Source organism: Giraffa tippelskirchi, chromosome 4, assembly GCF_054371585.1.
Source record: "Giraffa tippelskirchi isolate mGirTip1 chromosome 4, T2T-mGirTip1v1.2.pri, whole genome shotgun sequence".
Lineage (NCBI taxonomy): Eukaryota > Metazoa > Chordata > Mammalia > Artiodactyla > Giraffidae > Giraffa > Giraffa tippelskirchi.
Window position 1 is genome coordinate 170,765,508 of NC_137278.1, and position 68,753 is coordinate 170,834,260.

At 50.3% G+C, this 68,753-nt stretch overlaps 1 protein-coding gene and 2 long non-coding RNA genes across 4 annotated transcripts in view; 1 reads left to right on the forward strand and 2 right to left on the reverse strand.

Annotated features, from left to right (window-relative positions):
• Positions 1–1,875, reverse strand: part of LOC145544992 (uncharacterized) — an 11,905-nt gene extending 10,030 nt beyond the window's left edge. The window contains exon 1 of the long non-coding RNA XR_014081781.1: positions 1,788–1,875. This is a non-coding gene — a long non-coding RNA (uncharacterized LOC145544992). The remainder of the gene's footprint in view (positions 1–1,787) is intronic.
• Positions 1,876–29,495: 27,620 nt separating this feature from the next.
• Positions 29,496–40,215, reverse strand: LOC145544643 (uncharacterized). Its single transcript, XR_014081501.1, has 4 exons — positions 40,006–40,215; positions 31,273–31,505; positions 30,139–30,307; positions 29,496–30,040 (listed from the first exon to the last, which is right to left on the reverse strand). It is a non-coding gene; the product is annotated as an uncharacterized LOC145544643 (long non-coding RNA).
• Positions 38,781–50,802, forward strand: RASD2 (RASD family member 2). 2 transcript variants are annotated; one of them, XM_081587510.1, is made up of 4 exons: positions 38,813–39,846; positions 43,117–43,258; positions 44,666–44,945; positions 48,340–50,802. In XM_081587510.1, the coding sequence occupies exons 2-4, from the start codon at positions 43,175–43,177 to the stop codon at positions 48,867–48,869; spliced, it is 894 nt and encodes a 297-aa protein (XP_081443636.1). In that variant the 5' UTR covers positions 38,813–39,846; positions 43,117–43,174; the 3' UTR covers positions 48,870–50,802. The 2 variants fall into 2 exon arrangements, with proteins under 2 accessions (XP_081443637.1, XP_081443636.1); XM_081587511.1 differs by lacking the exon at positions 43,117–43,258 and having other exon boundaries at positions 38,781–39,846.
• Positions 50,803–68,753: the final 17,951 nt, after the last annotated feature.

Genomic DNA, 68,753 nt, shown 5'->3' on the forward strand with positions numbered 1-68,753 from the left:
ATGATGGTGATGGTGATGATGATGATGATGATGATGATGATGGTGATGACAACAGTGATGATAATGGCAATGATGGTGAAGATGATGGCAATGATGGTGATGATGATGGCAATGATGGTGATGATGACGGTGCCAATAATGACAGTGATGCTGCTGCTGATGATGATAATAGTGATGGCGATGATTTGTTATCACATTGGAGCACTTGCCTGGTGCCAGGCTGTGTGTAAACACTTTGTGTACTGCATTTTCTCATCCTCTAAATTACCCCATGAGGAGGGGTCTGTCATGACCCTCATGTATAGATGAGGAATTTGAGGCTCAGAGTAGTAAGTAGCCTGCCTGAGACTCAGCTAAGACATGGCCAAGCTGAGATTCAACTCTCATTCACTAGGGCCCCAGCGTCTGTGCTGTAATCCCAACCATCACTCTTCCCTGCATGGGTTCAGAATCAGCGGACTTGGGTTCGAATCCTGGGTCTATCACTCCCTGGCTGAGCAACCTTGGGCAATGTTTTCACCCTCTGTGTGCTAAGTCTCTTCAGTCGTGTCCAACTCTTTGCGACCCCATGGATTGTAGCCTGCCAGGCTCCTGTGTCCAAGTTGATTCTCCAGGCAAGAATACTGGAGTGGGTTGCCATTCCTTCCTCCAGGGGATCTTCCCAACCCAGGGATCGAACTCACATCTCTTTATATCTACCTGCATTGGCAGGTGGGTTCTTTACCACTAGTGCCACCTGGGAAGCCCTCTAAGCCTGTAAGATGCCTTGTGCAGCTGCTCAGAGCCTTTGGTAAATTACTGTGGCTCAGAGCTAGCTCCCCCTCCCCGCACCCCAAACCCTTCAAGTCTGCTCAAACGCCACTGCAAGGCCTGGCCTGACCACCTCTCTTTAAATTGCAACTGCCCCATTCCCCTTGCTCTGTGCTCCTTGTCCTACCTTCCATGTCCCATATCACCGCTTCATCTATTCATTTACTGCTTTCTCTGTGGTTGGCAGGTAAGCACCGGAAGGCAGGGGTCCCTGCTCCACTGTATTCCACACGTTAGGACAGAGATGGTGAAGGACAGGGAATTCTAGCATGCTGCAGTCCGTGGAGTCTCAAAGAGTCAGACACGACTGAGCTCCTGAACAACAACAGGACAGCACCAGGATGAGCAGTTCACATGGGTTTTCTTAGGGAATGAACGCATGATGGGTGTTCTCTTTCCCTTCCTCAGGGGCCTCTTAGAGGCTGGAGGACCCAGGGGATGAGATTTAGCTGGCAGGGTTGGGATGAGCTGGAGAGGCTGGGAGGGAAGTATTTCCAAAAGGGGAAGAAAACACACTAGGGGGACTTCCCTGGTGGTCTGTGGTTAAGAATCTGCCTTGCAACATAGGGAATGACATAGGTTCAATCACGGGTCGACACCCAGATCCCACATGCTTCGGGGCAACTAAGCCAGCACGTCACAACTGTGGAGCCTGCACTATAGGTCCTGAGTGCTGAAACTAAGATCCGACACAGCCAAATAAATAAAAGAACTTATTTTTTTAAAAAGAGAAAACACACTGAGTTCTGGGGTCAGGAGATGCAGTGAGGTATGGGGTTGGAATGGGTTTCTCCAGAGCAGGGCATCGGCGAGTCTGTTTGCCATTTCAGATTTGTCTCCTAGCCACCTTCCCACCCCTCAGCTGCAGAGGGTCCATCAGCCTGGCCCAGAGCCTGCCCTTAGCCCTCGTCTGCACCCCCAGTTCCCTCCTCTCCCAAAGGCCACTCAGATGGGCCCTTGCTGCTCCCACATCTTACTTTACTCTGATTTCCTGCTCAGCCCTTCCCGGGGTCGGGCATCCCCATGCTCCTCAGTAACGGTGTCAATTTAATAAAAGGTCATTCCAACCCCAAGTCATAAATGTCAGAACTTCACGGACTCAGAGATTCCAATCCTCTGAGGAGGGAACGAGCTCAGAAAGGAGTGACCACTCGAGTTGAACAGTGAGGTCAGCCCAGTCCTGTGTCCCAGGCTCAGTGGATGAGGAGTCCCAGCGCACCACCCACGCCATTCTCTGCACCTCTCCAGCTCTTGGCTTCTGTAAATGCAGCCTGGCTTTAAAGCTCCAGACAGAGCCAGGTGCCACCACCCAGCTCCCCAGCCCCTCGCCCTGCCCCAGAACTCCCTGCCCAGCTGTGTGTGCTCCCTGCCCCAGCTGTGCTCCCTGCTCTGACCACTGCTCAGGAGCACACTCTGCCCCTGGGCCTTTGCACATGTGGTTCCTCTGCCTGGGATCCTGCTCTGCTCCAGCCAATGGCCACCCCATTCCTAGGATGCAGCATGAGTCCCTGCCTCCTTCAGGAGGCCTTTTGGGTCTACCCTATGGTTGATTCTGCCAGCTTTGACTCATAGGGTGCCATGTATTGGGGTGTGTGTGTTTTCAGATCTCCTCTGAATTTGAAGGGATGTGGAGGGGGTGTGGAAGGAGACAGGACAATACGTGGGCTTATAGCTTCCTGCTCCTCCAAAGTCCTGTGATCTTGGATCAGTTACTTAACTCTTCCGAGCCTCAGTTTTGTCCTCATCTACAAAATGAGGCGAATGAAGGACCTCTTCCTTGGCCAACTCAGGAGTTGATATGAAAGGGCTGAAAAATGCATAGGTGAGGCCCACCCTTGTTCTTGGGGGTCAGGAGCTGCAGTGAGCCCCAGTGGGCCTCCATCAGCAAGACAAGCCCCACTTGGTTGGGACCCATGTTCTTCCCCGTCTCCCCCATAGGTCCTGGCCCTGGGCTGGATACTTGGGAGGATTCAGGATATACAGGAGAACTCATCTTAGGTACCAGGACCATCCCCAGAGCTGTCCATACCCACAGACTTCCTTCTCCTTGAGGACGGGGACAGAGTTTTTGGTTTTCTCTCCCCAGCACCCAGCACAGGGCCAGCTCCAAGCAGGTGCTCTGCTCCTGATCCTAGAACTAAAGGGTGGGTACATGTGACCCTGGGAGTGAGCTCTAGCCCAGGACAAGCCCTCACAGATCATCTCATCAAGCAGCATCACTGGGCTGATGGGGAAACTCAGGGCCAGAGGAGGGGAGGGGCAAGCTGAGCTCAGGTAGTGGCAGCTACTCTGGGGACAGATCGATCTGGGTTTGGGTCCAGTTCTCCAACTTCCTGGCAGTGGGAACTTGGGCAAGCCATTTGTCTCTCTGAGCTTCAGTTTCCCCATCTGAAAATGGGGCTAATAATGAGGGTTGTCATGGGGATGCAGTAGGATTTTCTCTCTGAAAGTGTATGGACAGCACCTCACCTGTTCTAGGTCTCCAATAAAGTTTTGTTTTCTTGTCGTCCTCCCCCCCATCCTGCACAGTGGCAGATGGCAGATCTGGGGAAGGAGGGTTTGAGGTGGGTGTAGAACCAGGTCACCTGTTCCCCGCCTCAGCTCCTTTCCACCCCTTTGATGAGAAGTAGCTGGCTGATCTCCCCCTCTGAGCTGGCCCAGCCCAGGCAGCCAATACCTGATTCTACCCCATGTGCCCTATCTATGACAAGGGACTACTGAATCTCCCCAGGAGGTTCTAATCAATGCAGTGACAGGCAATTTCTGCCAAGATCCAGATCTAGTGTCCACACCTTCTCCATTACATGGACACCAGTACCACCTCTCAAGTGGCTTCTAGCCCAGAAACTCTGCTCACTGAAGATCAAGTCACCTCCCTCCCCAACTCCCAGAGAAAGCATTCCCCTCCTCCCTCCCTCCCAGACAGACCCCACTCCCACACCAGGCACCTTGGGGAGAAGGAATAGACATATTCTAGCCACCACAGCTGGACCAGTGGATCTAGATGATGGTGCCCCAGCCATGGAAGATGCCTTATCATGCAAGCCCAAGTGGGGCAGAGGGAAGATACTTAGCAGCCAGAGAGTTCTGGATATGAACCCCTGCTCTGCCCCTCACCAGGTGCCTGCCTCCAGGCCAGCCTCTCTGTCTCCCTCTGAATGAGGACCAGAATCCCTACTTTGCATATTTGTGGACAAAGTGCCCAGCACAGCAGCATCTTCACTCTTGGCTACTCCTGCCCTGACTTTGGCAGCCCCATCTTCTTTGGAGGAAGCCTCATTCTCTGCTCTGGTCCTTTCTCACTGCTGCAGGCCCTGCCTGTCTTGACCACCTCCACCTGCTCACCCCAACCTGTGTCCAGGCTCTCCAGGGTTGGACTCCCCTTAATGTAGCCTGCTAGCATGGCACCCACCTCAGGGAGCTCAGTTCAACTAATTTAACTCTCATAACTCTCTTATGAAGACAGGATCACCATCATCTCCATTTTGCAGATGAAAAGACTGAAGCTAATGAATAGTTTGCTTAAGGTCACACAATTAGTAAGAGATAGAGCTGGGATTCAAATCCAAGCACACTGGTTATCATGCTCCCAGACTCCCCAGCTTCCCAGCACTGATCCATCCATCTCTCTTATCACCTGCTTGTGCATCCTCTTTCCATCAAGCCATGGACCCATCCACCCACCTGCTTACTCAATTATCGGCCATCCCTCCCTCCATTTGTGCTGCCCCAGTTGGCCATTCCCTTGCCACCAGATTTTTTGCACTGACTACTGAGGCCACCATAGTGGCCAAGGTCCTGCTCTCATGCATATCAGATTCTGGTTGGAAAGACTAATCAGGCGATGACAAGTCATTGCAATGAGTGTGGTGAAGGGCCTCGGGTTCTGCAGAAGCACAGTGGGAGTGCCTGCCCCAGGTTGGGTGTCCGGAGAAGGTAAGCCCTGGTCTGAGCCCCAAGGGGAAGGGTGCTGAGAGAGGAAGAGCATCCCTTTAAAGAGAAGTGTAAAGGCTTGGCCTCTCAGGAGAGTGTGGCACACAAGGGTAGCTACACATAATCCCTTCTGGTTGAAAGTAGAATTCTAGATGAGGTTGCGGGTAGGGTGGAGGGGAGGCTGAGGTCAGGTGGTACAGGAGTATGGAACTGGGCCAGTGAGTGGTAATGGTGACGGGAGCCAGTGAAGGGTTTAAGTGGGGCAGTGATGTGGTGTGTCTCACATCCCCAAGCTTTTGCATAGGCTCCTTGGCCTCCTTGGAAGAACCTGACTTTGAAGGTCATATGAAAAATGTTAGCTTAGCCAGCAGGCTACAGAGAACTACTGCCTGAGTGGTCAGATGGGGGGTTTTAGAAAGACTCTGGCCCCAGGGACGGTCAAGGTCAGGTAGGTGTGGGGGAGGGATGTGAGACTGTGGGTACCAGATCCCAACAGACCCATCCTGTCTTCAGAGCTTCCTTCCCTGATGTACTCACCCATCCTAAGCCAGGTTTCTCTCTTATGATTAAACATCCCACTCTGAACTTTCACATAATTTGCAGTTTTATATTTATATGTCTCATTGATTAATTAATGTATGTGTCTCACTCTAAACTATATGCTCCATGAATATGGAGACATTATCCTTGTGTCGTCATTATATCCACAGCAACTGGCTCTGTCTTTGTATATGCATGTTAGTTGTTCGGTTGTGTCTCTTTGTGACCTCATGGACTGTAGCCCACCAGGCTTCTCTGTCCATGGAATTCTCCAGGCAAGAATACTGGAGCAGGGAGCCAGCCATTCCCTTCTCGGGATCATCCTGATCCAGGCAGATTCTTTACTGTCTGAGCCATCAGAGAAGCCTGTGGCACATATCGCTGCTGCTGCTGCACATAGTTCTGCTGCTGCTAAGTCACTTCAGTCGTGTCCGACTCTCTACAATCCCACAGACGGCAGCCCACAGGCTCCGCCGTCCCTGGGGTTCTCCAGGCAAGAACACTGAAGTGGGTTGCCATTTCCTTCTCCAATGCATGAAAGTGAAAAGTGAAAGTGAAGCCGCTTAGTCGTGTCTGACTCTTAGTGACCCCATGGACTGTAGCCAACCGGGCTCCTCCGTCCATGGAATTTTCCAGGCAAGAGTAAGTCAGTTCAGTTGTGTCCAACTCTTTGTGACCCTATGGACCATAGCCTGCCAGATTTCTCTATGGGATTCTCCAGACAAGAATACTGCAGTGGGTTACCATGTCCTCCTCCAGGGATCTTCCTGACACAGGCATCAAACCCTTGTCTCTGGCATCTCCTTCACTGGCAGGGGGATTCTTTACCACTAGCACCACCTGGGAACAAACTAGGTGCTTAATAAATGATACAACGTATTAAAAAGCAGAGACATCACTTTGCTAACAAAGGTTCCTATAGTCAAAGCCATGGTTTTTCCAGTAGTCATGTATAGACGTGAGAGTAGGACCAGAAAGAAGGCTGAGTGCCGAAGAATTGATGCTTTTGAACTATGGTACTGGAGAAGACACTTGAGTCCCTTGGACTGCAAAGAGATCCAACTAGTCAATCCTAAAGGAAATCAATCCTGAATATTCTTTGGAAGGACTGATGCTGAAGCTGAAGCTCTAATACTTTGGCCAACTCAGTGGAAAAGACCTTGATGCTGGGAAAGATTGAGGGCAGGAAGAGAAGGGGGTGACAGAGACTGAGATGATTGGATAGCATCACAGACACAATGGACATGAGTTTGAGCAAACTCAGGGAGACAGTGAAGGACAAGGAAGCCTGGTGTGCTACAGTCCATGATGTTGCAAAGAGTTGGACACAACATGGCGACTGAACAGCGACAACAATAAATGATGAGTGAATAATGAACGAGTGATCCTGGTTGGAGTTTGGGCAGTGCTTGGTACAAGGTTAACTGGGAAGAAGCTGCCAGTTGGTAGAACTTGGAGGCCAAGCTTAGATCAACCGCCAACTCCTGAACACCCACTTTGAGGAATATCTACAGAAAAATAATTTTTAGGAATTCTAAAACGCAAAGGCTCAAAAAGACCATCAGGCCTCCTAGGAGAAAGCTGGCAGGGCTCAGGGGCTGCCCATTTTTCAGGATTACTCATCTGGTGCCAGCAGCCTTCTATTGGCACAGAGAATGGAGCTGCAGCCCTGGCTGTTTTGTACCTAGGGCCTGGATCTGAACCAGGTACTAAATAAAGGCTGGAACAAAACGTACCACATTTTCAATTCTGAATGTATCTTTGCGTCAACAATAAAATATATGTTTTTAATTTTTACTAAACTACAAAGTGAATGAGATTTGCTTTTTAACACCCGGTGCACCAGTTGAATCCAGAAGCCTGATGTGAGGGGGAGAGTGCTCCATCCAGGGCTGGCCTTGCCTCTATGTGCCAGCTTACATACAGGCTGACTCTGTGGTCAGTCACTTTGCTCTGGGAGTCTCCGTTTTCTCATCAGTAAAATGAGGAAAGTGTCTTCCCCCAACTCAACTCACAGGCGTGGAGGCGATTTTGGAGGTTAAAATACAGTGAAAACCGAAGGGCATTGGGTAAGTAGGAAGTGTCACATAGGTAAATTAATTAGGTATTAATTAGGCAATACTTCAAAGGTATTTGAGGTACCTTTCAAAAGCGAGGATACTGGAGCATCTGTATCTCCTTCCAAGCTCTGTGGTACATGTGAATACGTTTTTGATCTGATGGCTTCATTCTCTGCATCTCCCAATTCACAAAAAGAAACTGAGGGGCTCAGTTCATCTTTCTGTCTATGGCTACATTATTAGCCCCTAGCCGATGGGCTGGCTGCCTCCACATCAGACTCCTGCCCCCTCTCCAATCAGCTGCAGCTGATGGCTCACATGACAGGCTTTCTAACATGCTTTTCAATAGCCCTAGATAGGTGCTATTATTAAGTCCATTTTATAGATAAGGAGAGTGAGGCACAGGAGAGATAACCCAACCAATGGCACAGAGCTATTAAAATCCAGAATCAGGATACATTCCTTCCACTGTCTTGTTCATCTTTATCTCCAGGACTTTGAGGAGTGCCTGGCACGTAATAAGCACTCCGTCTGCATTTGCCAAGTAAGAGTTTAGGAATAATAACACTTATTTTACAGGTTTATTATGAAAATTAAGTAAATTAATATTAGTGAAAGCATCTGGCCCTGGCCCTGGGATTGAGCGGTGGTGAATAAATATTGGTTTAATTCATCTGTGGATCATTTACACATCTTCCCTGATGGCTTGGGGGCCATTGCTCCAGGCAATCACAGGAAGAAGGCTAACCCTCAGGCAGGTGTTCTGCAGATGGTGTCGGCCTTAGAACCTGGTGACCTTTCTTTTCCTCTTTCCCTCTGTTCATCCTGAGCATCTGTGAAACCTATTTGCCAGGGGAGTTGGTGGTCAAGGTAAGCCCCTCTCTGACCATCCTCTGCAAGCCTGCCTCCCTCCTCTCCTACGTGACCTTACCTGCCCCTATGAACACACACTCCCACTGCAGGACTTGTTCTGGGCTTTTTCTCTCCTGCTACCCTGCTCCTGGGAGGCTTCCTGTCCAGCCTTCTAGAACATCCTTTTCCAGCCAGAAACCACCTCTCCCATTCGCCGTTCCCCTGCTTCTTGATCTACACCTCTCTTAAGATATTTTGCACTGGGGACACCACTGATTACCCCATAATGCTCATTCATGGTGGGGTGGGCATGCTTGTCTAGGCAGCTCCACACTGGCCCTGTGACTTGGGCAGGTCACCTCTCCTTCCCGAGTCCATGCTTCCTATGGATAAAATCAGAATTAAATAATCCCCACTTGGCAGAACTGTGAAGGTTAAATCAAGTGATTAAATTAGAATAAATAAGAAATATTAGTTCCTTTCTACATATGGTGCTTGTTGATGTTCAGTTGCTAAGCCGTGTCTGTCTCTTTCCAACCCCACGGACTGAAGCACACCCGGCTCCCCTCCTTCACTATCTCCCGAAGTTTGCTCATATCCATGTCCACTGAGTTGCTGATGCCATCTAACCATCCCGTCCTCTGCCGCTCTCTTCTCCTTCCGTCCTTTTCTGATCTGACAGTCTACAGCACAATATGTAGAGGAGTGTCGGGTCCAGTGCTTTTCAAATTTCCTTTCCACTGAGCGGAATCGTGTTCCCCACAGAAAGTTAAGCAGAAGTTCAATATATAGCAACAGATCCACTGGGATGGCACGTGAGGAGGTGGGGCCCAGAGCCCCATCCACTTGGCTCCTCCCCACGGTCTCCCACTCACCCCAGGTCCCTAGGCACCTCCTGTGATTCCCCTAGGACCCTCAGTGATGTTTGGAAGCCTCTCAAGCGGTCTCCCCACCCACAGGGTATCTCTGGACGGTTTGTGATGCAGGATCAGGAAACTCAGAATAAGGGTGCTGAGAGGGGCGTGGGCATCTGCTGTGGGGGAATGTTTCTTTTTTCTGGTTGGGAGAATGTATATTCTCTTCACAGAGTTTGAGAAAAACAAGTGAAGAACCTGCAGGGTTTTTTTTTTTTCTCACCCAAGTCAGGTCTAATGAGGTATATACTTTACATAGAGTAAAAATTCGCTTTTTAAACTGTACAGTTTAGTAAGTTTTAACAAAAGATACAATCATGTAACCATCACAGTCAAGATACAGAACATTTCCATTCCCTTAAAAATTCCCTCATATTCCTGGCAGTCAGTCCCTCTTCCTATTCCCAGCCCCTGGAAACCACTGATTTGATGAAAGATAATTCACCAGTTTTATTTCTGTTCCTATAGTTTTGCCTTTCCCAGAATGTCACATGCAACGAATCAAACAGTGATTAGCTTTTTGTTTCTGGCTTCTTTAATTTCCCACACAGTGTTTGAGAGTCATCCATGTGGTCACATGTATCCATATTTGTTCCTATTGATCGCTGAGTAATATTCCACGGTGTGAATGACCACAATTTACTTATGGCTGATGGATATTTGGGTTGCTTCCAGCTTTTGGTTGTTATGATTCAAACTGCTATGAATATTCCTATAAAATTCTGTGTGAACACATAGTGTCATTCCCCTTGCATAAATATTTAAGAGTGTGATTGTTGGGTCAGATAGTAAGTTTATATTTAAATTCGTAACAAACTGCCAAACTGGAATTAATTTTTGGTGAGTGAACTGTGTTCCTTTGTCTGTGACCATGTGACTCACAGTTTTATAAGGGTTGCTTTGTACTTTTGGTGAGTGAATTACAGCTTTCTATGTTGTCTCTCCCAAGGACATTTGCATTTTAACCAGAAACAACGGTTCCATTCAAGAATCACTGCCCCATCACGTAAGTCAAAGGATTAACTTCTTCTTTCATGAGGAAATGCTTCCCTGAGCTAGCAGGTAGGAGAAGGTGATCCTAGGCAAGGAGAGATGGGAATGCCATGTGGGGTACCAGTGAACCATGTGTTAGCCTAGAACTGCAGGTAGATGGATCCCTGGATCCTCTAAGTACTCTGACACCCAGGATTCTGCAAGGGAGGGTGACCAGTGTGGAAGAAGTTCTAGAAAGAAAGGGGCTGCTGGAGTGGTTCTTCCCTCCTAACACCATCCCTTGCTTTTGCTTGCTCAAGCCCCTCTCAGATCCCATGTCTGCTACTAGGTGCAAAACAACCACTTTTTAGGCAAAGGTGTGACAGAGGAGAGCTCTCCTGTCTCAGGTTCTCTTCTCCCATGCAAACAGTGGCAGAAGCAGAGCAGAAAAGGCCTGCAAAGAGAATTCAGTTTTATTTCATGCGTATCTTTGACTTTGTCCATCCACTTCTCTCCGACTAACATTGAATGGGCACTTAGTATGTGCCTGGTACTGCATAAGTACTTTAGTTAGTGTTAGTCACCTAGTCATGTCCTACTCTTTGTGACACCATGGACTGTAGCCCACCAAGCTCCTCTGTTCATGGAATTCTCCAGGCAAGAATACTGGAGTGGGTTGCCATTGCCTTCTCCACAGGATCTTCACCAGCCAGGGACTGAACCCGGGTCTCCTTCATTGCAGGCAGATTCTTTACCATCTGAGCCACCAGGGAAATCCATGTAAGCACTTTACATGCAGTAATTTTTTCAATCAACATGAAAATCTATGCAGTAAATTCAATTATCAGCTCCATTTTACAGAAAAAGAAGCTGGGGTTCTGAAGGGTGAAGCAAATCCCCTAAGATAGTTATCAACTCTGACACGGCATGCCTCCATGCCTCTGCATATACAGATCAATAAGGACTTGCTCAAATGAGTGACTAATGAATGAGAGAATGGAAAACAAAATGAACTCCCATTTTACAGATGGAAAAGCTGAGGCCCTTCTAGAGAGGAGCCACTTGACCAGGTCATTCAGTGAGGCAGAGTGGGAAGTTGGAGGGCAAGGCCTGAGGGTGGGACTGGGTTTCCTTGATACCCCCAACCCCCAGCCTCCCAACCATGTTCCACTTGAGCCAGGACCCCAGAGTCAGCCAGGCTCATTCCAGGCCTCACAGTCTGCTGCTTTCTTCCTCCACGAGACTCTCCTTACACTCTCCCCGGAGCTTTCCAAAGCTTGCTCCTGGGCAGCTCTTCCCAGAAAACCAGGAGGCAGCTTCTAAATCCACCCTTCCACTCCTGCTGTCACACCCTCGAGCCCTAGCCTGCTGCAATGGCATAGCCCATGAATCAAGCCACCTCTTCAGTTTTTCAGTTCTTCAAATTATTCTTGCTCTCTCTTAGCTCTCTCTTCTCTGTGCAGTGCAGGGAGTTCCCTCCTTGGGTTTATTCTCCTGATGAAGCTTTGTGTTCAGTACAAATGTCTCTTAGCAACATCTTGTAACTCATCTTCTCATAGAAGGTATTTCGCTAATGATCAAAGGTCTATTTTTATAGACTGTTTTTCTTCTCAGGATTGCAAGAAAATTTCTGCCTCATATAGGTACAGAGTGTTTTCTTTCAATGATCCTCATGAGAACCACAGGTGGTGGGTGTGACTTATCCCCATTGCACAGATGAGGGGCTGAAGAGAGAACTCTGGCTGTTTGGGCACCGCGATATGTCCAGACCCCGTTGTAGTTGTTCAGTCGCTAATTCGTGTCCGACTCTTTGTGATCCCATGGACTGCAGCACTCCAGGCTTCCCTGTCCTTCACTGTCTCCCAGAATTTGCTCAAATTCATGTCCATTGAGTTGGTGACGCTCTCTAACTATCTCATCCTCTGTCGTCTTCTTCTCCTCCTGCCTTCATCTCTCCCAGCATCAAGGTCTTTTCCAATGAGTCGGCTCTTTGCATCTAGTGGCCGAAGTATTGGAGCTTCAGCATCAGTCCTTCCAATGAATATTCAGGGTTGATTTCCTTTAGGATTGATTGGTTTGACCTCCTTGGCACCTCCTCCAAGGGACTCTCAAGAGTTTTCTCTCACCCTAGAGGTGAATCCTGATTGATCTAAACCAAGCCTGATAATGTCATTTCCCTTTGCCAGTGATTGGTGTAGGACCTAGTTCTGGTCAATGAAGTATAAGGAACATTTTCCTTCCTACATAGAAGAGGGGCTTCCCAGGTGGCTCAGTGGTAAAGAATCTGCCTGCCAATGCAGGAGAGTTGAATTTGATCCCTGGGTTGGGAAAATCCCCTGGCAGAGGAATGGCAACTTACTCCAGTATTCTTGCCTGAAAAATTCCATGGATAGTGGAGACTGGAGGGCTATAGTCCATGGGGTCACAAAGAGTTGGACTTGACTGAGCACACACGTATGCATAGAAGAGAGAGAGCTACACAAGGAGAAGGCAGAGAAGGAAACTTTTTTTTTAGGTAACTCCTTTTAGCTTTGGATACTATTTATAAGGACTTGATATCCAGAGCTGTGGCAAGCATTTTGTGATATGAGGCAGTAAGTTTGAGGGTGAAGAGTCAAAATCCCCAGAATAGCAGAGTGGGGAATTTGGATCCTTCTTGACATGGCTGAGCCAGTGGTCTCAGCCTGGGGCTCCCTCCCTCCATAGTCTCATTAAGTCAATGCTAATGTCCTTACGGTTGAGCTGCCATTGATCTGGTTTTCTGTAACTTGAAGCTGAAAGCATTCTTTATTGATAACAGTGAGGATTCTCTCATTGACCCCCCTGACATGCCTAGGCCGCCTTAAGATGTGCCAGAACTTAAGGAACTGCAGACACAGGTACTGGGTGCAGATGGGGGGCTTTGGGAAGACTGGGGAGTGGGGGTGGTGAAGCAAGGAGGCCGAGTGCAGGCTCTAAGTCCCACTCCACCATAATCATCCGAATGGTCCAGGACCAAGTCACTTCCCCTCTAGCTCTTCTGTTTTCTCCCTGGTAGATGCAGGGTTCAGTTCCATCAGGGGCCTCTCCTAACAATGACTCACAAGCTCCGAGACTCACAAGCTCCCAGACCGCACGGACTGCTTGGGCTTTTACTGATGACAGTGACGAGTGGAGAGGGTCCACGCTCAGCTCACTGGTGAGTATTTGGAGGTGACTCAGTGAAGAATCAGAGAGCCCCAGAGTTTTTATTTATTCCTCTTCTCCATTTGTCAGAAATCCTTCATTGTGCCCCAGTTTCAGGCTGTATTTTTAGTGGAAATATACTTGAACAGCTCAGGATGACACAATTACTTCAGGAGTTTCAGCATCACCTGCTGGAGAGAAGGGCAGATGGAGTCGGTGAGAGCCCCTGACCCAGTGGTTCAGGCATCAGGGCTCACCAGAGAAATCATTTAATCTGCCAGAAAAACAAAACAAAAATCTCCCGTGGCTGCAAGCCTGGGGTGAGGTGAGTGCCATCGGTCTGGGATCCGGGATCGGTGCTTTCAAGACAGTTGGCACTGGGGCTTCCCTGGTGGCTGGGTGGATAAGAATCCACCCACCAATGCAGGAGACAAGAGTTTGATCCCTGGTCTGGGAAGACCCCACATGCTGAGGAGCAGCAAAGCCCATGGGCCACAATGACTGAGTCTGTGCTCTAGAGCCCTTGGGCCACAACTGCTTAAGCTTGCATGCCCTAGAGGCTGTGTTCCATGAGGAGAGAAGCCTTCACAATGAGAACTAAAGAGGAGCAACTAAAGAGTAGCCAGTGCAGCAATGAAGATCCTGTACAGCAAAAACAAACAAAAAAAGACAGCATCTAGCCAAGGAAGCAGAGCTGTTATTTGAAACCCTATCTGCCTTTTAAATTTGAGCCTGGATCTTGCTTGTGTTTTGCTGAGCCCTTTGATACATTTGGATAAATATGCTTGGGAGTGGGCAGCTGGGGTGAGTTAAAATCCTCTGCCTAAATAAAGGAGGAGAATTTAGAGTTTCTGGAGGCCATGGAGAAGGCGGAATGTCATAGACACTGTTAGCGACTTGCCCAGACCCCCTGGCAGGACTGGTTCACCCTGGCTCCTCCCGATGTGAATGTTGACTCTACCCTTCAACGTGTTTTCTTCCATCTTGAATTAGTAAGAGCAGGGCAGGACCATGTCAAATCCTTGTGTAATAATCACAGCAAAGACTTACATGGTGCTAGACTCAGTTTTTGGAGAAGGCAATGGCAACCCACTCCAGTGTTCTTGCCTGGAGAATCCCAGGGATGGCAGAGCCTGGTGGGCTGCCGTCTATGGGGTCGCACAGAGTCGGACACGACTGAAGCGACTTAGCAGCAGCAGCAGCAGCAGCAGCAGCAGCAGCCTCAATTTTTTTTTTAAAGGTTATACTAATTAATTTTTTTTATTGAAGTGTAGTTGATATACAATGTTGTGTTAATTTCTGCTGTACTGCAAACTGATTCAGTTGTACATATATATGCATTTTTTAAATAATCTTTTCCATTATAGTTTATCATAGGGTACTGAATATAGTTCTCTATGCTATACAGTAGGACCTTGTTTATCCATTTCATATATATAATAGCTTATATCCTCTAACCCCAACCTCCCACTCCATCCCTCCCCCAACCCCCTAGGCTCAGTTCTTATAAACACTAACTCCAGTCTCCCATTTTTACCATTCGGTCAATTAGCTAAGACAGGGTGGCAAGTGACTTGCTCAAGGTCACACAACTGAGCCTGCAGCTGACTCCAGAGCCAGGGCTCCCAGCCTCTGTGGCCTCCTCTCCCGGAGCTGGGAGGGGGCGCTCTGGAGAGCACTATGTCCAGCCCTCTCACTTCACGCAGGTGAAAACCTGGCAGAATGAACTTCCCTCCTCCATGATGAAGCCACAGTTTGCTCAGTAATAAACTCAGCAAAAGGTCGGGAATAGCAGATCACCCTTGACATTTCCTTAGGCATCGTCACATGGCAGCCCCACAGACAGTCTCTAATCAAACCAGTACAACCTGTCTTTCCTCCAGATCTGGCTCTGATCCCTGCCTCCTCACTTCTACCCAGAAATAGGAGCTGGTGTGCATGTAGGGTCCAGGGAGCATCTCGAGACACTGGATTCCGGCTCCAGGAGGGGAGAACAGGACCGGAGCTGATGGGGAAAAAGTTCGGGAGGTGCCCTCACTCTGGGGGAGGGGTGCTCGGTTTGGGAGGGAGGCTGTGTGTTAGGAGTGGGCAGGTCTTTGCTGTGTGGGTCTGTCCTGTGGTTGCTGCCACCCACCTGAGTACAGGTAGCATCTCTATCATGCAACAGAAAACGTCCCCATGTGTTTCTCAATGTGCCCTGGGGTGGGACTGGGGGCAGAGGACCAGCAACTGGACTGATGCTCCTTGAATAACATGGGGTGGAGTAGCCACCGCGTTCTCTCTCTCTCTCACACACACACACACACATGCACACACATATTCTCTCTCTCATTGCCCACAGGGCTAACTTCTGTAACTCCATCCAGCTTGGGGATGCCTTCTGTCACCCACACAAATAATAAAAAGGAACATTTATTTTACTTTCCCAAAGGTTAATTTGTCTTTATTGTTGGTGCAGTTTTTATAATATTTTGATGTTAAAAATTCTTCGTATTTCAGAACAACTGTTCCGAACAATGATGAACCTGTTCACTATTTGGCACAAGTCCACGTGTGCTCTGTTTCGGTCTCTGGTCCACACGTTACTCATTTACACTGAGAATCATGTCTCCACTGGCATTTGGGGTGGGAATTCATGCCCCCAAACAAAATAACTTCAGCCTTCAACTTAAAGAAGGCAACCTGCCGCGTATGGCGTAAATTGAATGCTGGGTTCAAGAGTCCTTATTACAGAGTACTTCTCAAACTTGAGCTTGTGTCAGAGCTTGAATCACCCAGACGGCTAGTTACAAGGCAGATAGCTGCCCCCCACCCCCGCCACCTCCACACCGTGTCTGACTCAATAGGTCTGAGGTAGGGCCCCTGAGTTTGCCTTTCTAACAAGCTTCCTAGTCACGATGATGCTGTTGATCTGGGGCCCACATCATCCTCATGGTTAACGCACTACCCTAATTACAAAATCTCTTTGCTGTCAATAATTTAAAAACTAGGTACTTCCTATATGTATTCATTTCAACACACGGCTCATTCACGTGTTCAACAGGTAATCATGGAGTAGCTACTGAATGGCAAGGTCTAAGCACTGGGTACTCACGGTGGAGAAAAGCAAGCCCTTGGCATCAGTCAGGACATTAACAACCTAGTATCACCAATTAAAAATATCTTAAAGTGACAGGCAGTGAGAAGCGCTACCAGGAAGAGAACAGCAGGGGATACAGAGGGATGAGAGATGCTACTTCAGAGAGGATGGTCAGAGAAGGACTATTTAAATGGGTGACATTTGCGAAGACTCAAGGGAAAAAAGATTGTGAGCGGTGCAGACATTTGGAGAAGAGCATTCAAGGCAGAGGGAATGGCAGGGGGCAAACCCTGGTGGGAGGTACACGTTTGGTGTGTCTGGCGACTCAAGGACACCTGTAGGGATGGAAGAGAGGGAGTGACAAGGAGAGGGGTAGGAAGAGAAGGCAGAGGAGTGGGTAGCACGGGGAGGGTCTTCCAACCTGGGGTTGGGGTTTTAGCTGAAAGCGAAGGAGAGGTAATGCAGAGGGTGACATGATCTGACTTCTGTTTCCAAAGGACCTCTCTGGCTGCTGGATGGAGAGCAAGATGGCGAGGGCCGAGGCTGGAGGCCAGTTAAGGGGCTGCTGCTGTCACCCAGATAAGAGATGACAGTGGCTAGGTTAAGACAGGAGGCGGCTAGCAATAACTGGAAAGATTTAGGTAGGATTTAGGTTGACAGAGCCAATAGGATTTGCTGACAACCTGGATGTAGGAAGTGAGAACCAGATGGAGTCAAGGGCCACTGGTAGGATTTTTAGCTAGGGCAGCCGGAAACATGGTGCCTCTTCAGCACTTCTTAGGGTCTGGCTGTGGCTCCTGGAACAACCAGCAGGGAAACAGACAGTGAAGACATGATGTCTGCCCTCAACACATCACATCTAGTGCAATACTCAATAAACATTGAGTGCTTGGATAAAGTGACTCCCCAGAGCAGGGGCAGTCCCTTTGGGGTCACATGTTGCCAGCTTATCTGATTAGAAACACCCCTTTCTGGGCTCCACTTGGGTAACAGATGCCAGGTGAGAAACTGCCTTGGCATCACATACATAGCTGGCTGAGTATCCGTGTAGGTTAGAGATCTGTGGTTTACAAACTCACTGGAATTGGAAAGAATCAAAGAAATTAGTTTAGAAGAATCAAAATGGCATTCCAGATGAACTCTACTTAGGCTTATATTATGTCTATTATATCACAGGTATGGTATGCTCTAATAGATTAGTACTCTTCCAGCCATGGATGACCAGAAGAGTGTTTTAGTTGTAATTATGCAATAGCTGCTAGCTGGCAGGAGAGAGGAGGAGGATCTCTGATTTTCTTGGTATTATTTCTAGTCATCAATTGTTCCTATGTAATTCAATGTCAGATGGGAGCCTTCCTACTTCTTGAAAGCTTCAAAAAATTAATATCCATCTCCAATTCCATACACAGTGGATGTCTAAATCAAAATTTCTGTGAATTTGGTGGGGAGGCAAGGACTCTTCCTGTCAAGGTCACTGCTATCTCCAGACTATTGCTTCTTCTGGTATTGTCTTTGTCTCACACCAAACTGATGGCCCGTGAAGCTCGTTTCCTTCCTTATCCTTATTTTCTGCTGTAACCTGATTATAAGCAAGGGTCCCATGTGACCCAGTCTTGGGATGGAGTTGTATTCAGGGAGAATAGTTCAGCAAGCAAAGGTAATTAAAAAGTAATTCCAATTTTTATTTGTATCTTTCCAATCAAACTGAAGAGGATCTCAATCAGATTACATAGTTTCATTTCTTAAGACTCTCTTCTTATCTTGCCAGACCTCACTTACATCCCCATGTGCTTCTATATTTTTTCACCTGCCAAACCTTTCTCCCAAGTTTTCCATCTTCCCTTTGGTCTTTATAGTTCTGTTTCTTTATTTCTGATCTTTCTTCAAATTATCACAGAAGGATGTAATATAAGATGCAAAAGACTGAACTTGCATTAGAGAGAATTAGAGGAAAGCTTTATTAATGCTTTTTATCCCCATTCTCCCTCCTGAAATCTGCCTACTAAAGTACTAAAGATAATTTTCTTTGTTCTCTTAACTTCTCCCCTTCTTCCACAGTCACCAAAACAGTCATTAGTGAAGAACAGTTCACTGGAGATTTGGTGGGAGAAAGGTAGGGCTTCCATCACAAAAATGCAAATCACTTTAAAATGTGCATTAGACATCTGTGCATTTAAGAGACATTTCAGCCACCACCCGGGGGTTTGCCCCCCACATTAGCCCATCTCAACCCATTTTAATGGTTTCTTTATGCCACTCGTCTCCACTGATCTTCAGTATGTCTCTGCTCCTCTCAGGTACGTGCTCAGTAGTTCAGCTGTGTCTGACTCTTTGTGATCCCATGGACTGTAGCCTGCCAGGCTCCTCTATCCATGGGATTCTCCAGGCAATACTGGAGTGGGTTGCCAGGCCCTCCTCCAGGGGATCTTTCCAACCAAGGGATTGAATCTGAGTTTCTTATGTCTCTCCTGCATTGGCAGGTGGATTCTTTACCAGCAGTGGGAAGCCCACTCCTCCAAGGAGCAAATCACAAATTCTGCTCCTTATCTTTGCAAAACAGTTTGGCCTGTGAGCAAAGGAGTTGAGAGCAGGGGCACCAGAGCCCATCTGCCTGGTTTGAATCTCGCCTCTGATTTACCAGCTGTGTGATGTTGGGAGAGCTTCCTACCTTCTTGTCCTTTAGTTTCTTCATCTGCAAAATGGAACCAATGCTCATACCTACCTCATAGGATTGTTAGGAAGATTAACTAGGCTAACTGACTTTCGGTCCTTGGGGAGCATCTTGTGCCTTCAGGAGCTCCAGAAGCCTCAGCTCTTACGACTCCTCGGTTTCGGGGCTCACGTGTTGTCTTCTAACAAAGAGACTTGTCAAAGTCTTTTCCAAACAAAGGCCATTTCCTCTCCAGGAAGGATTTTGCTACCTGTCAATGCTGCTTTACCCTGTTGCTTCTTGTAAGGGACTCTGGGTTCCAATCCTGACTGCTGTTTTCTAGCTCAACCCTTCAACTCTGAGAGTCACAGTCTCCTCATCTTAGTTTTTCCTTAAAATATTTTTATTTATTTGGCTGTGCCAGATCTTAGTTGTGGCATTCAGGATCTTCAATTTTCATTGCAGCATGTGGAGTCTTTTAGTTACAGCATGTAGAATCTAGTTTCCAGAACAGGGATCAATCCCGGTCTCACTGCATTGGGAATATGGAGTCTCAGCCACTGGACCACTAGAGAAGTCTCTCAGTCTCTGCATCTTTGAAATGGGGGTAAGAATTCTATGATTGATAGGATTAAGGGAAATTGCATGTGAAGCATCTATGTTAAGAATGGTTTATCAAGTATTGGCTGGGTACTGGGCATTCTCCCATATGCAGGTAACCCTCGCTTTTAGAAAGTTTTCATTACATTACTTCACTTTTGTGAAAGACCTATTAGAACCTGTTTCATTAACTGAAAGAAATTTGAAGAGGATTTTTGCTTTTATGAAAAAAAGCAAACAATGAACGTGGCCTTCAGAATTTGTTTTGCAGGGAGCCATGACAGAGGCATTGCACACCCCTGGGAGCAAGAGGGGCCCCAGCCAGCTCCTTCCCAGAGGGCTACCCTTGGCCTCTCGGCAGAAAGCTACCATAACTGTCAAGTCTGTGAGCATCTGTGCTGTATCTTGATCCATTTTGTTTGTCTGTTAGCAAGATGTGTGCTTAGGTATTTGCTTCTTTGCTTTCCATCATTTTGGTTTATGGAAGGTTTCATAAGAACCTCTGTACTTTTGGATAGCAGGGGACACCTGTAAATTCTCTGCTCAGTGGCCAACACCCAGGATGATCAATAGATGTTATATCGGCTCATCCCAGAGAGATGGGGAGCGTGGTTACTTATGAAGGACAGGTGCTCCCAGGTAACATATGATTAGAATTGGGATCAAGGTGCAAGGGAAAGTCAAGGGAGGGCAAGATCCCCGGGCCTTCCTGCCAGAGGAGGATGTATAATCAGGGAGGATTTGAACAGGAAACATGGGGAAGGAACAGCAGACAAGAGGGGCACCTGAGCAAAGGCTGGGAGGTAGGCCTGCGCTTTGGTGAGATGTAGCTCCCCTAAACCACTCTTCTGATTCAGCCAAGTATACCAGCAGGAAGCAGAACAGCTGGCCTGGCCAGGCCAAAGTGTTCCCATCAGGGGCAGGTGAGCGACAAGGGCAGAAGAGAGGGCTGCGGGAGGCTCCCTGCCAGGTGGAGGTGTTCAGACTTTAATGTTATTATTAATAATCATGACAAAGCAGTATGATGGAGCATCATTTGTTGTGCTCTGAGGTACCAAGCACTGCCCTAGAGGGACTGGATTCTCTCATTTCTCCCATTTTGCAGATATATGGACTCAAGCTCAGAGAGCAAAGACCACACATCGAATCAATGTCAAGGCCTGGACTGAGTGTCAGATTCACCTGATCCCAAGGTCCAGGCTGTGGCTATAATGAGAGCAAGCATCAGCCTGGGATATCAGCAGCCTCTGTGTATTTGACAGGGGTCACTCTTAATGGACAGCTCTCTTCCAGGATGCAAGGAGTTGGGGACAGTCTTGTCCTCTCCTCCTTCCCCTCTTTTTCCTCAAATCCCTCTGCACAAGGTCACAGCCAACTGAAGGCTCCCTCAGGCCACCCTCAGTACCCCTGTGGGTCTGTCATCCATGGAGTTGGGTTTAATAACCATGGAGTCCAAGTGTCCCAGGGCTCCTTCTTTCAGCTTTCCTCATCCAGATTGGACCTAGCAAGGTGGAGATGGCGGGGGCAGGAGAGGGAGAGGAGACTCCTCTCTCTGCACCTTCCCAACCCTGCTTTGGCATTTTATGTGCTGGGAATGAGAAACCTAGCGTTGCTATGGAAACTGCCATCCCCTGCTCCCTCTCTCATTCTCTGTGGGCAGTTCTTGTGTGTAACATGGAAGTGCAGGGCTCCCTGCTGCCCAGGGGGTTGGAATTCAGGAGGACCATCTCTGGGGGTGGGGATGCAGGGGTGGATGGGAGCTGACAGAGGGGCCTCCTGCTGTCCTGCTCCCAGGAGGCGTTTCAGGGCCTCTGACCTGAGGGCAGCATGAGGGACAGCCATGGAGCTCAGGCTGCATCTCTGGAGTGAGCCTGGTAACAACGCTTATTCACACTCATTGCAAAGAAGAGTTCGCAAAGTATAGTCAGCTGGGCTGTTTGGAAAGAGCTTGGGTCCTGAAGTTCCTGAGACTCAGGCTTGAATACCAGCATGGGTAACTTCTCCAAGCTTCCATTCCCCACATCTGGAAGCTGAGCAACCTCAGAAGTGGTCACATGGGACCAAAACTGTGCCCCTGTCCCCTGCCTGGAGGCTACTTCAGAGACAGCATCTGCTTAAGGGAGGAGGGGGAGTCCCCTCTCCTCCCTTCCCCATCTCACCTGATTCTACTCAGGTAGGCACTACAAGCCCACTTTACAGAAGAGAAGACTGAGGTCCAGGCCAGGGAAGGAAGGGGCTCACAGTACACAGAGTCAGGGCAGGGCCTAGGGCTGAGCAGAAGCCTTGCACTCTCCCCGATTTCCCAACAGCCCTTCTTGCTCTTGGCACTGCTGCCTGGAGCTGGCCTTAATTGTCAGGCATGTGACCTGCAGGACTCCCTCCCTCTGAGCCACGTGCTAAGCCCCAATCCCTCTTGATGCTGTCATGGTTGGGGGGGATCAAGCCTGCGGCAGAAACACCTCTCTTTTGGCTTTTAATACTAAAATAGAATAAAGTACTGTACCTTCTCTGTGGGAAATGAAAGATGGGACTGGGGAGAAAAACAGCCCTCCAGTCCCCAAATCAACACCCCCGTCAGCACCCCTCTCAGCTTCCAGAAAGAAAACATTCCTTCCAGGTGATTTGTTAGCTCTTTCTGGGGCAGAAGAAGGTGGAAAACTAATTTTAACTTCTCAGGGATTTTTTTTTTTTAGCTTTTATGTTTTTCAGACCAGAGGTAGGGCATCAAGTGCCCTTAGGTCCACTGATCTGGGGAAAGACTTGAAGCAGACAAGTAATTTTGCCTCCACTAGCCAAGTCTTGCAAATCTCAGAGGGTAGAGATGCCGAGAAGGTCAAAGTCTGGTGCTAACCCTCCCCAGATAAGCTCCCACTCCTCCCTCCCCCAAATCCAAGGAAAGTGTCACTCCAAGAGTTAGGAGACTGAAGTCAGACGTGTGAATCTGTGAAACCTAGATTTGCTGTGTGTCCTTGAGCAAGTCATTTCCCCTCTCTGGGCCTCAGTGACCTCATCATTCACAGGGGAACAATAATTGCTGTCTTGGCCACTTCCTAGGTGGCTGTGAAGATTCAAAGCAGTGCTGGGCTGATTTCTTGGCCCCAGTATTTAGAGGGGCATAGCAAAACTGGCGAGGGTCCCACAAGGAGTCATCAGAATGGGGAAGGAACCCCTAGTCCATCCACTGGAGCGAGAGAACCAAGAGATCAGGCTCTATCTTGTGTTCAGCCCAGTGTCTGGCACGTGGAAGGTCATTAATGCATGTTTATAAATGAGAGGTCAATGAGCATTCCCACTGGGAATGGGGGCAAAGGTTAGCCTGGAGAAGAGGCTGATGGGAAATTGGTTAATTGACCTCCAGGCAGCAGAATGACTGTGATGGAGTATAGAGAAGAGATGGTTAGAGACAGGTCCTGGGACCACAAGTAGACTCTGTAAGAGGACAAATTTCAACTCCACATGGGGACTATGGAGGAGGGGGAGTGAGCTTGCATTAAACATTTGCAATGTGTCTGGGTTCTGAAGAGAAACAGCTGAAGTCCTCGCTGAGAGGTTGTAAAGGGTAGGGAGAGAACCCAGTGGCTGGAGCCAGACAGCTTGGGTCTGAAATTTGCCTCTGCCACTAACCAGCTGTGTGGTCTTGGGAGAGTTAATTCCCATCTCTGAGTCTGGTTCCTCATCTATAAACTAGGGGTAATGATGTTATTGAATTCAGGAGTAGCTGTAAGAATTATAGCATATATACACATAGACATATATATATCAATCCCAGAACAAAGCCTGGCAAAGAGTAAGTGTTTAGTAATTGCTTTGTGAGTGTTGGCCAGTATCATTACTTTCCCTTGGTCTCAAGCTACTTGGTTTCATCTGATCTTTGTAATGATCCTATGAGAGGTACCATTTTCATCTCCATTTTCCAGATGGGGAAACTGAGGTCCATGGAAATTCAGCAACCTGTGAGAGGGCACTTGTCTTGAAAGTGGCAGTATAAGAACTTGAGCCCAGGGCTGCCTTCTTGGAAGCCTGCACTCCTAAACACTGCAGGGCTCCTATCATCTCCCCGAGGGGGAACCCCACCGTGCCCCCATTTCCCAGCCTAGGAGGCAAATGCCCAGGAAGAACAAGGTCGTGACTCGATGTCTCAGAGCCGTCCAGAGGCAGAGCTCAGGTTTGGCTCCAAAGCCCACAGGCTTGCTTTCCACTGCACACACCTGCTAAGCACGAGTGCCACTGAGGGTAGAATGGGCCACCTGTCTGCCTGTTGCTGGACCAGCACAGGGAGAAAGGCTGCTGAGGCTCAAGATGGCACATCAGCTCTATCACAGCCTGAGGGTGGATGATCACGTGAGATGATGAGCATTGAAGCTCTTCAGAAGGTGGCAATGCAACAACACATGTGACAGAAGTGAGAAAGCACGCAGCCCTTGCTCCTGCTGTCACAGCCAGCGGGGGCCAGAAGAGCCCAGAGTCCCATTGATGGGGGAGCAGGACGTCCCACCGTGGTCCAGGTAATACCTCGCCCAACCTTCTCTCCTCTGTCTCTGTCTGGGTTTCTGTCCCTCCACCTCCTTCCCTTTGTCTCCCATCCTCCTTCCCTCCCTTTCAAGAAAATGAATCATGCCCCACTCGCCAGCAGCACACCACCAGGATGAGTAATTAATCCTCCATCTTTCTTATCTATTCCCTTGAGTTTTGGTTACTTTTGGCCAAAATATAGTCAAAGACACGTGGTGTCCAGAGTAAGTTACAGAGTTTAATTTCTCTGCATGAAAATGTGTAGCATTCTAAAGGTCATCTTATAAAAAAAAAAAAATCCTGGATCAGTGCAATGCCACGTCAGCTCAATTGCTGTGTCAACGTAAGAAGCCAGGGCAAAAATAGATAATCTAAGAGTTATTTGCTCGTCGTGTGAGGCATAAGCTATTTATCTTTTCTGGAATTGAGTTAAAACTACTCCCAAGCCATTTTAGAGAAGGATACTGATATAAAGGATGGAATAAGAGATAATAATAGGAAGTTGTGCTGGCTTCAGGGTTTCTTAAATAGAGATTCGATGAACTGGAGGAGTCTGAAGAGATCTGGCTTTCATTCAGGCAAATAATACATCTATTCATTCTTTCTTTCTTCCTTTCATTCATTCAGGATGAAGGGTTTACTCTATTCCACAGCCAGAAAATACAAAGAAGACAGAAACACACTGACAGGAAATGGGGACATGTCTCTGTTCTTCTGGAACTCTGGGTCCAGGGGAGGACAAGGCAGGTAAACAGGAGTTAGGGTGGAGAGGGCAGAATGCTGTGATGAAGGCATATGGGGACCACGGGGCCATGCAGAGGGGCCGTGTGCTAGCATTGTGTGAAGCCCTGGGGCTGTGGACATTGCCCAGACAGGCTTAGACTCAGAGTTACTGATGGCACATGGGGTTCAGCTGACCAAACCCAGTTCTATGGGTATGGTCCTCAGAATGCCCTGTGACCAGGGTGGGCTTTAGAGATAGGAAAGAAGACCATCTGGAGAGTGGTGGCAAAGCCACAGATGTGGACATGTGCAGAGTATTTTAAGGGAGTGAGTGAATGCTGAGGTGACTCTAGCAGGAGTTCATTTAGTGGAGTAGCAGGAGAAGGGGCTGGTAGGATGTGGAGGGTGGGGATCCTTGGGAGGGATTCTGAGCCGAGAGCTGCATGGGCAGAATAGCCATCTGCGGGGCTTTGAGCAGACCACTGCAGAGGCTGGTTCCAGCCTGGGAAACGTAAGCCTGAGCAGGTGGGAGGCTCGCCACTGCTCTCCATCTGTTGAGGAAGAGTCACATAAGTGCCACCTGGCTTCCTGGGGGTTAACAGCAGCATCTGGGAGGCAGAGAGCATGTCTCTGGGGCAAGATACTTGATTGGGCCCAACCATGATTTATTCAGCAGCAACAGACACCCACAGCCTGAGGCCAGTGCTGGCCTTGGTCGTTCTCCAGGACTCGATCTGGGTGCACATACCTGTCTCTTTGGAAGACCAGGGCATGGGGTTGGGGGGGGTGGTGGGAGACAGAGGCCAGACCAGAAGGAGTAGCCTCCTCCATCTTTAGCTGAATGGGGGTGGGGGTGGGGAAGAGGACGTGTCTGGCTCACCTGGAGTGAGCACCGCCTGCTCCAAGGGTCACCGGTCCAGTTCTGTCCCCCAGGAGTTCTTCTAGGCTCACCACGAGATTCACCATCCCAAGTGATCCCAGACAGAACTCACCTAGTAATCCCAGACAGAACTCACTGCTCCCCAACATTGTGCAGACCCCACTCACATCGTATGTGTGCACACATGCACATTCTGTGTGCTTGCAAACTACAGGTGTGCTGTGTTTTTCATAAATCCCAGCTGGCATGATGTTGGGCTTCCCTGGTGGCTCAGTTGGTAAAGAATCTGCCCACAATGTAGGAGACCTGGGTTCGATCCCTGGGTTCGGAAGATCCCCTAGAGAAGAGAACGGCTACCCACCCCAGTATTCTGGGCTGTTGCATTATGTTAATATAGACTGAGTAATGGTAAACTGTCACTAATAAGACCTAGTTAGTATTTGCAGGTCATTCTGTATTTTTCCAGAACCTGCTCACATCTATATTTTCCTCATTGGTCTCATCGTAATCCTGAGCTGTAGAGAGGGCAGGTCTCTACTCTCAGTGGCCCAGAGAAGGTCACCCAGTTAGTTAGTGACTGAACCAGGAGAAGCCAAACCTGCTTGACTCCATGTTCCTAGTGCAGTTTAAAGAGACAAAGATCTCTCATTATCTGCCCTTAGAGGCATGGCAAGTACTTTTCCAAGCAATTTTTAACACTGCCAATTTAATGATCATTTTGTTTAAAAATTGTTTTTATCAAGCTAATGGTTTAATCGGGTAGCTCAGATGGTAAAGTCTTCCCTGGTGGCTCAGACGGTGAAGAATGTGGTCTCTGCAATGTGGGAGACCTGGGTTTGATTCCTGGGTTGGGAAGATCCCCTGGAGAAGGAAATGGCAACCCACACTCCAATATTCTTGCCTGGAGAATCCCTATGGACAGAGGACCCTGGCAGGCTACCGTCCGTGGGGTCACAAAGAGTCGGACACGACAGAGTGATTAAACACAGCACAATGGTTTAATACTTTGGCCACCTGATATGAAGAGCCAACTCACTGGAAAAGACCCTGATGCTGGAAAGATTGAGGACATGAGGAGAAGGAGGCGACAGAGGATGAGATGGTTGGATGGCATCATCGACTCAGTGGACATGAGATTGAGCAAATTCCGAGAGATAGTAAAGGACAGGGAAGCCTAGTGTGCTGCAATCCGTGGAATCACAGAGTGGGATATGACTGAGCGACTGAACAACAAATGGTTTAATAGTAACGTGGAAACTCACTAGCCAGTCATGTTAAGATTAGCCATGCAAAGTTGATATTGGCCAAAGTTTGATTTTTCACTGTGCACACCAAAACCTAACCCTGTTTCCCTCCCTATGTCCCACCCTCCTGGGATGTGTGGCCATGAAGCCTGAGGCTAGCCAGTGTCAGGCCTCTCCCCAGCCCAGCTGGCCACTCATGATGGGCCACTCACTCCCTAATGATGATAAACTCCCCCTTGACACACACATTTTTTTTTTAAAACAGACCCTAAGCTAACCACTTAGCAGGCACCCTCTCAATGAATCATGACAACAGAACTATAAAGTAGCTATCAGTATTATTCTCATTTTGCAAATGGGGAAACTGAGGTTCAGAGAGGCCCAGTGACGTACTAACAGTTACACAAGTCAGGAGAAGGGTGGGCTATTTGTCCCCAGCATCTGAGAGAGTAATCATTAAGTTCTATTGTCTCCCTCTACTCTAGATTTTCTGCCACAGCAGGGCTCCTCCTCCACTGCCAGGACCCCAGGTGGGAAGACCATGGACTTGGGAAGTATGCCTGGAGGGAAGTTGAGTTCTGATTTGCAGCAGTGGCCACCAAGGCCAGGGCAACTGGGTGATTAACCTACATTAGACCCCCCGTCACGGCTGCTCCCTCCAGCTCCTCGTCAGAGTCCTTAATTATGAACTAACAGTGGTTCCCAAGTGGAGGAGGAAGGAAGGATGGGTGGCAGAGCGAGCGTGCAGATGGCCCTTCTGGCGAGCGTGGGCTTCATCTGGTCTTTATGTAAGAGTGGCTCTGCTTCCCAGATCGCCTTCGAGGCAGACGCTTAAACACTTGTTTTGTGTTTATGATACAGAGGAAGAAATTAAAAGTCCCCCAGGGGACAATGAGGAAGGAAAAAAAAAAAACACAGGAGTGACTCTGAGGGCTTGTCAGGCAAGATGGAGAGAGAAAGCAGGTCTGGGACTGGTTTTAGGATGACAGCGGATTTCCCTGGGCTTGGGCCGTGAGATCCAGGATCCCATGGTCACGAGCAGGGAGGAGGGTGTGTCTCCTTCTGCAGACACAACAGGATCAGAATGCACTGGATTGAGGGCCTGCTGTGTGCTGAGCACTGCGCCAGCTGTGATGCGCTCTCTTGGATTCTCTCAGCATCCCCCTTTTACAGATGGGGAAACTGAGGCTTGGGGAGGCTCAGTGACTTGGCCAGCATCAGGTTGTCTGAAAGCTAGACTGCTGGAAGGGGCTGGGATGCCTTCTCTCATTCAATCCTGCCTCTTGCAGAAACCTCTCACACAACCCAGTCTCACCACATAGGCCTCTTTACCCTAAACTTCTGGACAGCACAGCTTCCAAACCAGATGTCTTCCTGCGTCTGACCTTCTGTTGTCTTTGAACTGCTCCTAGTTTCCTGGAGTCTATTGCAAGAGGCCTCAAAGGCCATCATTCCAAGTCATCATTGGGTTTTTATTTTTTTATTTAAAAATAATTTTATTTATATTTTTTGGCTGTGCTGGGTCTTCATTGCAGTGAGCAGAGGCTCCTCTCTAGTTGCAGTGCGCAGGCTTCTCACTGTGGTGGCTTCTCTTGAGGAGCACAGGCTCCAGGGTGCTTGGGCTTCAGTAGTTGCTGCACGTGGGCTCAACAGTTGCGACTCCCAGGTTCTAGAGCACAGGCTCAACAATTGTGGCGCATGGGCTTAGTTGTTCCATGGTAGGTGGGATCTTCCCAGATCGGGAATGGAACCTGTGTCTCCTGCATTGGCAGGTGGATTTTTTTACCAATGAGCCACCAGGGAAGCCCTGCCAGTGGGCTTTTAGATTCTCTCTAAGGCAGAGGTCCCCAACCTCTGGGATCTAATGCCTGATGATCTGAGGTGGCGCTGACGTAATAATAATAGAAATAAAGTGCATGATAAATGTAATGCACTTGAATCACCTCATGGGACACTACAGCTTCCATAGAGGTCCGTACATGTTGCGTGGGAACACTGTGGAGAGAGCATTTTTAAATCTGCCAGGAGGAGCAAGACCTGAGGTGGGGCCAAGGCAGGGAGGCACTGGGCTATGAATTGGACTCGATTCTAGTTTCAGCTCAGTCCCCAGCTCACTGTGTGACCTTGGACAGCTCCCATCCCCACCATTCTGGACCTTAGTTTCATCTGTAAGAAGAGATGGTGACTGTATACCCTGGCAATCTCCCATGTGGTGCTCCTGCCAAGTCTGAGTGGGCCCAGCTGTGCTCGCCCAAAGGTGTAGACAAGAAGAAAGAAACCTTGGTGCAGCCCACTAGGAGATTCTCATTCCCTGTTCGGGCAAGCATTCAGGCAGAGGTGGGGATGCCTTAAAGCTGTGGTCCCCAACCTTTTTGGAACCAGGGACTGGTTTTGTGGAAGACAGTTTTTCCATGGATCAGGGGGTGTGGGGGGGTGGTGGTTGGTTTCCAGATAATTCAAGCGCATTACAGCAGAGAGCTGGAAGAAGCCTAGACCTCTGGCCCTGTGGATAAGCTACTTTACCTCCAGAATTTATTTACCTGAGTAGGAAATAAACTCTCTGCTGTAATCCACTTTTATTTTGGATTTTCTGTGGCTTACAGTTTAATAATCCTAATCTTAATGATACAGCCTTGGGTGGGAAGAGGAGAAAGTGTCTAGGAGACTTGCTTTTCTACACAGCGTGAGATGGTCCCATGGCCCATCAAAGAGGCAGAGGTTGCAGCCATCATGTGTCTGGATCTAAGCTATGGAATGGGACAGGACCTGTTGGCCTGGTGGCTAAACTGGATATAGTAGCAGTCATTGGATCTCCACTCATTCATTTACTCAACCATCCCACCATTCTCTTGTGAAGCTCATTCACTCATCTATGAGTCCAATAAAACATTGTACCAGGCAGGGATCCCCAGGCTGGGAGGTGAGTCTGAGCTGGGCAGGGAAACACTGAAGCTTCTCCTGGGGACTAACAGCCTACCCATCTCTGAGCTCCAGCTCTCGGCTCCGATTGGTGGCAACTCTGAAAAGTGGTCACATTCCAGGAGCGTGCAGTTCTTGGGCGAAGGGCATAGTGACAAACATGTTGCCAGACTGTCCCTCATTCTTCCTGTGAGAGAAGAATAAGAGAGCAGGGAGAAGGTCTCTATAAGCACACCTGCACATTCATGCGGAGAAGGCAATGGCACCCCACTCCAGTCCTCTTGCCTGGACAATCCCATGGACGGAGGAGCCTGGTAGGCTGTGGTCAATCGGGTCGCTAAGAGTCGGACATGATGGAGCTTCTTCACTTTCACTTTTCACTTTCATGCATTGGAGAAGGAAACGGCAACCCATTCCAGTGTTCTTGCCTGGAGAATCCCAGGGACGGGGGAGCCTGTATGGGGTCACACAGAGTCGGACACGACTGAAGTGACTTAGCAGCAGCAGCACATTCATGATGTCATGAGAGGGGACGGGTATATTAGCAAGAGGAGGGTTCACCTACCTTGTAGCCTCTGAAAAATCTGTAAGACATAACACCTCTGCTTAGAACACAACGTTAAGAATATTCTAGAAAACAGCAACTCATAGGCCCTGTACGTTTTCTCCAAAATTGAGGCAGGATCCCAGGGGAAGGTGGGCTTAAAAAGATCCCAGAATTTGGGGCAGAGTGAGTCGGGAGAAGGAACTGAGAGGCAGAAGGGACCCACAGGCGCTCTTCTGAGGCATCTTTGATGCTAAACAAAGTGACCTGGTGGGGAAAATAAGGATTCACTGGATATTCATGGTTGGCCCAGAATAAATCAGTTTTCTTTCTGCTATTTGATGGGCCTGTATATCTTTGCAGACACTGTGGTCAAAATTGAGGTTTGAGAGAAGACAAAAAGCAAATGGATCTATTTCTGTTGTCTTTTGTTATGTAACAGACTATCCCAAAAGTTGGGGCTTAAAATAACAATGGTTTTGTGATTCTTCTTGCTCCTCTGGTAGGCTGGACACGGCTCACATGGACGAGACAAGAGAAGTACCCAGTGCCTACAAGACAGGAAATGAACTGGACATGCAGGCAGTTGCATTCAGCTTGTGGCCTGAAGGATCTAGAAGGGTGTGTCACATAGCCTTTCATCCTCCACATGACTTTTCTCACCCCCTGGTTTCTCCTTCCCCCAGGGCAGCCTGGATTTCCTTACTACGTGGTGGCTGGATTCTGAGACAGTGAAAGCAGAAGCTTCCAGGCCCAGAAGTGGCATGGTATCACTTCTGCCATATTGTCTTGGTCAAAGCAAGTCCCCCAGACTCCAGTAGGGAGGAAACAGACTCCATTTCTCCCCGGGAAGAACTGTGAGTGGCCATACTTACAGGCAAACTTCTGCAAGAAGTTGATAGGGATCATGGAACCCAGATGGAATGTGAGATGTGAAGTACAACAAATTTGGCTTATGCACAACTTTACAGAAGCACATTTGGTGTGCAGAGTGAGGCTCACGGTTAATCTGCATGGGGCTGAAGCTGGGGTTCTGCACGGCTGGCTTGGCTTGGCTTCCACCACCCTGCTTTCCTCTTCTTCAAACAGCCCCATCAGCAGGAGACCACTAAGGAAAGAGAAATACACCAAGGCCAAGGTCATTAGCATCCCGGAACATTGGATTCTATTTCTGGCAGATCTGAGGTAGTTGGCAAACCTCTACCCCCTGCTTCCCAGCTCAGCACTCAGAAGTAATGAGCCCACTGTATTATGTGGCATTAGCAGAAGTGCCGGGTACCAACCAGGAGAGGAAATAGACTCCCCACTCTCCACGAGCATCAGTTTGCACCTGGGGCTTGGGGTTCGGCTCCGGGCTCAGGGAAAGGCAACTCGCATTGACTGAGTGCCTACTGTTTTCCAAATGCTGCTCAGCACGTCCGGCCCCTCCTTTTCTCCTGAGCCTCATCTTGTACTATTTTCCCTCTCCTGGCTTTCCTGCCAAACTGAGTGTATTTCTGTTCTTCCACTGGGCGACTCTTTCTCTTCCTTTGCATGTCCTATTTCCTCTGCTTGAAACTCTCTCTGGTCAACCCCAGAGCATTTCACAAATTGCAGGATCTCTCCGGGCTACTAGCCAGGTGTTCTCTAAGTGTCTGTTGAATGACTGAATGATGGAATGAATGACTCCTCATAACAGCCCATTTGACAGATGAGGAAGCTGAGGCAGACGCCATCAAGCAGAGAACTAGCTCATCCGAGGTCCAGATATGGCGAGAGGCAGAGCCAGGATTTAAATCCAAGATCATTTGGTGGCCAGGCTTGTTTCCTTTCTACCACACCTGGCTCAAAAGTTGAATGAAGGGGTGGACAGTGATGGGGAGGGGGGAGTAGGTGCCAGTGGAAGAAGTGAGAACTCAAGCACCTCTCTGCCCCATTACTCACAGGCAGTAATGCTAGAATTGGAGGTGAAACCTGGTTGTACAGTGTTTGGCTGAGTTTCTGTGAGTTTGGCCTCCCATAATCTCTCTTAAGTTGAGGGTTTAAAGGCTCTTCTCTGTAGACAAGAGGTGCTAGACCAGCAGCTCAGTTGACTGTCAGGATCCAGAGAGCCATGCTAACTCCCAAAGTCTTTGGCACCCTCTGGTTAAAGAGGCTTCATATCTCTGAGCCTCAGTCTTCCTTGTTCAGAAAATGGGGATAATAAGGGTTGTTGAAAAAGTTAAACCAGTCAATTGTGCAGCATGCTTAGTTAGGCCTGCCCACCCCCAGCTTGAGACTCGCCTAAGTGAAGCGACTGATAATACTAAGCTGGAGGCCTATCGTTCTTCCATTACCATTGACCCTCTTCTGTCTCAACTTCTCTTCTGTGTCATGTTTTGTTCTGTTTCCCAGGGCTGTGGGAGGATCAGATGTGATAGAGGATGGAGAAGACATCAGTGGAGTCCTATCCGAAGGACAAGGCTAAAGGAAGATGGGTTGACCTTCTGCTTCCACCTGGACCACACCAAGTCAAGGCTAAGGGGCCCAATAAACATCTGGAGAGGAGCAGAAGTTCCATGAGCTTGGGAGATGATGATGATGATGATGATAATGGTAATAGGTATGATAACAGAGATGATGATGGAGGAGATGATGGAGATGATGATGATGGAGATAAGCAGACAATGATGATGATGATGATAGATATGATGGCAGAGATGATGATGGAGGAGATGATGGAGATAAGCAGATGATGATGATGATGATAGATATGATGGCAGAGATGATGATGGAGGAGATGATGATGATGGAAGAGATAAAGGAAATGATGATGAAGGAGGAGATGATGGAGATGATGGAGATGGTGATGATGGAGACGGAGATGATGATGGAAGAACTGATAGAGATAAGCAGATGATGGTGATGACGAAATGATGATGGGCAGATGGGTGCACAGATGAGACAGCTTATAATAGCATGTTCAAGCCAAGTCTTAAGAAAGAAATAAAGGTACCATAAAAAGATCAAAGGACTAATTGCTCAAAGGCCTAGGTATTTTTCAATCCAGGCTCTGCCTCTTACTTGTCAAGTGACTTTGGGCAAGTCATTTGACATCTCTAAGCTTCGGTTCTGTCACCTATAAAACAGGAACAAAAACCCTTCCCTGCTTACCTCCCTGGGAGCATATGTGGAGAGCAAGGCCATGGTCCTAACATACACACAGCTGTGGTTGTTTCTACTGCTGTAACTGAGAGCAGACCTCACCCACACACACACACTGCCACTAAGCGGACTTAGTGCTCTTGCAAGGTCTTCCTCACCCACATGTCTTTAAGCCTCAATTTCCTCATTTACAAATGACAATACTAGTGCCATCCCCACATAGTGATGTGGCCTAGTTAAAATGGGTTCTTTTGATAAAGGGCTTAACCCAGTGCCTGCAAGAAAGTGGGGGCTGCATAAACAATCCTTGTTGTGATTAATGTCTCTGGTTCATTCTAGTTTTTTCTTTTCTGGCCACAGCCTCAGTTTGGCATGACCTGGTATAATGATCACACCCTCCTGGTCATCACCGCTCCCCAAAAAACTTTCACAAGGGGCTGCCCTGAATGGTTGTACAGGTTGCTCACTGCTCAAGTGCACTCAACTAAGGAAATTCAGCTTGTGTTTTTCCCTCCCAAAGCTGTGAGCCTCAGAGAGGGGCTGCCTCTGCCTAGAAGATGTGCCTTTTTCTAAATCTCATGAAAACTATACATGCTAGAAGGCACCTGAATCACCTTATAGTGGGATTTATTCAGCTTAGAAATGTGGAATCAGATGGAGCTTCAGAGGGGATCTGACCCAATATTCTTGTTGTAAAAAAGGGAAAACTATTAATTCACTCATTCATTTATTGAACTTTTACTGGATACCTGCTATGTGACAGGGCTTCCCCGGTGCCTCAGTGGTAAAGAATCCACTTGCAATGCAGGAGCCACAGGAGATGTGGGTTCAATCCTGGGGTCGGGAAGATCCCCTGGAGGAGGGCCTGGCAACCCATTCCAGTATTCTTGCCTGGAGAATCTCACAGACAGAGGAACCTGACAGGCTATGGTTCATGGGGTGGGTCGCCAAGAGTCAGACACAACTGAAGTGACTTAGGACACACACACACTATGTGATAAGTAGCATCTCTACGCTTAGCAGGAGGCTGAAGTGGTCAGAAGAAGAGTAAGGCACAAGATGTGACTGGTCCAACTGTGCTCCTGCTGACCTCCGACCTGGGGGACACCCCTATGTCCTCATTCCTCCACCTCCAGAGCTGTATGGCAGGATCCTGAAATGCCAGGTGTGGTGCCAGTTTACTATTACTTGCTGTTCTCTGCACTTCCTGGCACCTGACCCTGTGCCTTTGATCTAGCTGGGCTTGTACACTGGTAACCCACTGTCCTCTGCTGAAGGCTCAAGGCTGATTTAGATGCCAAGGCCCGCCAGGACCAGAGACCCAGTTAGGGGCTGCGTGGCCCTGGATGGTGCATTCAAGCAGGAAAGAGAAGTCAGAACTTGGGCTCTGGGTTTGCCTGTCATTAACATGTGTTGAGTTTGGTCAAGCCACAAACTATCTTTTTGTTTGCAAGATAAGTCTGAGCCACATGACATATAAGGTTTTGCCAATTCTCATCTTCTGGTCACTGGTTCTCAAACTTTGGCATGGGAATTACTAGAAGGGCTAGTTAAAATCAGCCCTAGAGCTTCAGATTTGGTGGATCAGAGGTGGGGCCTGTATTTGTCACAAGCCCTAGATGCTGTGATTCTGCTAGTCCAACCACTGCTCTAGCAACTCTGGCTGCACATTAGAATCACCTGGGGGAGCTTTAAACAGTGCTTTAACAGATAAACAGCTAAACAGCTTTAAACAGCCCAACTCCAGAGCAATTAAATCAGCATCTCCAAGTGGGAGCTTGTGCTTTGTTACCATTTAAAAGCTCCGCTCCACCACCCCAGGTGATTCAGGGATAGAAAACACTGTACTAGAAAAGTGGCCAGGGATGTGACAGCACACTGATTGGGTAAATGTCTGATTTCCCTTTGAAGAAATGTCTCTGAGATCCCAACTCAGCCCCTTATTAGCTGCCTGGTTTTGAACAGTCTCCCTGAGCCTCCATCTCCCCTCCTGTAAGTGGTAGCTGTTAGGACCAAACTAATCTGCCTCCCCATGTCTGCCCTCCCCTTCTTGTCTCCAAGGAGAACTTGTGCATTTCTTCTGCACTGAGGCTGTTCAGCTGAGCACAATTCAATAAGCATTTATTGAAAACTCACAGTGTGCAAGATGCTGGCCTTAATGATGTGGGGACACAAAGATGAATCAGGCTCCGGCCCCTCTCCAAGGAGCTCACATGCAAGTAGGGGAGATGAGGCATGTGTCTCAAACATGAGGCAGGATGTGTCACAGGCCATAGAGGAAGTAACCGTGACGAAGACCACTGTATGCAAGGCCCCTTGGTGGGAGACCCTTTATGGTACATTATATGATCCTCCCAATAATCCATGAAGTAGCTACAAGTATAACACCCACTTTGCAGATGAAGAAACTGAGGTTTAAAGACTGGCCAGTTACCCAGGGTGCAAGAGCCAGGTTTTGTTGACACAGAAGCCCAGAGGAGGATGAGATTTACACCATGAGAAAGCAAGCAGGCTTTGTCAGAAGAGGTGTGGACACTGTGGTTTGAGGATGTGTAGAAGTTCAAAGGGTAGATATAAAAAAAAAGGTAGATAGAGAAAAAGGTGGAAGAATCAGCATCACAAAGGACTGGAGGAGGGAAATCCAAGCTTTAGGGACCCAGAAGTGGTTTGATTGGCTGAAATTCAGGCTAATGGTGAGGCATGGTGGGAATCAGATCCTGGTTAGAGGCCTTATGTACTGGGCTAAGGGGGTTAGACTTTATATCTCAAGAATTGGGGAGCCATTGAAAATTCTTGAGCAAGGGATGGCATTTTTAGAAAAAGATGAAAGTGGTCATGGGTTATGGGAGAGGGAGGGTGACAGAGAGCCCAATAAGGAAAGAGATGGCTACGATAAGTGGTCCATGTGAGATGGTAGTGCAAACAGGGGTTGGGGGGGCAAGGAAGCCTAGGAAAGTGAGCACACGTAGAAGGTGTCCTGTTGCCATGTGAAACTTCCTTGGAGATCAATTCCTTATGTGCACCTGTTTATTGACTGAGCCACTCTGCTCTGGTGGGGGATGGGGTGGCAGGAGCAGGTGGGTCTCCTGGGGCCCCACAGCTCCATATACAGCTCCCCTCAAGATGGGGACATGGTCAGTGGAGCATGACCCACTCGTGGTAGAGAACTGGGCTGAAGCAGCAGGTAATGTGTTCCTGGGCCAGGTCAGAGCTGGCCGCCTGCCATGTTTCCGGGATGGGGGTGAAGGAACCAGCCCCGTGGCCTAAGGCCTCCTGATCCAAGCTATCTAGGTGAAACGTACCACCCTGCCCAGCTCCTGCTGCGAAGTTCACAGTCAGCTCAAGGCTCACAGTCTTTGTGCATCAGGCTGAGCACAAACCCTCCTGGGCTAAGCCAGTTCCTAGAAGCAAAGTCTAGGTGAGGAAAGAGCACTGGGCTGGGATTCTGCCACTTGCCAGCTGGGTGGTCTTGAGTACGTCCCCAAAGCCTTTCTGAGGTCTAGATATTCCACATCCTCTGGATAGGGGACTGATCACAGTCAAGGAGTGTAAGTGCTGAGTCCTCCATCTAGTCCCTCCACCTCCATCTACCCCATCTTCTCTGGTTAACTTCCCTGAAGAATCCCAAGACCACACAGAGACAAGAAGAGCAAGCCACTATTTACAGTCAAAGTCCAAGACCATCTTTGTAAGTTTGTCACTCTGTGGACCTAGCATAGCATACCAATTTTATAGACGACATAAGCAAGCCCAAGTAATTTCCACAACTGGCCCAATTGGGCTCAAATATTTGAGCGGACCGGAGAAGGCAATGGCAACCCACTCCAGTACTCTTGCTTGGAAAATCCCATGGATGGAGGAGCCTGGCGGGCTGCAGTCCATGGGGTCGCTAAGAGTCAGACACGACTGAGCGACATCACTTTCACTTTTCACTTGCACGCAATAGAGAAGGCAATGGCAGCCCACTCCAGTGTTCTTGCCTGGAGAATCCCAGGGACGGCAGAGCCTGGTGGGCTGCTGTCTATGGGGTCGCACAGAGTCAGACACGACTGAAGCGACTTAGCAGCAGCAGCAGCAGCATTTGAGTGGACATAGAGGCAGACTGAACACTAATGTCTCACCCAAAGGAGCTGGACCCTCAGCTTGGTGCCCCCCAGACCCCTCTTCCTCTCATGAGGTCTGAGAGCAGATTGGCAGACATCCCCCAGGTCCAGGGTTCTGGAAGCGAGGCTATAGCTCCGTGGCTGATACAAATGATGGTTGGACAGACACAGAACTGCATCCCTTCATTGTCCCTATACTTCATCACACAGAACATTTTCTTTTCAGCCTCCTGATAACACTGGAGGAGAACATCACTGTTGGGGGCTAAAAGGTCTTTAACACCTCTCCCAAGCTGGCCCACCTCCCTTTTACACTGAGGGCACATCTCAAGACTTGGAAGGCTAGTTTCCTGCTAGAATTTAATAACCTTGGTTTGTTTTCCTTGTGTTTATTTTTGTTCTTACCTTCTATTTATGGCAAGTGATACTGGTTTCCCATTTAAGGCAGTGATGTAACAATTCTCCAGAAAACGTGTCTGGGGCAAGGAGGGGAGGAGTGGGTCTTGGAGCCAGAGAGACAATACTAAGTAATAAAGATTGATATCTGCCCTGGTTCAAGGTGGGGAGAAGCGAAGAGAGAGGTGCTGCCCAAGAGCACTCAGTATAGTATGTCCCTGGACCTGCGTGTCGCGCAGACCTCCATTCAGGCGCGCTTAGACCAAGGTGACTCCGCGGCCCTTCCTGATGGCACGTGCGCGGCCCATGTGTCACCCTGCGGGGTCCCGCGGGCCCAGCGACCTAGGGAGAAAGGCGTTGGCTCGGGGAGGGCAGGCCGGGCGCCCGGGAGGGCCCCTGGGGTTTTCGGCGGAGGAGGAGGGCGCAGGAGCCGTGGCGCACGGTCTGCCACCTGACCGGGAGCGAGCGGCTGGGGTCCCCGGCCAACCCGCCGCGGGATCCTGGCGGGTCACCTGCGGCCGGGGCGGTATGCGTGTGAGTGCGTGCGCAGACGTCAGCCTCCCAGGCCCGCTCCGCCTTCCGCTCACCGCGCGCATCCCGCGCCCCCTGCCGCCCCCACCCTCAGCTCCCCGGCCCCACGCGCCCGGGCACGCGGAGCGCCAGACTGCGGCGACAGGGCGGCCGCGGGCGGGGCTGCGGGGCGGGGCCAGGCCGCGGGGCCCGCCGCCATTGGTCGAGAGCAGCACCCGGGGCGGGGCGCCGGGAGAAGGCGGGTAGGCGCGCTCGCGGAGGCAGAGGCGGGCGCTGGGCTGCGGGACTGGCTGCTCGCTTGCGGCGGAGAGGGCGAGCGGGAGCCGCACGAGGAGTCCACGGAGAACCGCTCGCAGAGGCGGCGAAAGGCGTCCAGGCCTAAGCTGGGCTTCTGCCGCTGGAACCGCCATCCGGAGCCTGGGCTCCGATCACTTTCCGGAGGGACCATTGACCTCGCCCTGCAGGAGGAAGAGGGGCGTCCGCCTCCAGGAGCGGGAAAGAGGGAGGAGCCAGGGCCCCGCAGAAACTTCGCCTCCTCTGGGGGACACCGGGGGAGAAGTGGGAGGAGGAGCCTGTTTAAGGCTAACTCAGAGCTGCGAAATCTTAGGGTGGCGTTCAAGGCCCCCTCCCACACGCGCGCGCTGCAGAGCGCCCTGCTCCTCCTTCAGCCACTGGCTTCGCCTCGCAGGGAAAAAGAGCATACCCTCGGCGGCGGGGGAGCGGCAGAGCTGAGGTCGAGGCCGAGCCGGGCAGGCACCTTCCACCCGAGCGATCCCCTTTGGAGCGGGCGGAGCAGGTGGCATAGGCAGTCGAGAGGATAGATTCGCCCACCCCGGGCACGCACATACGCACGCACCCGCAATCACTTCCAAGGGACCCTCCAGGAGTCTCTAAAGACCCGGAGTCACCCCTTCTGCCCTCTCCTCCAACCCCGGAGCCCCAGGCGGGGACCCCGGGATCGGACGTCCCCACACCTCCGGGCACCTGGCTCAGCAGGAGTCCCCCGGGTCTGGGCAGGGCAGGGCCGGCGGCGGCGAGCCGGAGCCTGCCCAGCGCCCGGGCCCCGCCGAGCCCTCAGAACCCACTCATGGGGCACCAGCTCCCCGTGTCCCCTCGCCCAGCCGCGCCCAGCCCGGCGCCCCGAGACGCGCAGAGGAGGATCCCGGCACAGTGACCCAGGAGCCGCCGCAGCCCCTGGAAGCCTCGGCTGCCGGAGAAGAAGGCTGCTCCCCGCACCTCCAGGCCCTTCCAGGCATCCCTCTGAGCCGCGCCAGAGGCCCGGCCCGCCATTCCCAGGTAGGAGGGAGACACCCCAACAGAACCGGGGAGGCGGGGAAGCCGGGGAGAAAGGTTTGAAGCTCTGAGGAGGAAGGTTAAGTGAAGCCTTAAAAGAAGTAGGAAAGTCAAACTGATTGAGCCTGTTATGTGCCAGGATCACCCGGCAACTTCACTTACCTAGAGAAAATGAAATTAGTTGAGCACCTACTGTGTGTCGGGCTGGATGCTTATCCCAGGAAAGAAAGACTTAACTGAGTTTTTGTTTAAAGAGATCTGGAGTAACAGCCTGTTTGAATATGAGGAAACTGAGGCTTAGAGAGGAAGAGGCACTTCCCTTCCCCAAACACTCCCCTCCTCCTTCCTAAGCTGGCTGCAGCCTGCAAACCTGGCTGAGGGTGGGGCTGGAGTGGGGCCAGCTGGTGGTGGCCTTGGTGAGGACCTCCTCTGAGAGAGCTTAAGGAGGGCCTTCCTTGCTCAGAGTTCTTTGAGCTTTGAGAGGAATTGGTGCAAGGAGTGAGTTTCCTGGGCCATCCCCTTCCCAAGATGGGTTTTCTGTGCTCAGCTGGCCAGAGGGCCTCCAAGCACCTCTGCAGGGTTCTCTCCTCCCCGTGCCCCCCAGCCCTGGGAGGATGATGAAGGGTGTAGTCCTGGACCTCAGGGGAGGTGGGAGGCTGTGCTGTGAAGGGGCAGCCAGGTCAGGAGCCCATGATTCAGGTTTCTTCTGGCATCAGAGGCACACGATGGGGTCCCCCAAGACTTCTGCCTGCACTCTAGTCCCTCCACACCTGACTGCTCCAGGCAGCCCCTTGACTGCCAAGAGGAAGTGTCACAAAGGAAGGAACCTGCTTGTTGCGTGCCTGGGAGCTGTGTGGGCCTCTTGGCTTCTCACTGAGCTCTCAGGGCCACCCTGTGGGTTTGTTTCTACCATTTGATAGATGACCAACCCCACTAGGTCCAGTCATTTGCCCAGGGTGACTGGACTAGTGAGAGGCAGATCTGGTCTGCCTCCTTTCTACCACCCTGAGCTGTCAAGGGTGGTGAGATTGGCTTTGCAAAGCACCCAGGACTCCCCTCAGTGGGGCATGGAGGCCAGTGAATATGTGTGTGCGCCCAGAGTCTGGGATGTGCCCTAATGGTGAAGGCTTGGGGTGTGTGGGAGGGAGGGAAGGAGGGAGAGCTCAGGGTATCACAAGGAGGAGGATGTGGCCAGACTCTCATCCTCTGCTCTTGCCCCTCTGACCCTTCCATCTTCCAGGCAGGCCCTGGGAGAGGGGCTCGAGGGGGAGAAGAAGGGGTGAACCCACAGATGCGTGGGGTGAGAGCTGGCTGCTCAAGGTCTGGGCGGGGTCCCGAGCAGGGTGCTTGCCCCCAGCTATCTGCAGCAAGAGACAGAGGGAATTAGAATAGACCTCCAGGCTCATTTCCCCAACCCGATGCCAGCTGAGGCTTCACTGAGTCAGACACTGTTTTGCAAAGCCTGATTTTGGCCAGGGGGTGGGTGTTTAGAGGTAAAAGCCCAGACTTTGGAGCCAACAGCCTGATTTTAATCCTGGCCCGAGCAGTCATCTGTGTAAACTGGGGCAAGTGACTCAGCCTCTCTGACCTCCCATGTCCCCATGGGTCCAGCAGGTTGATGGTGGTCCCCTCTTCATGGGATTGCTGTGAATTCATTGGGATAAGGCACATAGGCACTCAGCATGATGGAGACCTGCCGGGCTGTGGCGACCATTCCCCCAGCACTGCCCCACCACCTCTGCTCCAGGCCCTTCTGCCTCCCAGGTGCCCATAGAAAGACCCTGGGGTGAGTCACAGAGCTTGCATTTGGGTACCCATGCACTACTGGTGGCTCCCACTAACCATTCTCCGGGCCTCCAGGGGGGAAAAATCTACATTCTCAAAGGGTCCTTTGAACTCTGACCCCTGCCTGTCCCTCACTGTAGGGTCAGCCTGGCTGAGGATGGAGAGAGGGGAACAGGAAGTGGAGGAGGAGAGAAGCTGTGCCCACAGCAGCCCACAGAGCCTCCTCTGGGGGAGGAGAAGGGAAGAAGGATGCGGGGATGGGGGGCGGAGCCCATGGAGGTGCTGTCACCTGACGGCCAGGTGTCTGGGTGCTTCACACAGCCCCACGTGGCTGGGGCCATGTGCAGACTCACAGTCTTCTCTCGGAGATGAAAGCCAAGATTCTTTTCCTCCTTTGCCCTTTTCTGACCCCCTGCCTCCTCTCTCTGACCCCTGCCTCCTCTCTCTGACTTCCTCATGTCTATTCAGTTGCTGATGTTAACATGTCTGATACCAAGAACTCTGAGCTAGAGGCTGGAGCAGGCGGTGATGGAGACACACTGTCCCTGGGGGCTACCAGCCTTCTTCTCTCTCTGTGTAGACAGAGATGACTAGCAGCAGAGTCAAGCTCCCGGAAGAGGGACTTGGGGAGGAGCCTGTCCTGGTGTGGGGCCTCTTCCCCCCAATCCTGGCCTCCGTTGAAGGCCCGGGCTGGTTCTCTCCCAGCCTAGGAGGAGATTGAAGAGTTCAGTGCTGTTGGCTTGCAGCTTCCTCTCCCTTGCTGCCCACCCAGGTGTGTGCTCAGTTCACTGCGACCCACCTCAGTGTAGCTCCTGGGCCAGCTGCTAGACAGGGTGGAGGTGGAGGGAGAAGACCCCAGAAGGAAGCTCTGAATGATCTCTGAAAGGAGAGCCATTTGCTTCTTTCACTCACGGGTCATTTATTGAGCACCTGCTGTGTCCATGGCACTGAAACCCTGCAGTAGAAGCTCAAAGTTGGCTTCAGGCACAAACCGGGTGGGGGTATGTAGGAGTTGTACGTTTGGGGTCACCATCCTGGCTCCCTTATTAACTAAAAGGGCCAGTCATGTAGACTTTTAAGCATCAGGTCCTTATTTGTGAAACAGGGAAGGGAATGCGTACTTCACAGAGAGGTGGTGAGGGGAACCCCAGGGCATGGGGCAGACTGCCTGAGATTGAAGCCCTCCTTGGCTGGGGCTGTGTAACCATGAGCAAGGTACTAAACTTCTCTGTGGTACTTCAGTGTCCTCATCTGTAAATTGGGGTAACCACCTACCTTCGGGGGATCCTGAAGGATGAAGTGGGTTAGTACACATTCAACTTAGAGCGCTCTGCATATATTAACTGCAAAATAAATGTCAGCTGTGATTATTGTTCTATACTTAGCACAGTGCTTGGCACACTGCAGGGCTTGGTTGCTGCTGATTGTCGTCACAGCTCCAGGGTCAGCAGTATGCTGAGCTGGCTTATTGTGTGTGTCCCTTTGCAGTTCATTCATTGAGATCATCTTGGGAGCTTGGAATCGGCCACGGTGGGAGTATTACGCCATGAAATTGACAAATGCTGCCAATCAGAGCTTTTATGAAGGTCTTTTTAAAAAACCACTTTACTGCATGGTGGCACTCAAGTGGGTAAGGCAATGGCACTAAACAGGTTGTGTACAATGGCAACCCACTCCACTATTCTTGCCTGGAGAATTCCATGGATGGAGGAGCCTGGTGGGCTACAGTCCATGGAGTCACAAAGAGTCGGACATGGCTGAGCAACTTCACCTGCTTGGTGGGGTGGGAGGCAGAGGAGCCTTCAGAGAGGAGGTGATATTTGAGTCAGACCCTGATAAAAGGAAGAGGGGTTCTGGGGGAGGGGCTGGCATGAATTGAGGGCTGGTCCCAGCCGAGCTCAAGCTCACTAGGGGTTCCAAGCTGGGGGGAATTCTGGTGGGTGCTGAGAGAGGAAAAAGGAGGGTGGCTGGGCTGTGAATGGCCTTTGGGTGGGCCTGATGGAGCCCCTGGAAGTTACATATCTCTAATTGGGCTTTGGAGCTTGGATCCATTTCGGCCTCTCCCAGAAGGTCAAGAGATTCCTGTAGAAAGTTCTGGGTATACCCCAGAACCATAAACCCTTGGAGCTATGAAGGACTTGAGTCATTCTTGTGCTATTTCTCTGACCTGCATCCCACTGTTTGTCTAGGCAAACTCCCAGGACCTGGAGGTTGAACAACTGCTGGGCAGCCCGGGCCCTGGGCATGGAGGATGTGGTCTGGACCTGGCCTTTCTCTTCTTTCTGGGAAGACCAAATGGCCATGGCACCCCCTTGCTTAAGAAATTCTCTCTAAAACCTTCCCCATGTCATGTCCCAGAGTCACAGGCTCCCGGGAAGCCAGAACTGCAAAGGACAGATGGTCCAGGCAGACAACAGATTCTAACAAGAGTCAGCATCTTTGAGACCTTGCCATGTGCTGAGCCCTTTACAACAGCCCTATGAATCAAGTCCACTTTATAGATGAAAAACGATGCCCAAGGAAGTTGAGCTCCTTTCCCAAGAGGAGTAGCGAGTTAGGGGTAAATCAAGGAGTCTAGCCCCAGCAGTCCCATCTGGGAATAAATAAGGGGTGAATGAACCCAGGGGTGAGTGAATAAGAATGGGTAGATAAATGAAGGAGGAAAGAAACAAGAGAGGGGGGTTCAGGCAGAACTCCACAGCCCTTAGAGAGACCCCAGTCCAGCTTTCCCATTGTACAGACAGAAAAGTGAGTGAAAGTCAATCAGTCATGTCCGACCTCTTTGCAACCCCATGGACTATACAGTCCGTGGAATTCTCCAGGCCAGAATACTGGAGTGGGTAGCTTTTCCCTTCTCCAGAGGATCTTCCCGACCCAGGGATTGAACCCAGGTCTCCCGCATTGCAGGTGGATTCTTTACCAACTGAGCTATCATGGAACCAAGTAGGAGGCTGGCAGGGGAGGCCACAGCCTCCAGCACAGGCTGCAGGGCCAGGCCCCTGGCTTCCTGACACTCAACCCCCTCTCTCTGCTGCAGCCCCGAGCCATGATGAAGACCTTGTCCAGTGGGAACTGCGCGCTCAGTGTGCCTGCCAAGAACTCATACCGCATGGTGGTGCTGGGCGCCTCGCGGGTGGGAAAGAGTTCCATTGTCTCCCGCTTCCTCAATGGCCGCTTCGAGGACCAGTACACGCCCACCATCGAGGACTTCCACCGGAAGGTTTACAACATCCGTGGCGACATGTACCAGTTGGACATCCTGGACACGTCCGGCAACCACCCCTTCCCTGCCATGCGCAGGCTGTCCATCCTCACAGGTGGGTCCCGGAGGGTGGGCATGGGAACTGGAGTATGGGAGCGTGTGTGCTCGGCAGTTTACAGTTTGCAAAGCACTGCCTCCATCTGAGATGAAGCTCATGAGCCCCCGTGCACCACACCGTGAGGTCGGAGAGGCATTGCTGCTTGCCGACAGAGGATGGAGCCAGGGCCGCAGATCCCTGTCCCTCTGACTCTGGATTGATTGCTCGTGGCTGCCAGTGCTGCCTTCCAGATCTGTGGCTTTACCCAGAAACAGAGGGGCTCCTGCCTTCTTCCTGCCGCGGGTGACCCAGCAGAGAGCTCCGCGGCCCGGGGTCAGTCTGTCAGACTCAGATCTATTGACACTCGGGGCCTTTGCTGCCTTTCAAAGAGGCAGGGACAGGACCCAGACAGTGATCAGCCAGAGAGGCTGGTGGGGACCCACCGATGCTGGGAACTCAGTAATAATCACAGTAACGACCATGGCGATTGCTAACTCTTATCAGGAGCTGTGTGCCTGGACCTCTTTCTAGAGCTTGGCATGTATTTAATTAATCCTCACAACTAACCTGGGAGATGGGTGTCTGCCTCCATTTTACATGTGGGGAAACTGAGGCGCCGAGAGGATGAGTTACTCCAGATGATAACACAGCTGGGAAATGAGGGAGGGGAGGTTGTGGGGTACTAAGCGGGGGCAGATGGAGATGTGAAACTGGGCCATGTTTTCGTCACTCAAGCAGTTTTGTGTGGTAGCTAAGAGCACAGGCCCAGAAGCTGGTCTGCCTGGGTGCAGATTCTGGTTCTGCTGCTTCCTGGTTTTGTCCCTCTGAGCAAGTGGCTTGACTTCTTTGGGACTTGATTTTCTTATCTGTATCACATCTGTACCCATCCTAGAGGCCTTCATGAGAATTAAATGAATTTATGTAGAAAAAGTGTTTGGTGAGTGGAAGGTGAGTGCTCACAAAACAGGGGTCTTATGTGAAACCTGCATTTGCAGTGTGCATGCAATGGGCTGTACAGTCATTTCCTAAGCCACGCCCTGCCGTTGCTGGGCAGCTGATGAAGGAAAGGAATCAGCAAGTAGTCCCCCAGCCATCACTAAACAACCCCACAAATCAAAATACTTCTGCACCAAGAAACCCTTGCTATGCCCACCCCTCCCCCTACAGCCCAGCCAAGACCCCTCCCTGAGTGCCCTGGGCAGATGGCTTCCTTTTCCAGCTGTCCTCGCTGACCGTCTGACCCAGATCACACTCGGCCTGCCCCACTCCACATTTTGGAGAAGAAGTTTGTGGACAGAGGGAGCCTGGGCTGACCTGGGTTCCAGTTCTATCTACACCACTTGGCAGCTTACACATGGGACCAGAGGTTCAGATCTCAGTCTTCCCAGCTGCACAATGGGTGTAATGTTGCTTCCTCCCAGGGTGACTCCTCAGCCTACAGGAAAGTGCCAGAGGAGGGGGGCATGGGGGCATTTCCAGTACATGGTGGGGATTGCAGGAACGTCAGCTTCCCCTACCGTGGGGAGGGGACACAGTACCCACCGATAGAAATAAAGCTAACAGAGGGAGGGAGAGAGAAGATATGGAGAGGAACCATGTGCATATTTCCAAACTTAAGTTTTAATTACACAAATAACACACAAATACATGCTCCTCTAAGCATATAGATAAGGGTAAAAAGCCCCCTTGACCCTTACTTCCACCCCCCAGGCTCCTGCCCCCTCCCCCGAGGTACCAACCCATCAGTCTTCCAGACCCCCCATGAACATATTGGCATTCATGTTTGGGTCCCCAGAACAGAATATTTTTGTCTTTTTTACGTGCACATATCATTCGGGCACATCTGTCTGGCCACCCGTATTTTTGCTCGCCAGCCCATGTCTCATTTTCCAATCTGGTGCTGATGCACAGCGCATTCTGAAAGCCATTAATTCTGCCGCCAGCTCTCCTTCCAGCTGCCAGCCAGGCGTCTCTGAAACTTGGCATGCAGCTTTGCATTTGAATGTGTCAAGGCCGCAGGGTCCTCAGGGGCCTGGGATTAGCCTACTGGGGTGGATTTCACAGCCCAAGCAGAAATGGTTGCCAGGCCGGCACTGCCTTGCAAGTGCCTTTCTCAACAGCCCACACCGCCCTTCATCATATTGCATCCCGTCCACGCGGCCAGCTTTATGAACACCCACTGTGCGTCGTGACAAAGCCTCCCTTTGCTCCGAAGCGTGTCATTGGCAGGAACGCAATCCTGAATGTGCTGTGTGCTATTTTGGGGGGACAAATGGTATGCCCTGGGGGTCCAGAGGAAGGAGGCAGTGGGGCTACCAGAAGCTGGAATTGGCTTGATTCTCCTCTTGAGAACGTCAGCTGGTCCCCGGCGCCTCTGAGCCTCAGTTTCCTGTAAAACAGGGATCTTAACATCTCCCCACAGGTTCTCAAGAGTTTAAGCCAAAGTGCAAAAGGTGCTTTGAGTGTGAGATTACGATCACTGTAGTGAGATCTGAAAATTGAGGTAGAGGCACTGGTCTTCTCTTACCCTCCCCACCTCCCCATTATCCCTGTTGCAAAGACCTACACTGAGGGATACAGCAAGTTGTAGCAGTGGTAGTGTGGGCCTCAGAGGCTAGTGTTCACTTGTTCATCCATAATGTGTTCAAGAAGCAGCAGGCACCTGTGTGTGCCAGGCACCAGGAATCGGGTCCATGTCTCAGCCCAGCCACGACTGAGCTGTGTGATCTTGGGCCAGTTGCTCACCCTTTCTGAGCCTCAGCCTGCCCCCCTATCACGTGAAGGTGATGAAATCTCCCTCACAGAGGTTTCATGAGGAATCAGGGGGTACTCAGGTGGCTCTTACACGTGCTTGTTCTCATTATCCTTTTGAGATACAAGTCACTGAGCACATGTCACTCTCTATTTATTATCTCATCAGACCCTCAAAAGCATCCTGCATGGGACAGGTGGGGAAACTGAGGTTTAGGGAGGTGGCATGACCCGCACAAGGCTGAGTGAGGGGACAAGAGATAAACCTAGGCCTGCCTCCTGCCAGCTCTCTGGGTTCCTACTGTACACCAGGGGCTGCTTCAGGCCCTGGGAAATGTTCACTGAACAGCAAGAGCCCTGCTCTTGTGAAAAGTGTAGTAATTACTATTCTAACACAGTCCATACAAGCTCACAAATCACTCACTCTGTCTATACCGCCCTGCAGGGAAATGTAGGGTGGATCCATGGTGTATGAACCAGGCTGTGCCACGTATTAGCCCCGTTGCAAGTGATTTCACCTCCTGGGCCTCAGTCTTCTGCTCTGGAAAATGGGAATAATAGCAGCTCCACCAGAGAGTCACTGTGACGGTCAGGTCAAGGAGTGGGGAGAGGGCAAAGGAGCTGCCTGTAAACTTACCTCCCAGGGTTTCTGTCTCTGCAGGCGATGTGTTCATCCTCGTGTTCAGCCTGGATAGCCGGGAGTCCTTTGATGAGGTCAAGCGCCTCCAGAAGCAGATCCTGGAGGTCAAGTCCTGCCTGAAGAACAAGACCAAGGAGGCAGCAGAGCTGCCCATGGTCATCTGCGGCAACAAGAATGACCACGGCGAGCTGTGCCGCCAGGTGCCCACCACCGAGGCCGAGCTGCTGGTGTCCGGCGATGGAAACTGCGCCTACTTCGAAGTGTCGGCCAAGAAGAACACCAATGTGGACGAGATGTTCTACGTGCTCTTCAGCATGGCCAAGCTGCCGCATGAGATGAGCCCCGCGCTGCACCGCAAGATCTCTGTGCAGTACGGGGATGCCTTCCACCCCCGGCCCTTCTGCATGCGCCGTGTCAAGGACATGGACGCCTATGGCATGGTCTCCCCCTTCGCCCGCCGCCCCAGCGTCAACAGTGACCTCAAATACATCAAGGCCAAGGTCCTCCGGGAGAGCCAGGCCCGCGAGCGGGACAAATGCACCATCCAGTGAGCAAGAAGGATGCTGGGCTGGGGCTTTGGCCAGGCCTTATGGAAGGTGGCCCCGGCGCCTGCCTCCTACATCCCCTGGACGAAACTCCAAAAGCAGTCACATTTTGGACCTTTGGGGGGCCAGACTAGAGGACCCCAACTTCCAACCTCTGTATAGTCTCCTGCCTTCAACCACTTCCCTCTGATTCCTCCTTTCTGCCGCTCCCCTTGGGTTTCAACTTCTCCGTGGAGGGGTGGATCTCTGCCGGGCAGGAGGCAAGGCTGGGTGACATCCGGACTTATGTCAGGACCCAAGTCAGAGCTTGCCTGTCCTTGCAAGAAACGCTGATGCCAGATGGGCCAGGGTACCAGTTTCCAATGGAGACTCCTGGAACATCAGAGGATGAAAACAACACCCTGAGTCAGCTGGGAGGGGGCTCTCCCCTCCTGCTATAAGATGCAACTTGGTTTAGGTGGCAGCTGGAAGTCTCCCCCTACCCCGTCCTGAAACACTAACCCTCTGGCTCAGCTGTTTTTATCCCCTGCCCCCTGAGTTGGCCCCCAGCTCTCCCTGACATTGAGCCAGGGGCGTCTCTGTGTTCGAAGTGGGTGTGGCCATGTCTCCTGGACCACGTCCATCTCCTGGACTGCCTCCCTCAGCCTCCCCTCCCAGGTTCCTCTCGTCTGCTGGTTGTGCTTTGTTGTTGCAGCTGTTATGTCATGTTCCCAGTAGAAACGGAAATCGTTGTACTGTAAAAGCCTAGTGATCCCTCGTTGGCCAGGACCTCCCCCCAAGTTCAGATCCACTGCCTCCACCGGGGACACCTTCCTCCTCGGCTCCCAAATGGGGTTCCCGTGGCCTGTCCGCAGTTGAACACTGCCCTCCTCCCGAGCTTCACGGTTTACACTTACACAGACAGGGGAGGCAGCCCGGGGCTGCGTCTCCTCCTGCCCTCATTTCACAGAGGAGGAAGCTGAGACTCAGAGGGCCAAGGAGCAAGCCCCAGCTCCACCTCCTGGCTAGTTCAGGATGGAGCTCCGCCTGGAAGCTGGCTGTCCTCTGCTGTGCTTGTTCCTCAAGCATTTATTGAGCACCTGCTGGGTCCTGGGTCCACTGTGCTAGAAAACAAAGAGGGTAAACGATGCACTTGACGCCCCTAAGACCAAGGCTCCATGGCTGCAGCCTCTTTCCCTCCCCCAGCCTGGCCTCTGACTACCCCTGCTGCCCTCCTGCCTCTGTACACACAGCTGTGGGGAGATGTGAAAGAGCAGCTGGGAGCTAGAGCTGAGCCCAGGAGAGGCAGATAAGAAGAGCTCCCAGGGGGCCTTTTCCTGGCACCTGGGATGGGTACCAGGTGTGGTGGGATTTGAACCTGTGGACCAAAGGCTCTTGTCATCAGCTCTTAACAAAGACATTTTATATTTTAAATCTCCTTGAAACTATTGAAGTTTAGAGCCACAAGGAGCCTTAATGATTGTCTAGTGAATCTGAGGCCCAGAGAGGGTAAGTAACTCGCCCCGGGTCACACAGCAAGCCTATGAGCGACAGAAGCAGGGTTAGGTTGGGGCATTCAGCACACACTATGATGTGCCCCTCTCCTGATCCTGCCTCAGCCCCTGGGGCCTTCGGGCATTTGAGGTGTCGTCTCCCTGAGCCTCTCTGCAGATTGGCCTTTGAGGGCTTCTGTAGATCCTGTGTACATTGTACCCACGTATATACCTGTACACACACATGAACACAGGGAGAGACACATGCCCTGGCCTCAGCTCTGCACACCCCACACCTCCCACCCGACCCTGCTGCTCAAGGCAGCCGCTCTGACCCTGCTTCTGTACCCCTACCTGGCCCCAACCTGAACCCTCTAAGCAGACCAGGTACCCTGGCCAGGACAGATGTGTGACCTGCTTCCCCGTATCTCTGTGTACACTCTCAATTAAAGTGGGTTTGTTTCTAAGCTGTGTCCTTGACCATGTGTGTTTTCTGTATTTCTAAGAGGAGGTGTGGCTCTTCTGCAACCATAGCTGGACTCTCCCTCCCTAGATTGCACCTGCCTGGTGCCCTCGCCCTGTGGGTCAGTGCTGAGTCAGCCATCCAGGTTAATTAAGTACGTGATGGGAGTGGGGAATAAAACCCCCAGATAGGAGGGAATAACAACCCTGGCCCTTCTGGGCCCTCTGAGGGCTGTGTGCTGAGGTGTCTGTGTACCTCTGAGGAGTGACCAGGTTGGACAAGAGAAGCCTCCTCCCCATAGACCATCAGCCCTCTGTGATCACCATGCATCTGACTTCTAGGTGGCACCTAGAACATTTGGCAATAACGGGAAACAGTAGTGATTACCAGAACTGCGGAGAGGGGCAGCATGCTGTTAGCTCCTGGTGAGGGGGTGCCAAGGGCAGCCCCCACCATAAAGAGTTACCCTGTCCTGAAGGTCAGCAGTGAGCAGCCTCCCCACTTGGACTGTCAACCCTTGAGACCAGGACACGGCCCATATCTATGTGTGGTTGATACAACCTACAACTTTCTGGACGGTACTTAATAAACACTGGGCAAGCAAAATGTGCCCTCATGTAAAATGAGACAGGACATGGTTGGGGATGGCAGATAGAAGTGGGGGGAGGTGGAGTGGAGGGAGGCTACATGTCCCTGTGTAACCCCAAATGTGGCACCTTGAATGGAAGTTCTCCTTGGACAGAGGGGAGGAGATCACCCACAGCCCCGCTGTGTGAATGACATCCCTCCTCTCGCTCCGTCTTCTCTTCCAGCCCCATGAGAAACATACTCCTTGTGGTGGGGAATTAGGCTCAGAGCGCTCAATATCTTATCCAAGATGGCACAGCAAAAGGGGTGAAGAGGCTGATCATGGACTTGAAACGAGGGGTCATCTGAGCTCCATGTGGGGGAGGAAAGGATTTTGCATCTAGGAGACGGAGACAGGTCTGTGCTTTTGATGGGTCAGCAAGTACCACTGAGCAGTAGGGCCATGCCTGGAGAGGGAGGTTCAGAGAAAAGGAAGACAAGGGCCCTGTGGGCCAACGGCTCATGATCCAGAGAGAGATACCTGTGCAGGCATCCGGGTGAGCCCGGCTATGGTGGAGGAAAACCAGCCTGGGAGAGCTCCCAGCCTCCACCTATGGAGGAGCCCAGCTTCCCTCCCATCCTTTGCCCACGCCAGCCAGAGGAGGTCCACGTGGGAGGAAAGTCACTGTGATGCTCTATCAGTTCTGGTTTTTGTAAATGTGAGATGTGGAGGTGAACATTCCTTTCTGTATTGCAGGTCAGAACTGCACCCTAAGAAGGGCTAAATGGGGAGGCAGTTGGGTGCACCCACGCAAGACTTCCATGATGCACCAGAGCCCAGGCACCTCTGCCATGCTCTGTCTTCATGGCGGAGGCGGTGGGGGGCAGGGGCTCTGAATACATCCTATCTCTTCCCAGACTTCAGTTTCTTCAGTTCTTAATGGGAAGCAGCGAGGAGGACAGCTGGACCAGACAGCACATGAACAGCCCCTTACAGCTCTATGTTCTCCACAAGAAAGAATTAATATTCCCACTATATAAGCCACAACATTCTGATCGTTACTAAACAGAACACGTTTGCTCCAGTCCCAGCCCCAGTCCCACTCCGTGCATCCCACAGATTCACCCCAGAATGGGGTTAACAAAAAGCTGTGGCAGAGGAGGGAGATGTCCCAGAAAAACAGCCCTGGAATGGAGGGTGGAATAGATTGTAAAAAAGTTCCTCCCATGCAGAGAGCATTCAGAGATAAGCCCAGGGCAGCCAGCTTAACTCCCATCCTAGGAAGGGAGCACTGGGAATCTGATTTCTGAGAATTCTGAGCAGCAGACTGTAAGGACTCGTTTCGTTCCACCTCTCTGAACCTGTCACTTACTCCAAAGAAAAACTTCAGTCTGCATCCTGGCTTGGTGGGGGGCTGATGAGAGGTCGCCGGGGCTCAGCAGCAGAGGCTACTGGGAACGTGGAAGGGAAAGGGAGCCAACCTTTGTTGCAGGCCCGCTGTGCGCCAAATACCATGGTCAGCCTGTTTCCACATCCTCTCATTGCATCTTCGAGGCAAAGCTATATGAATCCTCCTAGGAGGGCCCTGAGGCCCAGAGAAATAAGGCGTATGCCCAGGGTTGCACAGCCATTTAAGTGGCAGAGCTGGGCTAGAATTCACGTCTGATTGCAAAGCATGTTTTCTCTCTAAAGCTTTCATAGCTGAGCCAGATAGAAGTTGCTCTCTGGAGGGAGAAGCCAGCAGGTTGGGGTGTGAGGTGCGAACATGGTTCAGAGAACTCAGGTCGATGCCCTTCACGAGGAGTGAGATGCCTGCCCTTCATAAGCAAGGGCACAGCCACTGTAGCTGAGAAGAGTTTAGCTTCTCTCTCATGGAGAAGCCCGAGATGAGTGGATTAGATCAGAGGATGGCTCTGCTCCACCAGGTCATTCAGGCATGCAGGTCTCAGGCTCCTCCATCTCTAGGATCGTGTCACATCTGCAAGGTCAAAGCCACTGCCACGTTCCAGTTCAGTCGGAAAGTTCAAGGAAGAGAGTGCAGACACTGCACCTCTGCTGTTCTCAGGTCACTGGACACATCCCGTCTGCTCACTTTCCACTGGCAAAACTCGGTCTTGTGTCTGAACCTCCCTGTGAGATGGGCTGGGAAACACTGTTCCTTGCTGGCTGGCCCCGTGTCCAAGGGTGACTCATAGAAGAAGACAGGGAGCGATTGGTAGGCCAGCTAACAATCTCCACACAGCCACCCCCACACAGTGGTCCAGACCTCAGGACTCATGTCCAACCTGTCTTCCAACAAGCTCCACACTGCAGACATGATCAGAAAGCAGCTCTGACTTCCCAAGGCTTCTTTCAAGTGGCTCTGGGTTTTGCTTTCCCCCTCCCTCCCTGAGAACTGGGACTGTCCCACGACTTTTCTCACCTGTACCAGAGAAAATTTGGATGGCAACACAGTCTCAATTTGGAGAAGGAAATGGCAACCCACTCCAGTATTCTTGCCTGGGGGATTCCATGGACAGAAGAGCCTGGTGGACTGTAGTCTATGGGGTTGCAAAGGAGTCAGACATGACTGAGCAGCTAAACAACAACCCAGCCTCAATTAAAAATCATTGGTCACGTGATGATCGACATTTCTGTCTTCATTCAAAGGGAAGACCTTCTCTCCTTCCTCCAGCTGAGCTCCGCTGTGCACAGAAAGGTAGAGTTCAGGGAACAGGAGTGTGGACAGGTTCTCCTTTTTTAACTCTCCATCTTCCATTTTAGTGAATTGCAGTTTCTTTTTCTTCTGTTCTTGGGGGATGGGTCTGGGGAGCAGGGTAGGGGAGAAGTAGGGGAGGGATGTTCTTACTTGCAGGGCACTCTGGTATTGAGGTAAGACTATGTCACGCTTAGAGCCTGGGGAATGTTTAGTGATGGTATTAAAGTCTAAGAGGTTATTTTGTAGATTTTTCAGAGACCAGCCCACCATCACTGGGAGTCTCTCATGTGTGGGAGTCTTGATGTAGTTCTGTGTATCTCTGTTTGGGGTACCTGCTTAGTCTTTCTGCAGGCCCTAGGACTGTTCTGGCATCCACGAATTCCCTCTTGCCCCTCCAGGATGCTCACTTGAAAAGGGTTGAAGCCATCTCCATAGCAGTGTTCTCTCATCGTTATCCCACATTTGCTCTATATGAAGCTCACATCATTTGCCTCAATTAGCTTGAGTGTAAGTTGATCTTAGTTCAAGCAGCTTTTTTATTTGGTTGCGCTGCTTGGCCTATAGGATCTTGGTTTCCCAACCAGAGATTGAACCCATGCCTCCTGCAGCGGAAGTACAGAGTGCTAACCACTGGACAACACATGATGTCACTTTAATTTTTTTTTAATTTTTAATTTATTTTTTATTATTTATCTTTTATTTTTATTATTAAATAAATGATTCATCTGAGTTCAGTAAGGATCTTTAGCATCTAATTCAGACAGTCTATCACCCACTGGATTTATCCGGCAGGACAGGAATCCACAGAACCCTGGGCTACAGGGACATGCGTCAAGCACTCGAGGCTTGAGATGAGGGCAGACACTCTCACAGAAGACCATAGCACTCTCCAAAAATTCTCTTTACCAAGAAATCCTCTCACTACCGACTCTTTCATATCTTTGACATAGGTAAGAAATATGAGCGTCAAGTAGCTGGCTCTTGGCCATCTATGTTGAAAATGTTGCTATTTATTTGCATCTTGCTTTAGAATCTGAGAACAATCTTCTTGGGTCTCAACCAAAAAGAAAGGGAGAGGCCAGCCTCATCCACCAGGAAAAAGAAAACTGGGGAATGACACTCAGGGAGGGGTTCCAGCCTCATCCAGGAAACGGAATGCTGAACAGAAAAGTGAGTCAAATCCCAGTGCAAAGACTGAACCAGCGCAGGTATCCTGGGCACACACTTTAATGTGTGTCTCAACAAGAGAGGCAGAGCTTCTTAGCAGTTGACAGATAGACTCTGATCTGAGGCTTTCTGGGTTTCCCGGGTGGCTCAGATGGTAAAGAATCTGCCTGAGGGCAGGATGCCTGGCTTTGATCCCTGGGTTGGGAAGATCCCCTGGAGAATGGAATGGTAACCCATGCCAGTATTCTTGCCTGGCAAATCCCATGGACAGAGGAGCCTGACGGGCTACAGTCCATGAGGTCCCAAAGAGTCAGACATGACTGACATACCCTCTCACTCACTGAGGCTTTCTGGGTCCAAATCTCAGCTCTGCTATTTTCAAGTTGAGTGTCCTTAAGCAAACTACTTTTGTATTGGTCAGCTTTCACTGCAATAATGCTGTGTAACAAACCATTGTCAAATTTAGTGGTTCATAACAAACATTTCTTCTTATACTTACTGGATTCCAGGTCAGTTGCAGTCTGAGTGGTTTAGGCTGGATGTTGCTGGTCTTGACTTCAATACTGATCCTGTTTTAATTTAAAATTTTGATGTTTTGTTCATTGCGATGTCTTATTCCGTTTAGGCTGTTATAACAAAAGTACCATAGGCTGGGTATTAACAACATCCCCATATTACAAAATAAATTGGTTTATAAGCAAATTACATATTGACCGCATAAACTGGCTTATAAATAATGAACATGCATTTTTCACAAATCCAGGATTAAATACCAGCAGCTTCAGTGTCTGGTGAGGGTCTGCTTATTTTTACATAGATGACCATCTTCTCACTGTGTTCTCACATAGCAGAAGGGTCAAGGGCACTGTCTAAAGTCTCTTCTATAAAAGCACTAAGTCCATTCATAGGGGTTCCACCCTTATATGACCTAACTTCCCAAAACTCCACCCCCAAATACCAGCACATTGGAGATTAGGTTTTAAAATATAAATGTGGTGGAGCGGGGACACAAACATTCAGGCCAAAGCAGTGGATTTCTTGCATTACTTTTTATTTTTAAAATATTACATTAAATGTTGTTTAGCTTGGGGACTTCCCTGGTGGTCCAGTCAGTGGCTAAGACTCTGAACTCCCAATGGAGGGGGCACCCAGATTAGATCCCTGGTCAGGGAACTAGATCCTAAATGTTGAAACTAAGAGTTTCCAGGCCGCAGTGAAGATCGAAGATCCCACGTGCTATAACAAAAACCTGGAGCAGTCAAATATGTAAATAGACAAATATTTAGGCTGAGCACCTAATAATTGATGCTTTCGAACTGTGGTGCTGGAGAAGACTCTTGAGACTCCCTTGGACAGCAAGGAGACCAAATCAATCAGTCAATCTTAAAGGAAATCAACCCTGAATAGTCATTGGAAGGACTGATGCTGAAGCTGAAGCTCCAATAGTTTGGTCACCTGATGCAAAGAACCAACTCATTGGAAAAGACCCTGATGCTGGGAAAAATTAAGGGCAGGAGGAGAAGGGGGTGACAGAGGATGAGATGGTGGGATTGCATCACTGAGTCAATGGACATGAGTTTGAGCAAACTTAAGAAGATAGTAAAGGACAGGGAAGCCTGGAGTGCTGTAGTTTATGGAGTTGCAAAGAGTCAGACACAATGTAGTGACTGAACAACAAGCTTGAACCCTGAATTTATTGGTATCTCCTTAAATTTTTGCACCCGAGGCAATTGCCACCCTCACCTTACCCTGGCTCAGGCTACCAGATAGGTTCTGGTCTGCTTCACATGCTTATTCTAGGACCAGTCCCCCCACCCCAGGCTGAGGAACCTGCAGCTACTGAGGGTATGCACTCCCAAGATGAATCATAGAGCACGAAATGATGGAAATGTGAGACCCCAGCCTGGAGCTGGCCCACTGTCACTTCTTCCACGCTTCACTGGTCAAAGCAAGTCATACAGCCAGCCCACAACCCTTAGAGTGGGGAAATACTCTGTCCACTCCATGGGAATTACATGGTGAAGGGTTTGCATGTATGTTCTAATACAGGGAAGGCATGAAGGGCTGTGAATGTGACAATCTGCCACACCTGGCCTCGCTGAGACTCTCTGCAGGCCCACCTGGGGTGGGTGCACTGCTCTTGCAGCTCTGGCTGTGTACCTCTTATGAGCCAACCTCGGATGCATCACTTCTCTGCATCTCTGTCCTTCATCCTTGAACTTAGGGAGGACCACACAGGGAGGCATACACAAAAGCACTTGGCAACTTGTAAAAGGGGTGCAAACATGTGTTCACTGAAAGATTTTAAGACACAGCCCCCAAATACTTTGACACCCCTGTCTGTGAGAGGTAGGGTCTTTGGTCCCCTCCCCCTGATCTGGATAAGCATCTGACTGCTTCCACCAGTAGCGTATGCTGGAGTGATGGTATGTGTCTTCCAAAGCCAGCTCAGAAAAAGTCATGCGGCTCTGCCTGTTTTTCTTGGAACCTTCTCTTGTTCCCAGGATGCTCCCCTCCAGAGCCCAGCTGCTGTGCAGTGAGAAGCCCACTCCTTGTGAAGAGGCTGTGTCGGGGCACTCCAGAAGCAGTTCCAGCTGAACCAAACTGAAGGTCAGGCATGTGCAGACAGGAACCTTCAGGTGATTCCCACCCTAGCCACCCCAGTCTTCCAGACTGAGCAGAGAGAAGCCATTCTTGCCGTGCTCTGTCCAAATTTCTGATCACAAGATCTGTGGGCAGAAGAAAGTAGTTGTGATTTTATGCCACTAAAGTTGGAGGGGTTTGTTAGCAGCAATATATATTTAAGACATTCACCAAACCCCTCCTCACGGTCTGGGTCTCAGAGCAGAGAAATGAATCAGATGTGGTCTCTGCTCCATAGAGAACCAGAAAGCAGCCCAGAGAAGCAATTGCACTGTATCCTGTCGTGTGCTATGTTAGGGGCTGTGGATATCCCAGTGTGTCTGGACAAGGTTCTGGACTGCCTTTTCTGGAAGAGATGTTGCTGGAATTGAATCTAATGGATTAATAAAAGCTAAACAAGAGGATGAGGGAGTGTTCAAGGGACTAGAGCTGAATGCATCTTTGGCTCAAAGGGCAAAACCCACTGTTCCTGGAAGCACCCTAAATATGCAGCTGCTGCAGGACCTTTGCGCTTGGAGTTATCTCTTCCTGCTTCCTCTATAGCCCCACTGGCTCGCTTGGTCCTTGCATTCAGAATTCTGCTCAGAGAAGTTTCTCCTTCCTTTTTTTTTTTTTTCTTTTCTGGCCACACCATGCAGCAAATGGGACCTTAGTTCCCTGGACAGGAATTGAAACTGCATCCCCTGCATTGGAAGCATGGAGTCTTAATCACTGGAGCACCAGGGATATCCCTTCTCCTGACTTCTTGACCTAAGCTCTGTGTGTGTGTGTGTGTGTGTGTGTGTGTGTGTGTGTGTGTTAGCAGCTCAGTCATGTCTGACTCTTCGTGATCCCATGGACTATAGGCTACCAGGCTCCTCCATACATGAGATTCTCCAGGCAGGAACACTGGAGTGGGTAGCTATTCCCTTCTCCAGCGGATCTTCCTGATTGAGGGATCAAACCCAGGTCTCCTGCATTGCAGGCAGATTCTTTACCATCTGAGCCATCGGGGGAGCCCTCTTGACCTAAGATCCCCCCAGTCCATCACTCTTTGCCCTCTTTTCCTGGTTCATCTTTCCTCATAACATTGATCATCACTTGCTGCTTTATAACGTGTATGTTTACAAAGTGGGAAATACAGGAGGAGACTAAGGCATGCTTCCCAGAGAAGCATGGTGCCTGGCAGACAATAGGTCTTCAATAAAGGTATCATTAATGAATGGAGAAACAAAGAGAGGGACTGGATCAGCTGCACATTTGGAAGCCCACTCTGGCTGCAGGGAATGGATCAGAGGGACATGAGAGAGGATGGTGAGGAGAGGGTGGATGCGAGATGATAGAACTGAAGACCTGGGGTCCCAGCTGTGGAGAGCTGCACTGGGTGGAGAGTTGATGACCAGTCTCGGGATTGGTATTTGGGCAGCCAGGTGGTGGTGCCAGTCTCCAAAACAGGGCAGCATCAGGACAGGCTGCAGTTTAGAAGGAGGCCATAAGCATGGAAGATGGGACAGGAGGATGGGAAGAATGAGTTGAACTGGAGTCCTGTGGAGTTTGGAACCTCAAGTGCAATGGACTGGCAGGAATCTGGAGGAGAGAATCTGAAGCTTGGGAGAGAAGTTCAGCCTTAAGCAGTGGACCTGAGGGTGGTGTCAGCTGTGGGAGAGTGTGGACTAGACAGACCAGGCAGTAAGAAGAGGATCCAGAGGAACACAGTTTTCAGGAAAAGATAGAGAGGGAAGGATGGTAGAGGGAGAGAGGAGAGGTGGGTGGAAAACCAGAGTGTGTGGCCATGGCAGCTGGGGACCAGGAAGGTTCCAGCAGGGATAGGTGGGCACTGGTGTCACAGCTGCCACGAAAGGGCTGCAAAGCATCCACGAGACACTGGAAGAAGCTGAGCGAAGGGACAGACTGTGTGTGATGGGACAGGGTGGTGAGCCAACAGCGAGGGTCCCTTTTCCACTTAAAAAGAAAAATTAATCAGCAAATCTGGAAAACGGAAGAGAAACTAGAGGGAGAAAAGGGGTTCCAGAGGCTGTTCGTATTATTACCAATTTTGAAGACAGAGAGGCAGAAACTTGCTGAAATACTCTTGAGAAAGATCCAGAAGCAAAGAAGGATGACGACACAGGAGAGGAGGAGGGGCTGACTGCTGGAAGGGGATCTCTGGAGACGTGGGGAGGGCAGGGATCCAGGGCACCGGGCGGAGGTGGTGGCTTCAATCAGGAGAGAGGATGCCCTCAGAGGAGGGGTGGGGGGAGCAGAACCTGTGCTGGATGGAGTGAGCTGCCTGGAAGCCCTTCCCTGCCTGCCGGAACAATCAAGGTCCTGGTGAGCTGCCTGCTGGGGACGGAGGCGGGTCCCCAAGAGAGAACCTTCTCAGCTCTCTAATGTTTTTATAAGAAATTAAACCTCAAGAAGAAAAGCCCAAATCAATTTTAACCAAAGTGAGTAACGAGCAGAGAGGATGGCTACAGTCCAGGAACGTGGGGAGTGCAATTCATAGAGACAACTAAAACGAAAAAGCCCATTTGACGTTGCACATTCACTTTGCATCCCCAGATTGGCGCTAGGAGCTGAGGGCAGATGAATAAGGCCCCTAGGGAGTCTTGGGGTGAGGTGGGGGGACACAAAGGTACCACAATTTAGGTAAGTAAATGTTGACAAGGGAGGGAAATGTTCTCAGAGGAGTAACAGTTACAGCTGCCTCCTAAGGATTTATAGACTTTTACCAGGAAGAACTTCCTGGAGGTGGAGAATCATATTATTCTACTTAATATAAGTGTAATTATATTTAATATAAAAGCTCTTAGCTCAGCACCTGCCATATCATCAGCCCTTGATATCGTTGAGTCTTTAAAATATTATTATTAATCATTTTCATGCATTTATAAGTTTGACTTCACCCAACTTCCCTTCCCCCATTTTTTTTTTATGCTCTCAATCACTGTGGGTCCTTGACATTCACAAGAAATATGACAAGAGAGCTTTAAGAACCCCACACTGGGAAATACTGTCTCCACCATAAACTGTCCCTCTAAAAAGGAGCAGAGTGTTGTTGAAATCTGAAACTGCTGTCTTGGACGTTTAGCGATGGTAATGTCAAGACTGAAGCCATTTCTGCAGTCATTAACGTGTGTTCCATCACTCATCATACCTGCCTCCAGTCCCCGCTCACTTTAGCTGTTCCCAGAGCTGGCTCAGCGGCCACCTAGAACCAAGTGTGGCATCACTGCTCCTGGTTCCACTGAGAGCCGCCCTTGGTGGGCTCATCTGGAGCCATTGGTCTAAGCCAGGGCTGAGTTCCACTCTCCCCTCTTTCATCCACTCCCTGTTTCCATTTTTTCAGACTAAAAGCCAATCGTGTTTCAGATTATTTCGTCTTTCTTTCCCTGATTAGCACTAGCAATTGAATTCTTCTGAGGCCATGTTCCTGAAAGGAACTGTGTTTATCACCAGGTGGCCAGCTAGGCTCACTCATTAGCTCAGTTCCCTGCTGACATCTTTTTTTTGTTCCATCAAAAATATAAATTATTACAAGCTGTGGACCTTTGGATCACTTGAAACGAGACCAAATTGCACGCTAAACCCTTGAATGTCAAGGACATCTTGGGGCTGATTGCCCTCCCCCTCCCAAACACAGCCTTTAAATCCCCTAATGTTCTACACTGCCTAACACACGCACACACACATGAACACACACAAACACACATGAACACACGGGGCTCATGCCAAATGCACACACAGGCATCCACATTCAAACACAGACGTATGAAAACACAGCACACACAACATATGCTTGCACACACCAGCTCACATGCAGGTTTGAACACACAGATACTGTATTCAGACTCACACATGAACACACAGTCATGCATGTGGCACATAGGCATAAATACATCTCCCACCACATGTGTATGCACACATACAAATGCAACCACACACATACAGGCACACAGCTGCATTCACAGCCATACATGCTCACATAAATGGACATGCAAATGATCACATACACATGTACACACAGCCTGCCTACATGGATACCCCCCACACACACATGCACATAGGCAGACACAGCATGCCTGTAGGCAAGACACACTCTTGCACACTCATGCACACCCATAACACAAGCACACACACGAATGCACGCCTAGACGCAGCAGGCACAGGCATGCCCAACACCCTGCCGAGAACAAGTGAAGAGGAGGAGGAGAAGACAGACACATCATTCTTCCCCTTCTCTAGTTCAGATGACTTCTTTTTCTTGGCACCAACTTTTGTTTTGATATCTTTTGTTATTTTTTTAGATCATGAAGACACGGGACTGGAACCGAATCCTTAAGTTTTACTGGTAGGAGATGCGATTTCTAGCAGCAAATCTGCTAGAACAACGTGACATATCCAAAGAAGAACTTGGAGGTATCTCGGGGTTATTGTTATACCTGTAGCACCCCAGCACCCCTGCTCTCCTGCAAGAAGGCCACTCGCTGGACTAGAAGCCTTGCTCTTCCTTATAGAAGCTCAGCCACTCTTCTGCTGTGTGCACTCGCGCAGTTTGTTCCTCATCTCTGGTCCTTCCAGCTTTGATGATGGAAGGTTTAGATATCTCCATACAACAAGTGGAGGACCATTCCCAAGGTTTCCTATGCAGAGCCCAAGTGTCGTAGCTTTCATCCCAAGGCCAGTACTACAAGGCTTCTCACATTTGAATGTGCATGTGAATCGCCTGGGGATCTTGTTAAAATGCACACTCTGAGCCAGTAGGCTGGGGCTGCCCTGAGAGTCTTTCTAACAAGCTCCCTGGTGACACCCATGCAGCTGGCCCAAGACTATCCCTTTACTAGAAAGGCCTTGCACTCTTCCAACACTTTTCGTAAAGGTGAGATGATGCTGAGTTTTGTACCCTTCTCACTACACCCCAAGCCCCTGACTGGAACAGCAGTGATGTCATCTTCTCTCATCTTGCCCCTTCCTTTAGCTCGGGGTCTCCCCAGTACCACCCACCTCCCTTTCCAAAGCCAGGCCTTCAAATTGTACCCCTACCTTTGGAGCAGTGGGGTGTCAGAGGGATGGAGAAGGTCTGTATTCTGCCAGCCCTGAGCTCCCTACTACCTGGAAGGTGTGCTCCTTCTCTTGGAACCTCAGTTTCTCCATCTGGAGAAGACAGATTTGAACTTGCTCTCAGCCACACTTTGGCTCCAGCAGAGCTTTTCCCAAGTCCACTGTCCCAGGTACCACTCTCAGATTTTATTGAATCGGATTGGAGTGAGGTCCAAGCGTGGGGTTTCCAAAAAGCCGCCAGGTGATTGTAATGGATGCCAGGATGGAGAACCCCCGGGCTGCTGCACATTAAGGGTCAGCCCAGCGCCGACTGTCAGTGTGTGGTCCAGCGGCTGCGTCTGCACATGACCCCTCTGCTCACACTGTCAGATGCAGGGCTTGGGAACAGCGCAGAGAAGCCTCAGAAGGATTTTGGCCCAGCTTTAGACAAGGTCACTTCCCACACGGGAAAGAGTTCTTGAAATGATGCTCAGAATGACGACCCCATCAGCGAGTTGAACTTGCTTTTCTTCTGACGGGCACATGATGCATTTAATTAAAGACTCAACCCCACATGTCAATCATCTGCAGACCTCACCCACCAACGCACCTTCCCACGGGAGGGCTGGAAACAGCACTTCTGTGTGCACGTGGTGTGGGGTGGGGGAGACCTGGTCCACAGCTGCTGCGGAGCACCAGAAGTTAACCTGATGTCTTGGCCAAATGGGGGGCCCAATTAGCCAGAGCCCCCTTGGCTTCCTCACAGCAGAGCCCCAAATGGAGCCTTGAAAAGGTTTCTTTGAAGCCAGCTGGAGAGTCCCATGGTTTCCATAGCGACCTGCCTCTTCCTCAAGCTGACAATGGGTTCTACCACCAGGGGGTTGGTTTCAGTATTGGAGAAGCCCAGCCCAGAGTGGGTCAGCTGGGCGTCTCTAATCTCAGCTCCATGACGTTTGCTGGTGGCTTGGGAAACATCCTGGAGGCAAGAGATAGAGAAGCCAGAATGGCAGCAGCCCTGTCCCCATGTCCCCCTCCCCCAGAGTATGGGGAAGCAATCATTAGGATAAGGACAGCCAGTGGGGACCACTCTATGGTCATTGGCAGTGTAGGATGATGACCCAGCACTGGACGCTGGAGCCAGACTACCTGGGGCTCACATCCTCACTCTGTGACCTAGTGGCTGGGTCACTGTGCAAGTTACTTGATAGCTCCATGCCTCAGTCTGCCCACCTGTGAAATGGGATAATAATACCATCTTTTTTGAGACTCTTCTGAGGATTATGAGTTAATTAAGGGGAGTCCTTTCAACAGTGTCTGGCACACTGTAGCCTTTGGATTTTCTCTCATTTATAGCCCCACTGTCTTAGACAGTGAGACAGTCTCCAGTCTCTAGGTTAGGAGGGCTCTGCTAGGGCCCCAAGCTCCTCACTGGCCAGGTATTAGTCTAGGGGACTTTTAATTATTCTGATGTCCAGTGCATCCCAGGTCTACACTAGAATCTCTGAGAGTGGGACTCATGCATCAGCTTTTTGGGAAACTCTATAGGGGTGATAATACTCAGTCAAAGTTAAGAATGGTTAGAAATCTGGAAGTATTTGCCCAGATAAGTTCCCTCAACCCAGGTGCCCGGGAAGCTCCTGAAATCAGACTAGAATCTAGGGATGGGAGAGCAAATGGAGACTTGTATTTGCAGTCTTAAGCTCTCTCTGGGATGCAGAGGCCTTGCATGCTGCAGTCCATGGGGTCGCAAAGAGTCGGACACGACTGAGCAACTGAACAACAACAATAAAGCCCTCTCTAAGGCTTCCCTGGGAGAAGGCAATGGAACCCCACTCCAGGACTCTTGCCTGGAAAATCCCATGGACAGAAGAGCCTGGTAGACTGCAGTCCATGGGGTCGCGAAGAGTCGGACACGACTGAGCGACTTCACTTTCACTTTTCACTTTCATGCATTGGAGAAGGAAATGGCAACCCACTCCAGAGTTCTTGCCTGGAGAATCCCAGGGACAGCGGAGCCTGGTGGGCTTCCGTCTATGGGGTCGCACAGAGTCGGACACGACTAAAGCGATGCAGCAGCAAGGCTTCCCTGGTGGCTCAATGGTAAAGAATCCGCCTGCCAATGCAGGAGACGTGAGTTTGACCCCTGGATTGGGAAAATCCGCTGGAGAACGAAATGGCAACCCACTCCAGTATTCTTGCCTGGGAAATCCCATGGACAGAGGAGCCTGGCGGGCTACAATCCATGGGGTCTCAAAGGAGTCAGGCATGACTTAGCAACTAAACAACCACACAGGTCCCCTCTGCTCATCCATTCATTCCACAAGCATTTGAGTTCTTACGACCTGCTCATGGCGTGCACACAGCCAGGAGTGAGGTGGGGGCCCTGCTCTTACTGACTTGTGAGGAGGCAGACACACATCCAGCTATCACATCTGCAATCCCAAGTGGCCATGGGGGCCGTAAAGAGGGACCTAAGTGGCCGGGGAAGGCTTACCATGTGACTTTGAAATCTGAAGAACACAGAGAAGTTAGCAGGTGGGAGGGGGCGTATTCTAGGTGGAAAAATCTCACACGTGCCATAGATCCCGTGGCCAACCCCACATGACATCTTCAGGAAAACAGAAGACAGGTGGCGTGGTTAGAACTGGGAGAGGGAGGGTGAGCAAGCAGAGTGAGGGAGGCTTTGCAGATGAGCAGCGTTGGCCCCACAGGAGTGTGGGGAGACGGGTGCAGGCCAGCTGGGCTCTGCTCCTTTATCCAGGCAATGCAGCCACTAACAGGTTTTAAGCAAGGGATGGCATGATCGGATTTGCAATTTAAAAGGTCCTTTTGGCTGTGGTGGGAAGAACAGACTGTCAACCTCACAACGCTGCTGTCAGCTGACTCTATTAGGCAAGCGATGAACCTGAGGCCCAGGAGTCTGAGTCACTTGTCAAGGTCATGCAGCTAGCAAGCGACAGAGACTGGACTGCAGCCCAGGTCTCCACACCCAAATCTGGGTCCTTTCCGCTCCCCACCATGCCCCCCGGCTCCCTCTCTGCTCCTATACAGCCCTCTCATCCCTGCTCTCTCATTGTAAATCCCAGACTCCCTATGAGAACAGCCTGTTAATCCACACTGGATGACATTCTTTCCCAAAACCACTGTGGAGGTGAATCTTCTTATTTTGGGGGATTGATCTGATTTTGAGAAGCAGCCAAAGACCATGGCAGCCAAACTTGGCAGGATAAAGCAGGTGATTACATTAGTCATCTATCATTGTGTAACAAATTACCCTCAAACCTAGTAGCTTAACACAGCAACAAACACGTAATATTTCATATAGTTTATGTGGGTCAGGGATCTGGGGGCAGCTCAGGTGAGGGGTTCTGGCTCAGCATCTCTCATTGAGGTCAGAGTCAAGTTGTCATGCAGGGCTGCCCTTGTCCGAGGGCCAGACTGGGTCTGGAGGAATCACTTCCAAGGTGGCGCCCTCACATGGTTGATGCTGGAAACCTCAGGCCTCTCCATGTGGGCCTCTTAGGGGCTGCTTGAGTGTCCTCACAACATGGCAGCCAGCTCCTCAGTGAGCTATTAATCCAAGCGAGAGCAAGGGGGAAGTGGAGATATTTTTTATGACAGCCTCAGAAATCACACATCATTTCTGCAGCACCCTGTTAGCTACTCAGTGTTGGAAGGAACAACATCACAGTGTGAATATCAGGAGGCCTTCTTGGAGGCTGCAACCGTGGTGACTCTCTTGAGGGTGTGGTTTGAGTTCTAGAACTACAGTGACAGAGATGGGTTTCTTGGTCATCAGCAGAAAGTATTTCACCTCTTTCTCGAGAACTGGAGGAGTCACACAGCAAATGCAAGCAGTAACTTTTGATGTAATCGCAGATCTGCCAGCCCTGATGAGGCACCTACTCTGTGCCAACCTCATCTCACCCTGACAACTCTGCTTGCAGCAGGCAGTTTACTTTCCCCTATTTTACAAATAGGGGCTTCCCTGGTGGCTCGGTGGTAAAGAATCTGCCTGCCAATGCAGGAGACCCATGTTTGATCCCTGGATCGGGAAGATCCCCTGGAGGAGGGCACGACAATCCACTCTATATTCTTGCCTGGAGGATCCCATGGACAGAGGAACCTGGTGTTCTACAGTCCATGGGGTTGCAAAAGAGTCAGACACGACTTAGCAACTAAACAACAATGACAAATTTTACAAATGAGGAATGTGAGGCCCAGTGGAAGAACTGGTCAGGGACCAGGTGACCTCAGGGGCACAGTGGCCGAGACCACCCAGGCTTGGAACTCCTGCTCAGAAAGCAGAGAGAAGGGGATCCCTGGGCACCAGACTATGGGGGAGGAGGTGGGGGAAGCCAGCTGCTGTTTCCTCTCCTAACCCACATTGGGTGGTACCCCTCCAAGCCGCTGGGCAGAGAGACCTGAGCACAGTATGGTGGGCCCATCAGCTGAGTTGTTCCAGAAGGAAGCAGAGGTCATACAAATGGGCTCATAGGGAGAATTTAACAGAGACTCTTGAGAGGTACAGACAGGGTTGAGGGAAATCGACAAAGGATGGTGGAGCACCCAGGGACCAGGCAAGAGCTGGGAGCCATTATCACCCTACAGGACTGGAGGAGCCAGGAGGGACAGTTCCCCAAAACAGAGGAAGTTGTCATTATCATTGTCACTATGGGAGAAGACAGACTCACAGGAGTTGTGGCCCTGTGGCCTGTGGCTGGGCCATTTATTGTTGTTGTTCAGTCACTAAGTTGTGTCCAACTCTTTGAGACCCCATGGACTGCAGCACACAAGGCTTCCCCAGCCTTCACCATCTCCCAGAGCTTGCTCAAACTCATGTCCATTGAGTTGATGATGCCATCCAACCATCTCATCCTTTGCCTACCCCTTCTCCTCCTGCCTTCAATCTTTCCCAGCATCAGGGTCTTTTCCAATGAGTCGGCTCTTTGCATCAGGGGGCCAAAGTATTGAAGCTTCAGCTTCAGTCCTTCCAATGACTATTCAGGGTTGATTTCCTTTAGGATTGACTGGTTTGATCTCCTTGCTATCCAAGGGACTCTCAAGAGTCTTCTCCAGCACCACAGTTCGAAAGCATCAATTCTTTGGCACTCAGCCTTCTTTATGGTCCAATTTTCACAGCTGTACATGACTACCGGAAAAACCACAGCTTTGTGGACAATTTATACTCACTAACTGTAAAATGACTGAGATGAGACCACCCCCTTCAAAACCTGAAGAATGTTCAGAACAAAAACTCACAACATTTCCCTAAAACCACCACCTGTAATTGGTGTCTGTGGGTTACAGAGTTATTACTAATCTGCTTGCAAATTCGCTCTTTGCTTCAGATACTTTGAAACTCAGAATCTAATAAAAAACATGCACACAGAACAAATCAGCAACTGATGGCAGCCCCTCACTTGGCAGCCCTGTAACCATCCTGGCAAGGAACATTCAAGAATGAATGGCTCTTCACCATACAGAGGTCCAGTAAGCGATGAGAAAATGCTCAATATCACTGGTCACTAGGAAAACACAAATCAAAACCACAGTGAGATACCACCTCACACCTATTAGGATGGCTTGCTGCTGCTGCTAAGTTGCTTCAGTCGTGTCTGACTCTCTGTAACCCTATGGACTGTAGCCCATCATTCCTCTGTCCATGGGATTCTCCAGGCAAGAATGCTGGTATGGGTTGCTATACCCTCCTCCAGGGGATCTTCCTGACCCAGGGATCGAACCTGAGTCTCTTATGTCTCCTGCATTGGCCAGTGGGTTCTTTACCACTAGCACCACCTGGGAAGCCCTCTTAGGATGGCTTACTGTCCAAAAACAGAAAATTACAAGCATTCGCAAG

Bases quoted from the DNA above. Each gene is read 5' to 3' on its own strand.
- RASD2 (XM_081587510.1), top strand. From the start codon at position 43,175: ATGAAATTGACAAATGCTGCCAATCAGAGCTTTTATGAAGGTCTTTTT. The intron at 43,259-44,665 runs GTAAGGCAATGG...TCTCTGCTGCAG, and splicing joins GCATGGTGGCACTCAAGTGG to CCCCGAGCCATGATGAAGAC. The intron at 44,946-48,339 runs GTGGGTCCCGGA...CTGTCTCTGCAG, and splicing joins CAGGCTGTCCATCCTCACAG to GCGATGTGTTCATCCTCGTG.